The sequence below is a fragment of the Staurois parvus genome, unplaced genomic scaffold, assembly GCF_062004578.1.
Source record: "Staurois parvus isolate SC_StPar_1 unplaced genomic scaffold, SC_StPar_1.0 ptg000682l, whole genome shotgun sequence".
Taxonomy (NCBI): domain Eukaryota; kingdom Metazoa; phylum Chordata; class Amphibia; order Anura; family Ranidae; genus Staurois; species Staurois parvus.
The window spans coordinates 11210107-11273680 of NW_028318478.1; the positions used below are offsets into that span (position 1 = coordinate 11210107).

The 63574-nt window shown below is 42.4% G+C and overlaps 1 protein-coding gene across 1 annotated transcript; it reads right to left on the minus strand.

Annotated features, from left to right (window-relative positions):
• Nucleotides 1–15977: 15977 nt before the first annotated feature.
• LOC149447594 (la-related protein 6-like) lies at nt 15978–35455 on the minus strand. Its single transcript, XM_089652470.1, has 3 exons — nt 34434–35455; nt 23183–23393; nt 15978–17553 (listed from the first exon to the last, which is right to left on the minus strand). The coding sequence occupies exons 1-3, from the start codon at nt 35453–35455 to the stop codon at nt 16504–16506; spliced, it is 2283 nt and encodes a 760-aa protein (XP_089508596.1). The 3' UTR covers nt 15978–16503.
• Nucleotides 35456–63574: the final 28119 nt, after the last annotated feature.

A 63574-nucleotide genomic window follows, 5' to 3' on the forward strand; every position in this document is an offset into this window, starting at 1 on the left:
CCCTGAAAAAAAACACTAGCTGGCGTTCCAGGGGGTCCCTTGCTTCTCCATCCAGAGTGTAGACACTCAATGTGAAATTCCACTTTTAGAAAGCTTCCCTTCTCCTCTAACAATATTGGAGGTTCCTTTCTTTATGGGGGGGCAGGTACCTGGTTTTGGCAGGTACCCATTCCTACATCTGCTGGAATCACCTAAGTGATGTGACAAACACAAAGCAAGTGGGCTGTATTCGGCCCACCCAGCCATTTCATGTGATCCTCACACCTCTCCTGCAGCTATGGCACCCTCCTCATCTCCACACCCACCTTGTCTCAGCAGTTGGGAGGACAGATCGCCTCCTCCAGAACCTGTGCGTCTCCATGTAACCCAGGACAGGCTTGTTTATGCCCCAACCCCCCCTCAGCAGTTGGCAGCAGAGAGGAGGACAGATTTCCTCCTACGGATTCTGTGCTTCTCTGTGCAGCCGCAGCACCCCCTAGACTCCGCTTCCCCTGGTATCAGCATTAAGCGGACTCCAGCCCTCTTTTGGTCCTTCTCCAGATCCTACACTTTCTGCTTCCCAGCTCAATCTAAGGGGGGTGCATTTTGATGTAAGGGAGAATGGGGGGCTCTTGACATCTAGTTTACAGATACAACAAGCCTTTTCAGGTCAACCATAATGCTAATGCGACCTGCGATGAGATTGAGATTGACATCCTTGGCCTAGGTGATGTCACTGGAAGTTGTCACCCCTCCCTCCCTGCCCACAACCTACTGGAAGACATCACAGGTCCCAGGAGGCTGTGGGATTATTCACAAAGAGCAGCACAACTCACACATGCATACTGGGAAGCCAGTTGTGAAGTCAAGGAGTAACTGCCGGCTTTCACACTAGACTGGGGACCCGAAGAACAACAAAGAACTGGCTCCAGTGAAAACGGCGCTATCTCTCAACAGCTACAGTTTGCTGACTTTTATTTTTTTTTCTACAGACTGAAGAACCTCTTTAAGAAAATAGGTACAAAACGATTATGCATTCCTTTTAATATATACTGTCTACTATGCTGTGAAATCACTGGATATAATGGAGAATACATTATTCCCTGGCTGCATAGGCCATTCCTGACATTTGATGTTGATTGCATTAAGGATACTTTTCATTCCTGGCACTGTTGTCTGCAGACTACACTCCAGCCAGGTCTGTAATGATTGTCTATGCTCGGCGTAGATGAAGACTATTCCCGGTTTTATGGAGGTTTCACAGAATAACATACTGCTGCTGCCAAACTGCAGTCCTCAGACATCTGTGTGTACTCCCATATCATCTGCCAGTTCACAGCATTTGGATGACGTACAGATAGGATGGAACTGGTTACGTGATCTCCCGTATATGGCCTCTTATTTCTGACATCTGCCTGCAAGTGAAAGAATTTATCAACATATACTATGCATCAGGAGCGGACTGACCATTTGGAAACTTGGGCACTGCCCGAGGGCCCGAGGTCAGTAGGGGGCCCCATGAGATGCCCCTAATACCTTTTTCATAGGCTTTTTTGAGTTTGGGCAAGGACACAGGGGCCCCATGATCCCCTTTTGCCCGGGGGCCCCATGAGTTGTCAGTCCGCCCCTGCTATGCACCCCCTACTTACAGAAAATTCTGAATTATTTTATGTTGTGTACATAAGCTATTCTGAAACTAATCAAACATAAAGAAGGTGGGGAGGGTCAGTTAAAGCGGTATTAAACACAAAACCAAAATGTAATATTGCAGCTTACCAATCCATAGATGTGACGGCTGCATTCGTTTTCTATTTCCCCATTTTCACCTGGCTAACACACCTCCTGTATTAGAGCCTCCTGTATTAGAGTGCCTACACTCTGGATGAAGGAGCAAAAAAGACAACATTGGTCAGCAGCATTGTCAGTTTGAGGAGAGTGTTAGATGTAGTAGCAGATTCAAATACACTAACAAATTGAAGCCAAACTCCAGTTAACACTTTACAAGCAAACTATTTTATTCCTTTTGGAATAAACGTTTTACATAAATAAATAAAAGATGATCATTGTAAGTACCCCTGTCAATGTCAAATGGTTTGTCCCAACCCTCTAACTACTACAACTGCAGGACAGTTGTTCTGTTGAAAAATAACAGACTTATTGGCAAGATCACCAGATGAAAATAAAGTAATCCTTAAAAAGAATCACATCTAGCAATTGGTAAGCTGCAATATAATAAAAGTTGACATATGTATATATAGGTCCTCGGAAATTGGTGGTGATATCTTGATCAAGACTGCAGCTGCATCCATGATTCAGATATCATTGTTTTCAGCAGGCAATTCTGCACAAGGTAAAAGTGATCCAAGCAGTTATGCAGCCACCCATTCCCCTTTGCAGACTTTGGAGGACAGAGGAGAGATCTGGGGTCTAACAGATTCCAGATCTCTTCATAATGAGGACCTGTCACAGCCCATGCTATCATAAGGGATGTTGTTCATCCCTTGTGTTAGCTATAAGGTTGATAAAAAAATTCAAGAGAAAGTGTAAATTTAAAAAAATAAAATAAATAATAAAGTAAAAAAATTTTAAGCACCCCTGTGCTCACATACAAATGTGACCGTGCGTGCAGGTCCTTCATGCATATGTAAACAGCAATCGCACCACACGAGGCATCGCTACAAACGTCAGAGAAAAAATCAAAAAGAATACATTTAAATAAAAGAAAAAAAGTGCCCCATCCCCTGTGCTCATGCGCAAATGTGAATGCGCACCTAGGTCCCACATGCATATGTAAATTGTGATCGCACCACACGTGTGAGGTATTGTTGCGAACACCAGAGTAAGAGCAATAATTCTAATGCCAGATCTCCTGTGCATCTCTAAACTGGATTTTTTGTTACTGTAGTTTGTCGCTGTTCCATGCTATTTTAAAGCGTGATATGTTTGGTATCTATTTACACGGCGTAACATCATCTTTTTTATTATACCACAAAAATTAGGTATTATATTATGTTTGTGTGCACTAAAATTCATAAAGTGTATATTTTCCTGAAAATTGCGGCACAAATATCATGTGACATAACAAATTACAACATCCACCATTTTATTCTGCAGGGACTTTGCCTTCAGAAAATATATATTGTTTGGGGGTTCTAAGTAATTTCCTAGCAAAAAAATGCAGATTTGTACAGGTATGTGAGAAATGTTAGAATTGGCCCGGTTTTAATGTGGTTAAACTTTGAATGTGAAAACGAGAAGCTGATTGATTGCCATACACAGCTGCTCCAGATTCTGTCTACTTCAGTCTTAGTAAATTCTCATGAAGATATTTAGTGATATTGAAGAAACACTATTAACTATTTTTCTGTTGCGGCATCATCCTTGGAGTTTGTAGCTAAAAACCTATGACTTAGCATGAGATCAAACTTTCGGTGTAAAGGATCTATTTTCTCTTAGGGCCCATTCCTATCCATTAGGTCCTGACGCATGGGGATTTATTTACTAAACCTGGTTGACTCAGAATCTTGGGCACCTGTGCATGGTAGCCAATCAGCTTCTAACCTCAGCATGTTCAGTTAAGCTTCAGCAATAAAACCTGGAAGCTGATTGGTTTTTATGCAGAAGTGGACAAGATTCTGAGTCAACCAGGTTTAGTAAATAAACCCCATGGCATCTTGTGTGTTAAAGGCTAAGTCCACCTTCAGGGAAAAAAATAAAAGATGCACATAATTTTGCAGTAAAAAAAAAATATGTGCATTTATTATTTATTTTCCCTAGCAACCTGCAAAGCACTACACCCGCGATTAATGGATCGCAAGTCCTGTAGACAAGCCCTACAGCTTTCATTTACAGTGGGTATAGAAAAGAATCCCCCCCCCTTTAAAATAATCATATTTTGTTGCTTTGCAGCCTGAAATGATGACAGACACAGTTTTTTTTAATCCAGCTGTATTTACTTAGTGCAACCTAGAACATCCAAGTGGAAGATATAACGCCAAAAAAATTCAAAAACAGAATCACTGAGTTGGAAAAAGGATCACCCCCTTGTGCCAGTATTTTGTAGAACTACCTTTTGCTTTAATTCCAGCCTTTAGTCTGTTGGGATATGTCTCTACTAACTTTGCACAACTTGCAATATTTGTCCACTCTTCTTTGCAGAATGGCTCAATTTCCATTACATTTGATGGTGACCGTTTGTGGACTTCAGTCTTCAAGTCATTCTACAGATTTTCAATGGGGTTTAAGTCTGGGCTCTGACTAGGCCATGCAAGGACATTCACCTTTTTCTCCCTTAACTACTGTGTGCTTTGGGTCATTGTCATGTTGGATGGTAAACCTTCTTCTCACTGACAACTTTCTGGCAGAGGGCAACAGATTTTCCTCAATAATTTGACTGTATTTTGCCCCATCCATTTTTCTTTCTATCCTGACAAGTGCTCCAGTCCCTGCCTCAGAGAACACCCACCCATAACAGGATATTACCATCTCCATGCTTTACTGTTGGAATGGTGTTATTTGGATGTTGAGCTGTATTGGATTTCTGCCAGACATATTGTTTAGTTTTGAGGCCAAATAATTTAATGTTAGTCTCATACCTTTTTTCATGTGGCTGCAGAATCTTCGAGGTGCGTTTGGCAAAGCTCAGTCGTGACTGCATGTGGCCTTGCTTGGAGCGGCTTTTTTCTTGCAACTTTCCCATACGAGCCACATTTGTGGAGAATTTGTGATATTGTTGTCACATGCACACAATGACCACTCTTTATCATAAATTCCTGCAAATGCTTTAGAGTTACTGTAGGCCTCTTGGTAGCCTCTCTAACCAGTTTCCTCCTGGCTCTTTCATCCAGTTTGAAGAGACGTCATGATCCAGGGAGGGTTTGTGTTGTACCAAATACATTCCACTTCCTAATAATAGACTTCACTGTGCTTCTAGGCATTGATAAAGACTTTGAAATATTTTTATATCCATCTCCTGACTTTTCACAATTTTATCCCAGAAATCTTTTGACAGTGCCTTGCCACCCATAGATGATTGTGTGTTTCAGTTGCACTACCAGGGACTGAAATGCTCCAGGAAAGCTCTTTTCATGCTGAGCTAATCAAAATGACCACAGCTGAAAGTCAAATGGCTTTGTGTGCCATTGAGAAGGTGATTAGCTACACCTGACTGAGTCATTTTTAGGAGGGTGATCCTTTTTCCAACTCAGTGATTGCATGTGATTTTAAAAGGAATGCTGTGCGATTCCTGTCCGAATCTCATGCGGTTTCCTGCACCACTCTTGTGTGAACCCAGATTTGTCATAGTGACTTCAGCCTGGGTTCACACAGAAGCGTTTCGGAAACCACATGTAACTCGGACAGGAATCACACCGCATTCTTTGCAGTGCGATTTGAGCCTTTCATTTTATATGGCAGATCCGAACAGGAATAGCACCGCACTCCTGGTCAAATCACATGTGATTCTTTGCAGTGCGATTTAAACCATTCATTTTGTATGGCTCAAATTGCACTGCAAATCACACTGCACTGGGAAACCGCATGTGCACCACAATAGCACCACACTCCTTGTCTAATCAAATGTGATTCTTTGCAGTGCAATTTGAGCCCATTTTGTTTGGGCTCAAATAGCAGCACACAAAAAAATAGGTATCAGTAAGGGTGTTGGGGAGTACTTGATAGAAAGTATTGGTACTCATTGTAAAAAAACTGGAATCGGTGCATCCCTACTGCAAAGTGACATTTACACTCTATGGCCACCCTGCACTGAAATAAAAAAATACGGCATTGTGAAGTCTACAATACATCTACAATAAATGATAGATCAAAAAATTTGAAGCAGATTGCGGCACAGGCTCCTACATTGCAAAACAATGACAGCAGCTAAACAGTTTTCAATAGGTGGGTTTACCTAGAGCAAAGACTTGTTATCAGCTTTACTCACATTAGCAGCAACCTATCCATCACTAGTTGTGATGTGGCCAGTTTGGGGATATCTAACCAACCTTGCCAAACTAAGTGAAATTTAGTCAGCACAGTGGGGGCCATCCAGTACGTAGAAATAAGTTTCCTGGCCAGGTACAATAGATGGGAAGTCATAATATAAGTTGATAGAGTTCGGGGTCCAAAGCACCCAGTAAGGACACTAGCAGGTCAGTGGGAATAGTAATTTGGGTAGCTAAGTAGGTACTATGCACAACCTTAGTCCAATAGTAAGTTTTTGCCAACGACAAATCATATGGATAAAACTTCCTTTGTGTACAGTTGCAAGAAAAAGTATGTGAACCCCTTGGGATTACGTGGAGTTTTACATGAATTGGGCATAAAATGTGCTCTGAACGTCATCTAAGTCACAACAATAGAACACAGTCTGCTGAACATAATATTACACAAACATTAGATGTTGCCATGGTTTAATTGCACATAACATGTAAACATTCATAGTGCAGGGAGGAAAAAGTATGTGAACCTTTGGACTTAATAACTGGTTGACCCTCCTTTGGCAGCAATAACCTCAACCAAACGTTTCCTGTAGTTGCAGATCAGACCTGCACAGCGATCTGGAGTAATTTTGGACCACTCCTCTTTACAAAACTGTTTCAATGTAGCAATATTCTTGGGATGTCTGGTTTGAATCGCTCTCTTAAGGTCATGCCACAGCATTTCAATCGGGTTGAGGTCAGGACTCTGACTGGGCCACTCCAGAAGGCATATTCTGTGCTGTTGCAGCCATTGTTTTGTTGAATTACTTGTATGCTTTGGGTCATTGTCCTGTTGCATCGCCCATCCTCTGCGGAGCTTCAGCTGGTGGACAGATGGTCGTACGTTTTCCTGCAAAATGTCTTGATAAACTCTGGAATTCATTTTCCCATCAATGACAACATTCCGTCCAGGCCTTAAAGCAGCCCCAAACCATGATGCTCCCTCCGCCATGTTTTACAGTGGGGATGAGGTTTTGATGTTGGTGTGCTGTGCCTTTTTTTCTCCACACATAATGTTGTGTGTTCTTCCCAAACAACTCAATCTTGGTTTCATCTATCCACAGTATATTTTGCCAGTAGTGCTGTGGAACATCCAGGTGCTCTTTGCAAACTTCAAACGTGCTGCAATATTCTTTTTGGACAGCAATGGCTTCCTCCGTGGTGTCCTCCCATGTACTCTATTCTTGTTTTTTGTTTTCCTTATTGTAGATGTGTCAACAAAAATGTTAGCATGTGCCAGAGATTTCTGTAGGTCTTTAGCTGACACTCTGGGATTCTTCTTTACCTCATGCAGCATTCTGCGCTGTGCTCTTCCAGTCATTTTTACAGGACGACCCCGCCTAGGGAGAGTAGCAACAGTGCTAAACTTTCTCCATTTGTAGACAGTCTGTCTTACCGTGGACACATGAACATCAAGGTTTTTGGAGATACTTTTGTAACCCTTTCCAGCTTCATGCAAGTCAACAATTCTTGATCGTAGGTCTTCTGAGAGCTTTTTTCTGCGAGGCATGGTTCACATCAGACAGTGCTTCTTGAAACCAGTAAACCCAAAACAGGTGTGTGTTTTTTAAGAGCAGGACAGCTGTCAGCAACACATCCAATATCATCACACTGATTGGAGTCAAGGTTGGCTCACTCCTGGCTCCAATTAGCTCTGGGAGAAGTCATTAAGCTAGGGCCCCACATACTTTTTCCTCCCTGCACTGTGAATGTGTACATGTTATGTGCAATTAAACCATGGCAACATCTAATGTTTGTGTAGTATTATGTTCAGCAGACTGTGTTCTTCTATTGTGACTTAGATGACGTTCAGAGCACATTTTATGCCCAATTCATGCAAAACTCCATGTAATCCCAAGGGGTTCACATACTTTTTCTTGCAACTATAAGCTACATTTAGGACATAAATCTCTCTTACACCAAGCAAACAGTTGATCTTGTGTCCTGTAGGCCCAATGTAGTATAAATAGTTGGGAAAGTTTACTGGAGGCGGACAGAGAGATGGAAGGAATTGACTCCAAGGCCATATTCCACTGCTCACCAGTAATCTCTCTTATATCCTCAGTCCTGAATGGAGGAGAGCAGCTGTATTTATACCGAAGATAAACCCTCTCTTTTTCCATAGCAGAAACTACTTCAGTAACCAATGGGAAGTCCAACCTATGCGCAGAAACGCAAGTTGGAGTTGCAAGTATTGATAAAATAGTTTATTAGACAATAAAAACTCGGAGTGTAGTTGATCATAAGACTTTAATATATTGCCTATGTAAAATTGAGCAAAATATAACATGCCCTTATTTCTCCATTCTAGAAAGCCCTGCACTTTGGCCACCTCTTGGTATATTGAGTTATGCCATAAGGGGGTAAATTCAAAGAAACCTGTGATTTTCAGTAATGATTTTAAAACACTTCAGACTCTAGTCAAAAGGTCCGCAGTAGGAGATGAGGATGGAAGAGCTGGTAAAGCCATCTCAAGGTGTGAGATCACTGATAGGCTAGAGTTAGAGTTAGTGAATAAATGAACTATAGGGTCCGTGTTATCCATTAGTGTCCAACCTGTTTTTTGTTGAAATTGGGCAGCCAGGAAGTACATTTTAGGGTGTGGGATGGCCACCCCCCATTTTTACTATATTGTAGAGTAGATCGTTTTATTCTAGATTGTTGTTTTTCCAAATTAAGTCTCTAAATTGGGAATCTATTCCTAAAAACCATTTCTGGGAAATCCACACAGGGGAGGTATGAAAAATGTAAAGGCGCTGTTGTGCCCAAATCATTTTTATTAAGTTGACTCTGCCTACCACATATAATGGAAGCTTACACCAGATACAGCATTTCATCCACAACTTATCCAGTAAATGGTAAAGGAGACAGATTTAGCTGGAGCTATTGAGTTGGATCAGGAGTTATCACTACCCCAAAATATTTAAGAGAATTAGCTATAGCTATCTGCTGTACGTCAACTGGTAAAGGAGCAGTTAAGAGGTCTAATGGCATAAGAATGGATTTGTTCCAATTGATGCTAAATCCTGAAACTCTGCCAGACCTAGTAATAAGCGTCATCAGGGCCTGTAGAGAGCCGATTGTATCACCCAGATAAAAGGTGTCATCAGCATAAAGAGAAGTTTTCTCTTCAAGCCCATTCCTGCAAAAACCAATAATTGATGTTGAGTTATGAATCAGGGTAGCTAGAGGCTCAACTGCCAAGAGCAAACAGGGGGCTCCCCTGCCTCATTCCTCTATGCCAGTGGTCTCCAATCTGTGACCCTTTGCTTGCCTTTATCCGGCCCTTGGCACACTGTTCCAAGACACTGTTCTACCAACTGACACCAACAATGGGGCACTGTTCTCTCTAATATCAAATGTGGAAAATGTTTACTCCCACTGATGGAAGGAAAAGTTCCCCTCCTACTGGCCACAGTCTAGCCCCCCCACAAGTGTGAAGGGCAATAAACTGGCCTTTTTTTTTATAAAGTTTGGAGACCCCTGCTCTATGATAACAAAAAGGGGAGGATAGATCATTATTTTTCCAGAGCTGAGCTTCAGTAGAGCACATGGATCCAATTTATAAAACCTGTTCCAAGACCAAAGCATGGGCCTCTCCACATTGTCAAATGCCTTATGCAGGCCATAGATGGGGAGAAAAATGGCAGATTTTTCTTTTAAAAAATTAAAATTCGGTCGTTCAAGCGGCCGACGTTACCATCAATGGTAAAAAAAATCGGCCGATTTTCATCCCTTCTACAGCCGGCAAAAAGTGTCCCTGCAGAGAGCTACGCTATTTCTGACAGTTCTCTGACAGTTCCTTCACATTTACAGCGGTTGAAACATTGTATCTATTTGTTTCCATTTAGGATACAGATGTTTTTATTCGGAAACAAATAGATACATTGTTGCAACCGCTGTAAATGTCAAAGAACTGTCAGAGAACTGTCAGAAATAGCGGAGCTCTCTGCAGAGACACTTTTTGCTGGACTGGAATTCTTATTTTCATCCTACTTCTTCTTCATCCTCTTCTTCTTCATCCTCATCCTCTTCTTCTTCCTCACCCTCATCATCCTCTTCTTCATCCTCATCTTCTTCTTCATCCTCTTCACCCTCATCTTCATCCTCACCCTCTTCTTCTTCATCCTCATCCTCTTCTTCATCCTCATCTTCTTCTTCATCCTCATCATCTTCTTCTTCATCCTCTTCTTCTTTTTGTCTTCCTCTTGCAGGTCACTGCTCATGCGCAGATTTTTTATCGGCAAAAAATCGGCCGATTTGCCCACTAATTGCCGCGAAAATCGGCCGATTTTTTTCCAACTTTACAGAAAAAAAAAACGGCCAAAATACCGAAAAACGGCCGACCAAATAGCCCACTAACGATCCGAAAATCGGCCGATTTTATTTTCGGCCGAAAAATCGGCCGATTTTCGACCCATCTATGGCCTGCATTAGCCACATCCAGAAGACAGCCCTAATACCTGGATTGTCCACCTGCATCTGGAGATTAGGAGAGACACCTGATGTTAATGGCCATGGATCTAGTGGGAATAAACCCCAATTAAACAGAGTAAATAATTTTACCAATGGCCTTGGAGAGTCTAGTGGCTAAAAGTTTCACATCAGTGTTCAATAAAGATATGGGAGGACAGGAGGGGTTGGTCCTTTCCTGGATTTGGGATCACTATTATAATAGCATCTTCCACAGAGTCAGGTGGGTGCCAATCTCTGCAACTTCATGTATTGCTTTCAGGAGAGTAGGCAGTGCCTATTTTGTTAAAGAAAAACTGTAAGGGCTCATTCAAACATCCGTTCATGGCCATACACCGCCTACACAAATGTATTTATGTGGAGAGCATGGCCAGGTGTTTACATTCAGCTGTGACCGCTCGGCCTGTACAAATAAACAGTCTGAGAGACTCCACAGCTGTCTACATATCAATCGATTACCTGTGGCTAGGGATAGATGAGCAGTCCACAAGGCAAGCAGTCTACATACAGAGCTGCTCATCTGTCCAAAACTACATGTAATCGCTCCTCCATGGATAATGGCAGCCTATCATTAATTTGTTTCCTGCTGCGGCTGAAGGTAAAATCTGGCCATACCAGCCATAGAAATATGTTCTAGGTAGTGTACAGCCATGAACAGCCAATGTGAATGAGCCCTAAGACTTTGCAGCCATTTTGCTTTGATGTACCAGCAATCTACTTCAATGATTTAAACAGGTTTTTTTTTTTTTTTTTTTAACCTTTAAAACACTAGTTGCCTAGCTGTGTCTGGCTCCAACGCATTGAATCAATGACCTGAATAAGCATGAGTCTAGTGAAGACAAGAAAGCCAGAACTCCCGATTTGCATTCCATTAAGTGACTTAAAGCTGGAGTATGGCCAACAATGATTTTTGTACATTTGCACAGTAATAAGCTACTTCCAAAGTAGTGTGCCCATCTCTGGCTGCTGAAATGTTTGTCAAGGATGAATTCACACTGCTTATTAGTTAAATCGCAGAGCTTTGCCAGTTGGCTAGGGGGCAGTGTGGTGTCTGATTCAACACACCACACCATATTTTTATTTGTTTTGTACCAGCTTTGACGTGTACAATACATACACTTTATTCACGGCAATGTCAGGCAGCACAATGCCTGCCATTGCAGTGTGATTTGGGCCGTTGCGTTGAGATAAAATGGAACATGTCTGCATATCAGGGACTCTCCTGGTTCTCCTCTTACCTATCCTAACGCTCCTTCAGCGTTACCTACAATGCTGTCACCTCCCCCTTTCTGTTGGGGTCCCCCAAGGCTCTGTCCTCGGACCCCTTCTCTTCTCCATCTACACCTCCTCCCTTGGCAAACTGATACACTCCCACGGCTTCAACTACCATCTCTATGCCGATGACACACAAATTTACCTCTCCATCTCACTCTCCGCCCGCATCACCCACCTCCTAAACGACAGACTGGATGTCACTCCATTTCCTCAAGTTAAGCCTTTCCAAAACCGAGCTCCTAGTTTTCCCCCCAGCCCACGCCCCCCCCCATCACGACTAACAACGCCACCATCAATCCCACCCCACACACCAAAGTCCTAGGTGTCACCCTGGACTCAAACCTTTCCTTCCAACCTCATGTCCAATCACTATCAAATTCATGCAGGCTCCACCCCCGTAACATCTCCATGATACGTACTTTCCTCACCCCAGACACCACTAAACTCGTACACTCCCTTATTATCTCACGCCTAGACTACTGCAACTCCCTTCTCACCGGCCGACCCGAACACACACTATCCTTGCTTCAGTCTATCCTGAACTCAGCGTCTAGACTCATCCACCTCACCAACCGCTCCACTTCTGCCACCCCCCTCTGCCAATCCCTTTACTGGCTCCTGATTGCCCAATGCATTAAATTCAAATTACTAACTCTGACATACAAAGCCATTCATAATGCTGCCCCAAACTACCTCACTGACCTGATACCCAAATACCAGCCTACGCGTGCCCTTCGCTCCTCACAAGACCTCCTACTCTCTAGCTCCCTGGTCTCATCCTCCCACGCCCGACTGCAGGACTTCTCCAGGACTTCCCCCATCCTCTGGAACTCCCTACCCCAATCCATCAGACTGTCACCTACCCTCCTCACCTTCAGGCGCACCCTGAAAACCCATCTCTTCAGGGAAGCCTACCCCACCCTCACCTAACAGCCATTCTCCTCCACTCCTCCTACCACTCCATCCCCCACAGCCACTTCCTCCTGTACCTCCACCCCCTCCCTTCTAGATTGTAAGCTCGAAAGAGCAGGGCCATCGTACCCCTCATGTATTGTATGGTTACTGTTTTGTCTCATGTACTGTCTCCCCACTTTAATGTACAGCACTGAGCAAACCTTTTGGCGCTATATACACTGTACAATAATAATTTTAGTGCAGTGATAGGCTGTGTTGCAGTGTGAATGGGACACACAGGAAACCATTGTTTCCTGTGTCCCTAAAGTGACAGACATTTCATTCATGCAGTAAAATGTCTGTCACTGCATATAGTGTGAATTGGCTCTATATCTTTTACTTTATATTCAGACCACACTTCCCTGTTGGCATCACGACTTCTAGTTCTGGCTAAAGAACAAACATCGCAGGTGGTTGTTTGGTCGGGAACGCATCCATTTATAAAAAGCCCTGCATTCTCTTCACTGAATGCAAGATGTTCTGCGAAAGGAGGAGGTGCAGATGAACATCATGATCATCTTCCTCCAATCACAGAATGTCTTGCATTCAGTTAAAAGATGCCAAGGCTTTTTATGAATGGAGGAGGTACCAAACTACCTTCTGTGATATCGGCACTGCAGCTGTAACTACAAGGTTAGCTGCTGACAGTGAAGCACGGACTGAATGAAGTAAAAATATTGACAAATGCTGCAGCAGCCAGAGTTGGGGCAAGCTTCATTAGAAGAAAAAACAATGGCCCATATTTTGGAACAGCCAGACAGCTGGTTGGAGGCAACACTGATCATAAAATCTAATATTGCATCTCAGAGCTAAAGTAGGGCAGATTCATGGCAATTAAAGGATAAGTTAACATTTCTTAACATATTACATACGTATCCAGGGTGTAACATGTCACTGAACAGCCCCCACACTCCCAAGCCTCTATTGTGACAATGGGCCAGGGTTCTTCTCACCGCACCTGCTGTCACCAAAAAACCCCCCACATCATTCATTCACAGGGTTCTGTGAATGGGAGAACTATAACTACCGGCAGCCACTGCTTCTAGATCTCAATGAACTACTAGGATTGTAATGAGCACTCTAGGTAGTTCATTGATTCTTCCTGTCATTCAAACATCTGCCCACATGAGAAGACCACTACACAGACAGGACCGTGGCATAACACCCACAATCTTCTGATCGCAGGTGCAATGCTTTACAGGCTCCTAATAAAAAAAAATAAAACTCATGACTAAGGATCTTACCCTTTAGGCAGTCTACTGAAAAAGTGAGTAACATTTTCTTTGCCTAGAACGCCCCTTATAGCACAGCTTTAGTTTAGTGAACCCTGTTATAACTGAGGAAGTTGCCAAACTCCTTTCCACTGCCCACCTCACCACCTGTCCCCTCAATTACTGTGACCACCTTCCTGCTCCATCCTAAACACACTAACCCTTCAAACCTTTCCCTCCCCACTCAAACATGCACAAGCTACCCACATACTAAAACAAAAAAACCCTCACTGGACCCCCACCTCTTTGCATAACTTAACACCCATCTCCCTGCTCTTGTTTGCCTCAAAGCTTCTTGAATGCCTTATCTACAACCATATGAGTTGCTACCTCACTGACAACAACCTTCTCGATCCCCTACAGTTCAGTTTCCACCCACAACATTCCACTGAAACTGCCCTACTAAAACTCACCAAGGACCTAACTGCTAATATCAAAGGCCAGAACTCCACACTTACACCTTGCTGCTGGCTTTGACTCAGTTGACCACCCACTCCTCAAACTCCACTCCCTTGGCCTCCATGACTGCTCTTTCCTGGTTCTTCTCCCTATCTCAGCGCACTCAGTGTCACATACAACACCTGCTCCTCTTCATGTTGGGGTACCCCAAGGCTCTGTCCATGGGCTCCTTCTATTCTCTCTGTATGTTTTCTTTTGCCAGCTGATAACTTCCCATGGCTTCTAATACCACCTGTATGCTGACAACACCCAGATCCATCTCTTGAATCCTTAAATCACCTCATCAGTCTCCTCACGTATCACAAATTCACTGAGCAACATCAGTATGGATGTCGCACTATTTCCTCAAACGCAATCTTTCTAAAACTGAGCTTGAAACATTTCCTCCTCCCCAATCCCCTCCCCATTGACATCAACAGCACCACCATTGGTCCCTCCACACATGCCAGGGTGCTAGGTGTAATTCTAGAATCTGACCTCTCCTTCAACCCCCACATCCAATCACTGGCTAAATCTTGCTGCCTTAACTATTGCAACATTTCCATAAATTGCCCCTTCCTGACCAACGACACCACAAAATTTCACTCTGGTTATTTCCTGCCTTGACTACTGCAACTCCCTTCCTTAAATTTATACAGGCTATCCCCCCCTTCAGTCTATTATGAATGCTGCTGCTAGACTAATACACCGTTACTAGCTGATCTTTGACTGCTGCCTCTCTGCTCATTTCTTCACTGGCTTCCCCAAACCCGTTGTATAAAATTCCAAATACTAACCACAACATACAAGACCATCCACAACATTGCCATCAGGTACATCACCAACCTAATTTTCATCCAAATCATCCTCTTCGCTCCTCCCAAGACCTCCTTGCTCTCTAGCTCTCGTTACCACCTCCCATGCTCTTCTCTAGAGCCTCTTCCATCCTCTAGAACTCACTACCCTAGTAGGTCTGGTCAGCTCCTACCCTGTCTTACTTTAGGCGATCCTTGAAAATGCATTTATTCAGGGAAGTCTATCCCACCTCCACCTAAGAACTGAACTTTGAGTCATCTACATCAGATCATCCCCTGCAGCTATTACCTTTTGTACCACCTCCCATTTCCTTTAATTTGTAAGCTCCATGAGCAGGGCTCTCCTATTCCTTCTGTATTGAAATTGTACTGTCTCCCTTTATACTGTAAAGCAATATAGACAAACTGTCGGCGCTATATAAATCATGACTATTAACTTCAGAGCCATCTGTCAGATCTGTATTGCTTCCTGTGGGGAAATTTCTTCCACATTTTCTGTCCGATGACATTGTCAACAAGGTGTCAAGGACAGGGAATGTGGGGAAATTACCCATTGGTTTACAGACTGCAATGAAAACTGCACCATGAATCTAAGTTTGTTTCAACATTGTGTCTCCTTTGGCGAGATTTCCCTGAACAGTGTTTTGAAGATTCATGGATTACCTTTATCCCTGCAATATAAGATGCAAAATAATCATGTATGTAGATACACTCAACAAGATCTACATTTCCCATTTCAATGACTTCTTCAATTCTAGCGCATCAAGTAATTCAAAATCAGTAAACGAGACCTGTTATTTTTTAATGCTTATGGAAGTTCATTTTAATTCACATCACAGAAAATTTACATTCTTTATACACATCTGTCTTTGGAAGTGTAATATGAACATTGCAGATGGTTTTAGAACATCCTATTGGATAAACCAGTCCTAGTGACCAATAGGCTTTTGAGCGAATGCAACCCGTTGCTTTCATGACCTTATATAGACACGCGTCATATGCACAGCAATTGCTTCAGTTACCCAGTGAGAAGAAAATAGAAATTAAAAGTGCTTAACAAAAACTAAAAAATACAAATAAAAATATAAAGCAGAGTAACTGCTGTCACTGTACAAAGTAGGTTTACAAATGAAAAATCAGATAAAAAATAAATACAGACTTGGTATCAGTCTTTCTGCAAACCTATCTCTTTCCAGGTAGAAGCAATGTCCAGCCTTTGGCTACTAGAGTCTCCCGAAACATTGTCCGCAGGGAAATGTAATAACATGATGGCTGGTGCTCAGGGGGTGGCACTGCCAGTCTAATAAGGTTACATGGCATTCATGAACTCTGCAAAAGCTTGTTCCTTTCGATCCCATTATGGAATCCTTTTGTACCATCAGGACCTCTTGGAAGTCTCAGGACTCCAGGGGGAAGTCCATCTGCATTTTGTATTTTCCTTCCCAGCATTGGACTACATGCTGGGCTTTTTTCCTGTGTGACCGTCTGAGCTTGTCTTCTCCGCTGGACCCAAGGACTGCTGGAAGGAGTGATGCTGCTGTCTGAAGAATACTCTGTAGATCTTCGGGAAGTCTCTGGGCTCATGCTGTCAGCCAGGGGAGAATGCTTGACCCCTTTACGTTGCCCGCAAGGGCTACTCCAGGGGCTATTTCTTGGTGAGGCATTTGGACTCAGGTGGTTATTTGGATAAGCAGATGGGCTCAGCTTATTAGTAGACTGAATTTTTCGGCCTATCATTGGGGAGTTTGGATTACTATCGGGCTCAGATGAACTATATGCTGTGGACTCATCCCCAATATACTGAAGCTCCTCAACTCTTTTATTAAGAGACTTATTTTTGCGCAGATTCTTTGTGTCGTCATCCTTGCTCCGGTCTTTCTGAATCTTTTTCTTCGGTGGCTTCATGCCTATTAAAACCACTTTTATGCTTTCTTCGGTTTCACTTTCAGCATTTAAGGTTTCATGTGCCTTAATTGCAGCTTCAACCTCTTCAAATTCCACAATTGCACAATCCATGGTTCCAACCTGAGCATAACGGCTGCTGAATCTTTTGACATCTGATGGAAGATCTCTGCCAGGTTTCAAGATACGTATAGAGGAGATGCTACCAAAAGCTCCGAAGCTCTTCAAGAGCTGTTCCATTATCTTCTCTTGCATACCCCCATTTTCTTGCTCCTTATTCAAACACTGCAGTTCTGGGATACAGTGGAGGTCATAAACCAAAAGCATCTTGCTGGGAAGGTTTTCACTAGGAAAAACAGGGACAGGAGTTTTTCGCCTGACTTTCCGATTATCTTCATTTAGTTCAAGTATGTCTGAATATCTTAGAGCATATGCAGTTGTCCGCCAATCTCGAGTGAGATGTTTAACCTGTGAATGGAAAGAAAAAATGATCAATGTTACATTTTCAGTAGAAAACTGAGCAAAAACCAAAGTATGCCATTGTAAGTTACAAAGGCATACCATTGTGTGTAAGCATTCTCATGATGTGCACTGCTGGACAATCAGAATTCTGAAAGTGGTATTAAACTAAAAACGTATTACAGCTTACCGATGCTTAGATGTGGTGGGCTGCATTACTTTTTTTTTTAAGGCATTTTTCCATCTACCCACATTCTGGATGAAGGAGCACAGGGGGCATATTTGTATATCAGCATTGTCAGTCCATGGGGAGGGGAGTGTTTGATGCACTAGCAGATTTAAGTACACTAAAATTGAAGCCAAACCCCAGCTAATACTTTATAGGCAGTTACAGAAAACAGTTTTTCTCCTTTTGGGATAAAGGTTTTACATAAAAAAAATGAAAGCTGATCATTGTAAGCACCCCTATCAGTGCTAAATGGTTTGTCTCAGCCCTGTAACTGCGAGAGCCTGTTCTTTTGAAAAAGACTTGCTAGCTGGATCACCAGATAAAAGTAAAGGAACGAAAGCCTAAAAAAAAAAAAAAAAGGAAAAGAAAGAAATGCAGCCATCGCAGGTGTGGTACCCAAATGTATCTCCAGCGGTTTTCTGTGCGGGTGGTTGTGGGAACAGGTGCGGTCCCGCAGCACAGCAGCAATCCCCCACACATTTGTGAACTTAGCTCTAAATCCCAACTATACTTTCATTTTAAATCCGCTAAAGAAATTCCAGGTTCATCAAAACAAAAGGTGTTGAAAGCCCTACAGTTTGCTTTGTAAAACATCCAGAGTCTGATTAGAAGAATGTCTCTGTTCTCACCTTGTTCTCACCTTGGCCCCTAGAAATCATTCCTATTTACATCATAAAATACATTACCTGTGGGACTACAACTGATGTAGTAGTCAGTTGGCATGTATTCCAGGAAACCAACTCCGTGTTAATTCTCAATTATTGTCTTCATAATTGTTCTGCATGGATCTTACAATCTGAATGATTTACATAAGGTTTTAGATCAGGAGAGGTCCAAGTGTTGAGGCTACAACATGGTATAGTTCCTTAAATAAATCTTGGTTTTCTCTACAGTTTCAGTAGAGCCAATAAAACAAATGCTTCGTGTGTGCCAACCCACCAAGCACTGCATTCCAGCTCCCCCAAACACTTGCTTCCCATCAGCAGGATTCAGATTAAAAGTCGAGAGACACTGGCAAGATTACAGCTAAGGGTTATTCACCAACCAAGGGTCTGTGTGCTGGGCTACTCTATTTTGGGCTGCCAATTACTCCACCTTTCCACACTCTCCCCCACACTACACCATGCTCCTCTTGTTGGCATACTGAACTCCTTGGCCATTTCAAATTGTTATCCAATGCCAAAACATGCAGGTAAATCTAGTTCAGTTTATGGTTTCTGCTTTTCTTCTACTTCTCGTGCCCAAAACAGCTGCCACAGCCAAGCTCTAGTGGTGGGAATTGAATGCCAAACACCCAAGGCAACAAGATGGTACACCACGGGTAAAAAAAAAATAAGACCCCCCCCCCCAAAAAAAGAAAAAAAAAATGGCTTATGGACCTTGAAGTACATGAAACCAGTCTTTGAAGTATATAATCTACAGTGTAACAATGGAACACTGATTTGGTTGCTATGAGCAAATGCTTGCTTTTTTGGCTCCAGTTTTCATAAATCATCCTCTTGCATATATTATATCCTACCAGGCACACTGAGATTTCCTCCCACTCACCTATTCTCAGTCAGGAACGGAACAATTATTTCTAGTCCATTCCCCATGCTAGCTAATCCCATGGGTGGGATATTACCAATTTATTAATGAGTAGGCATTCAATTAGCCCTCAAGTCTAAACCGCCACAATGCAAGAGATGATGCAAAGAATAAAAATGCTTTTTTGACATTTCCAACCTTCTATGAAGCATAATGAATCACACTGGGGGGGAGATTTACTAAAACTGGAGAGTGCAAAATCTGGTGCAGCTCTGCACAGAAACCAACCAGCTTCCAGGTTTTGTCAAAGCTTAGCAGAACAAGCTGAAGTTTTAAGCTGATTGGCTACTGTGCAGAGCTGCACCAGATTATGAGTGCTCCAGTTTTAGTTAAAGGGTAAGGTCAACTTCTCCAACATGTTACATCCCTATTCAGGGTGTAACATGTTACTACTGAAGCTGCCCCTGCATGCCCATCCACCCCCATCTCTCCACTGATAGCAGACTGGGGGATCTTCTCCCTGTATCTGCTGCCACAATTCAAAAAAAAAAAAAAAAAAAAAAAAAAAAAAAAAAGAGGATGTGGCCATGCGGGGCTCCGCCCACCCGGCTGCATCACTCATTAACCGCATTCTGTGAATGGAAAACTAGTACTGACAGCCTTTGCGGCTGTCGGGTTGTAGTTCTCAATGAACTACCAAAGCGCTGTGGTAGTTCAATGAGGCTTCCAGTCAGTGTGTAACTGACTGGTTGTACGAGCAGACAGCTTGCACACAGAGTTTGTAAGAGCCCTGCATAGCACTCACGGCCTGCTGATCGTGGATGCAATGCTGTACAGGCTCCGAATAAATATATCATTTTTGTTTTATTAATAATTGCACTTTTTTTACCTGCAAAAAGTTTTTTTTTTTTTTTTTAAAAGGTGAACTTATCCTGTAATTTCCCCCACAATGTACTCACAGATTGGCGGTTTCATCTCCTCTAGTCATTTTTAATGTAGGAAAGAGACATTGATGGAATACACATTTTAAATACAGTGCCCTTTTCTCCACACGTGGCAATTCTGTAGGGACAGAAAAAGGGAAGGACTAGAATGTCCTATACTGCTGCACCTGCTACCTTATGACCACCATATTGTACTGGACCAGAAAAATCAGACACTGTCAATTGTGATGTAATCATGCTATTGGTAAAGTAACGTTTCAAAACCATGCAAGACCCCTTAGTGAGGCATATGATGAGCCTCGTCCGGGAAGGTGTGCTATGGGAACATTGACACTATCAATAGGGTAGCACACTAAGCCAGGAATACACTATTTTCTTCCTCAGAGAAGAAAGCATTCATACTGGTGTGCGGTCTTTGAAAACTGGTGGTAAATATTGCATTTACATCTCATACACACAGGTATAAAAAGTTATATCCTGAAATACTCCAGAGAGCAGAGCCTATTATAACAGTAATAAAGGTTGTGGCCTTGAAACATTTTACCACCACTGTGAGACTTAAGCTGGCCAGAGAAGGTTCAAATCTCAGCTGGTTCTATAGGGACCACTGGAGTTTCGAGCCATGTATAGGCAGGCTGAATGTACCCAAGTTGATCGATCAGCTTTGGTACATCCAGCCTGCCAGATTTTACATGCAATTATTGCTGGAGGCTATTATAGCCACTAACAGTAATCACTGTGTTCTCACTATGGCTGGCTTTAAGTAGCATTAAGATGTTCAGAACAACCTCAGAAGTAACAATCACAAGTGACCACCCAATAGCCAAAACGGAGTTAAGAGAACTGGTGGAGAGGACTGCTGCTCTGGCAGATGGGATAACCTGGAAGAGCGCATGTAGCAAAACGTCTCTTGTAATGTGCAAGTATGTTTTCACATTATGGCAAGAGCCCTAACTTGGGGACAGTTATTTAACCGCTTTCCTGCTGCCCTATAGCAGAAATACTGCTACAGCACGGCAGGGGAGCGCAAAATTATATATGTGTGTGTAATTTTGACTTTCCAGGTAAGGGGCGCGCATGAGCTGCATGTGCCCTACCCGTGCCGCCATTGGTGGCCTCACCTGTCTATTACTGGGTCCCGGCCGATGATTCCCCACTGGCACCCAGCAATCGCTGTGTATCAAGGATGGGAGAGAGACCTGTATGTAAACATTGCAGATCTCTGTCAGCTCCTGCACACTGCTTTGTACTGCTCTGAATGGCACACACACAGCACACTGTAAAACCGCACACAGTTAACCCTTTGATCGTCCCAGATGCTAACCTCTTCCTGCCCAGTGCCATTAGTACAGTGTCAGTGCTTTTTATTAGCACTGATCACTGTATTGGTGTCACTGACAGTCAGTTCCCGCCCAGTGTCAGAATGCCGTCGCAGTCCCGCTATAAGTCATTGATCGCTGCCATTACTAGTATATAACAAAAAAAAAAATTCCAGTATCTATACCGCCATTTATAGATGCTATAACTTTCACATAAACCAATTTACACATATTGGGATTTTTTTTAGCAAATATGTAGCAGTAAACATTGTGGCCTAAATTTATGCTGAAATTTGAATTTTTTTTTTAATTTCTTTTACTGGACATGTGTATTATCAAAAAGTCAAAAATATTGTTTTTCTCAAAACGGTCTTTTTATAGCGCAAAAAATTTAAACCGCAGAGGTGATCAAATACCACTGAAAGAAAGCTTTTTGTGGGGAAAAAAAAGAACCAAATTTAATTTGGGTGCAGCGTTGCATGACCGCGCAATTTTCAGTTAAAATAATGCAGTGCAAAAAATGGCCTGGTCAGGAAGGGATGTAAATCCTCTGGAGGGCAAGTGGTTAAAGTAGAATGCAGGCAATTTGCCTCCCATCTGACATCCCTTCAAAAATCAAAGGAGATGGGCAAAAAAAACTGGCTGCCAAGCATTAGCTGCCTCCAATCAGATGCAGCCACTATTCAGGTATTTTGACAGATGGTGGGGCTGGCTGTCAAAATAAAATAGCTGCAGTGAGAGATTCATCCCTATGCACTATGTAACATGGATGGAGGAATCTAAGATTTTCTTACTTTAGCCTTTGTATGGCCAGAATAATAATATCTACAAAAAGGAGGAAAAGACAGAAGATGAATTCAATGTATTTCTATGCCATAAATCCAATCGGCTGGCTGAGGCAGGAAATTTCCTTATATGGACTGCTTTTTTGTGTTTTCTTTACTTTTTCATGTTAAGTACTAAAAATAAAAATCATAAAAGAATCTTCCGCATCTGAACATTTTTTTTCTTTTAATCATAGTTAATTGCTCTACACAGTGAATACTACTGCTAGGTCTCATGTTACTATTGTCCTGTAGTGACACGCGGGCTGCAGGACGGATTGAGCACATGACACCAGGCATCCAACACATCCGAGTCATATCCTTAAAAAGCGCAGTAAAACTGACCACACACATTAGGCAGGGCTGAATACAAAAAAATTCCTTGATTCCCCTCTACACGTTAAACCCCATGCATGCAGGAAATCTGCAGTGACTGCTCCAGCCGTCAGAATACCTGAACTGACTAGATGCAGGGACTGTTAAGCCAAGAATTTTCTGCCTGGCACCTTTGACCAAAGTTGACAGCTGAGCCGTGTAGTACCAACAAGGCAACTCACAACATTCGAACATTCAGCCGAAATTTGATCTTCATAAGGCCAGCTTAAGTAAGTTTAAAAATAAGTGACAGTCACCTTAAATAAATATATTAAAAATTAATGTGACAAAACATACGCATTAAAAACAAATTATTTCCTGGAAAAAGATGGATTACATTGTCCGCTTGATTACATTGTCAACTTTTGTCAATGTCTCTTTAGAGAAGAAAAACCTTTATTAGTGAAAAATCTTACAAACCTTTTTGAATGAGGTAAGCAATTTAACACTGACAAATCCCATTTTGTTTCTTCTGACATGTTTCAGCAGAAAAGCATCTTTCTCCAGGTTCTCGTCAGAGAGGTAGTACTCAATCTGTACAACAAGTTTCTGGATGAGCTCTGGGTCCGGAGGCTTCCAGTCTTGGTCAAGTTCATCTCCGTCATTCTCTCCCCCACTTGTGGCAGCTCCACTAAAACACAGAAAATTGAGTATTAATGATGCTGAAAAAAATCCCACTGTGTACAAGCCATATCTAGCAGCCAGACCTTTATAATTAAGGCTTTATCCTAACATTAATACATGGGATGACAAAAAAACGTTTAAAAGCTAGTCTAATGAAAACTCCTTGAAGAAACAGAAGAGCGATGGAAGATAAAAGACCAAGTGGCCCATTGAGTCTGCAAATTTTTTATTTATTTTTTTTGGTTAATTTTTTTGTCTCATCATACATCTATGTTTGTCCTAAGCACGTTTGAACTCACTTACTGTTCGACTCCGATATGCTGGTTGTACCTAAATCGATCCATCAGCCCATAGACTGAATCTTGGCTGGTTCAGCAGGGATTTGATCCATCTATGGCCAGCTTTAATGAGGTCTAACTTGTGTGTCAGCAATAGCAAGCTCAGTTCCCAAAGACCCATTTAAGCAGGCCAAAGCAAGGATTTCCACCAATATCATTTTTCTGGGCATGCTCCTAAGTGATTAGCTGACTCCACAGCTGCTCGTATCTCTACAGAGAGTCTACACACCAAGACTCTCAGTGCAAGGATCATCTCATAACAGGAAATGGAATCACATTAAAAATTGTAGGACTTCAGCTATGGTTTTGTCCTTGGAAATGCAAATATAGGTGTTATTTCATACAAAGCACACTTGAATTTGGTTTTCAGAAAAATATGTAGAGAACTTCTGCCAATGTTGTGAATATGATATCTGCCTGGCTGTCTCTGGCTTTGTTGCTGACCTGGAACAAGCTGGCTTTTCAGTGAAGCAAGAACTTCTGATTGATCTATTCTAGGTTGGCAATTCATAATGTACTGAAATTATTAGATCAGTCAAGGACAGCCAAGAAACTGGCATTTTTTTTTTTAGAAGGCAATGACTGTCAGTACACAATTCCTTTAATATATTTTGTCAGCATTTTCCCAGTTTCTATACTGCCTCTAGTTACATTTGGTAATCATTTCCTGCGGTAAACTGCTAAGAAAGCATTGTTCTAAAGGGACTTGCTCGTAATAGCTTCTTGCAGCAACTGCCACCCATCATAATGTACAAAACTGTACAGGATTTGCTTTGCATTTTAAATGCACGTCTTTAAAAATAACTTGCGTGCCAATACAATATAACGTAATTATTCCTGAGACTTTACTGTAAGTTAAATTGTGTTTAAAACCAGAGACTTCCAGAAACATCTTCTAAGGGTCCAGTGATGTGTGGTGGTAGCTTTCAAGATGACGGCCTTATGACAGAGTCCAAAGCAATCTGCTAAGGCTAGTGTGGATGGCATCACTGCTTCAAGTGTATTGGAAATTCAGTAACCCTTTCAGCATGGATGTGCACTCGTGACAACAAGGCTGTGATTATTGGATCAATGGGCAGTGCAAGAGCAGCTGGGATGTATATAGATTAGTAAATTAAATTGCTTACAGTAACTGAAGTGGCTGTTAAGAGCTACTGTACTTGATCACTGCTTTTTCCAGTGCCATATTACATCAATCCATAAAGCAGCCCATAGATTATGCAATTTTCTTTCCATCCACCATGGGTGGATGGAAAGAAAATGGCTTGATTACCCCAGCACTATTGTGTTCTGCCGGCTGAGCATAATGATCACTGTTCGCGGCTATAGCCACCAGCAGTGATTGCATGAAAAAAATGCATCACTCAACTCAGTACAACCAGCCTGCCCGTATATGGATCGAATCTCAGTCCCTGCTGAACCAGCCGAGATTTGATCAATCTATAGCTGGCTTAAAACTAGTATACAATTTAAATCAAAGATAAAGTGGAGATATTTGTAACGTGCACAAACTAATTATGTACACAAAGTATCCCAATTTTTAATTTTCACATATAAAAAAAAAACAAAAAAAAAAAAACATACATCTATTATGTCCCATTTTCCCATTTTAAGACACCTGTATACAACCTCAGTGTTACAAGTCAAGTTAACAGATTATCTAGCATAGGATTATTTACATCCAATACATTTCTTGGAACAAGGCCACATTTTCAAGGATATATATTCAGTATAAACAGATAATCCTATGGAATGGAGCATAAATAAGTTATTAGCATGTCCCTCAATATTGGCAAAATGTGTGAAGGTTACTTCTCTCCCCACTTCCCAAACAGGGCACATATGGACAGAGAATCCGTCCCCCACATGAGAAACTTAAAAAGTACTGTCCAAGTTCTTTTGGCAGTGCCTCTCCTGTAGATCACAGGAGCACAGTTCATTCTGCACTCCTGTGACCCGTTATCAGCTGACAGCACGCTAAGGCCCGCTGTCGGCTGACGTCACTCAGTCGGTCCAGGCTGGGGAAAAATCCTGACTCTAAAGTCGGGATCCATCCTACAGTCTGAGGCGGTACCTCGCTAAGAGCCTGAGCCTGCCTCTCTTCCCCTCCACAGGCAGGTGCTCCAGTGAGCGCTGGTAAGGGGGGGTAGGGTGGGAGCAAAGCAGACAGCAGTGACTGACAGCCAGCAGCTGCGAGAACTCAGCGATCAGTGGTCATGTGATCGCAGAATTCTCACCCTTACAGCCGGCGGGGGGGGGGGGGGTTCTGATGGCTGCATCGGATCCACCTAGGCAAGTATGATTTTTTTTAAAGCAGTCCAACACTTCTCTTTTAAGCTAACTATAGAGGATTTGAATCTTGTCCGGTTCAGCAGAGACCTGCCCAAATTCGGACCATCTATGGCAGGGGTGGGCAAACTGCGGCTCTCCAGCTGTGGTGGAACTACATTTCCCATGAGGCATTGCAACATTACAAAACTGACAGTTACAGCTATGACTTGCAGAGGCACGATGGAACTTGTAGTCCTGCAACAGCTGGAGAGCCGCAGTTTGCCCACCCCTGATCTATGGGCAGGCTGATTGTACCCAAATCGATTGCCTATAACCAGCATGTCGGACTTCTAGCATGCGATTATTGCCAGTGGCTAAAACCAGTAGAAATAATCACCATGTTCTCCTGAAAGGGATGGCTCCCCGCCAAGGGAATTGACAGACAGCTTTCCAAGACGCTGAAAATAAATATCGCATTTATCACATTTCAATCTTCTATCTCAGCAAAATACAAGAAGCAATCAAATGCCCATACATTTGAAAGCTATGAATAATAAAATCCTGGCCTCGGTTTCATTCTATATATTGTTCATAGACACAGATATATATATATATATACACACACACACATTATATATATATATATATATATATACACACATATATACACACACCACGCATTCTTCAGTGTTTTTACAGTTAAACTCCTCTAGGCACCCACTAGTCCTGTTTTTTTTTTCCCCAACCAAAAAACAACACCCCTGCCAAAAAATGCTGCTCTATGTGCGCATGGACACATAGGATACTATGCTGGGGAGTTTACTGGCTGCAGAAAAAAAACAAAAAAAATAAAAAACGCAAAAAGCCAAAACATCCGCTGTAGAAACGTCCAGTGTACATGAGGACTAAAATGTAGCACTTAGGAACCAAGAATAGAGCAAACCACATAAAATGTGTCCACACTTCACTATACAATAAATAATGAATAGTCATATACATATAATAAAATAAAATGCATGTATAATTCATTTGCGTATTGAGTAAGCCTTCACTCCAATTACTTACAGATGGTATATATGATATATACATTAAGGTAAAAATATTCGAGCTCACCCCCAGGACTGCAGGAATGGAATGTGCAGAAAGGACTTTTATATTTTGTAAAGCAGAATGTGCATCTCCAAATAATAGCTGTAATTTATCAAAGTCCTGAAGAAGCAGAAATGTCTGCTCTGAAAAAAAAGTTATAGTTTGTAAGGCTGAATAAAAACACCACTCCATCCAGTTCAACCTGAGAATGTGCGGGGTGTCCAACTACTGTTTTCCCATATCCCTGTACGTTGTGTTCATCAAGAAACACATTAAGATTTTTGAATTTATCTACACAATCTGCTGACACCAACTGTGGAAGGGAGTTCCACATCCTCACTGCTCTAACAGTAACATTGAATATTTGGAAATCCTAACACGCTTAGAAATAATCTCTCACCACACCCTCAGATGACATTGTAATGACTGATGTCAACACGCTGATCGGAAGTGACTTGGACCGGGAGGACTATGTGTTGAGACACGTGAGCTAGTTCCCACACACTACGGCGACGTGCTGATGACACTACAATTAGCAATTTGACAAGCACGGATTTTTTTTTTATTTTGTATTTTATTGGGAATTGGAGTTAAAGCATTTTAAATGGATTTACACTATGTGGGCTATTTTTTTCCTTTGAGCTCAAGTGGGCATTTCAACCTTTGCTGGCATCCACACCCTCATGAGGAGCTTCTGATTCGGAGGCATTACCCTGAGCCAGTTTTCCCAATCAGTAAAATGAGAGGCAAAAGGAGTTGAGTGTTGAACCGTAAGGGGAGTGGATGTCACTGTTCACACTGTAGCGAAGTAGATTTGGAGAATAAGTACTGGGGAATTTGAATGCATTAAGAAGTCTTATGATTGAAAAGATATTTTATTGGATTTATTTTGAACTGATTGTCATTTTCACTTATCACGGGTGATCTATAGCATCAATTGCTTTAGTTGAAAGCGCTGCCTGGAGAACATTTTTGTTCTTTTTATTTTAAGAAAGATTGAACTGTTTCTCATCTGTCATTGTGTGGTTGTGTGTATTCTTTAGGAGGCCTAAGGTGAAAAAGTTTCCTCCCAATGCTAGAGTCACTTTTCAAGTTTTTGTATATTGAGATCATATCCCCTTCTCAAGCGTCTTCTCCAGGGAGGATAAGTTTAATGTTTGTAGTCATTCCTCACAAGTGAGGTCCTACAGTCCCCTTATTAGCTTTGTTGCCCTTCTCTGGACTCCAGTTCCAGCACTTCCTTACGGAGGACTGGTAACCAGAACTGGACGGCATACCCCAGATTTGGCCTAACCAGTGTTTGTAAATTGGTAGAATTATGGTTTCATCTCTTGGGTAAATACCCTCTTTAGGCCTTATGTACATTGAACGCCTGTCAGGACAAAAGCAGCATCAAAAACATGCTTAAGGCCTGGTTTGCATCTATGCAGTTTGATTTTAATCCGTTTCTGCAGTGCGCTTTTGCACATGCTTTTTTTTACGTGTTTGTCACTTTTATGCATTTAAAAAAAAAAAAAAAGAAAAAAAGGGAGATGCTTGTTGAGCAGATTTTTTAAAAATGCATCAACTGAAAATTTGAGCGGTTATGCAATGCTGTACATAAATGAAATTTATGTCCTTTTTTCCCCACAAATAGAGTGCTTTTTCTGTTTTTCGTGCTATAAACAAAAAAAAAAAAAACACTGACAATTTTGACCCCCCCCCCAATATTTTTACTTTTTGCTATAAAAACATGTCCAGTAAAAAATAAAATATCTTCATAAATTTAGGCCAACATTTATTCTGCTACATCTTTGCTAAAAAAAAAAAATCCCAATATGTGTAAAATATAGCTTCTGCAAATGGTGGTATATATTGGAATTTCTATTTATTTTTTTAATACTAGTAACGGTGGCGATCAGCTGCTTATAGCAGGACTGCGGAGGGCATTCTGACACTGGGGGGAACAAACTGCCACTGACATCCCAATGACACTAATACAGTGATCAGTGCTAATAAAATGCACTGACTGTACTAAAGACACTGGGCAGAAAGGGGTTAACATCTGGGGGGATCAAAGGGTTAACTGTGCTGCTTTACGGTGTATGCTTTACTAGGGAAGCATGCTGCTGTGTATTTCTCTGCTGTGCAGGGAAATACACAGCAGCATGTTACTGCTGGCAGGAGAGAGACCCGTATTTACACACAGGTTTCTCCTGTCACGGTTTCTCGGCGGGTAATCTCTGGCCGGGACCTGATGATTGACATCTGTAGCTGCCAATGGTGGAGCAGGTAGGGCGATGCGAGCGTGCGCCTATTATAAATATATATATATATATATATATATATATATATACATACATATCTACACATACACACCACACACAAGATTTTGCGCAGCCTGGCCACCCTGTAGCAGTATTTCTGCTATAGGGCAGAGGGCAACTGGTTAAAAAAAAATACAGCGGTTAAAAAAACAGAAATGGAAACCATGTTGAATGGACTGTAGTGTATTTCTGCAAAAAGCACTAAAAATGCATAGGTGTGAACCAGGCCTAAAGTCACAGTTCTGTAAACACTTTTAGGCGTGTCAAGAATTTGGGTGTTCATTTCATTGGCCAGAATAATAATACTGTATTCTGGACACTAAAATTAATAAACTCTAAACATACCCAAAGGCGCGCTAAGATGCGTTAGGCAGCCTAGGTGTGTTTTTCACGCTGCTTTTCTTCTGCCAGAAAAATATTTAGGCATGTCAATCATTTTTTTTTGCCAAAACGTTGCTGCTCTTGAACATGCTTGGCAGGTTTTTCATGCATCTAAGCGTCCCTGCCTGTAAACATGTGTGCATGGACACAGGCTAACAGAGGGGAATTTGGAGGCAGAAAAAAAAAAAAAAAAAAAAAAAAGTGAAACGCTCTTAAAAAGTAGCGTTTAACACCCAAAAGGCCTTAATGCATGACACAGATTTAAAAAGTTTGTATGTTAAATATGGTATTTTCCACAGTTGATTAGAACGCATGGAGTTTGCATATGTATACCACTAATGAAGGCTTTTTATGGTCTACAATTGTATGCGTTTTGCCAATAATATTTTTGATAATTTTATAGAATAGTTTTTCAATGCTACATTTAGAGTGTTTTTACTCTTTTCTATATTGCTGGACTAACAATGGGATGGTAGCATGTGAAATGTGGGTCTAATGCTTAGATTAGTATCGCACTCCTCTTGTTCTATAGTATTTTTATATACTTTAACAGTATGGGCAGACACATCATTAGCACAATCCTTGTTATGACTTGTCAGCTGCAAGGATTCGGTACTGAGCACATTTAGCACATTCCATGAAAACACTGTGTACTTCAATTTCTCGGAAGCCTTTTGGAAATACTGCTAAAGCTTGGGCAACATCACACGGAGAAAATCCCGCACTGAGCTGTGAGCTAGAATGCTGTTCATCTGCTGAAATGAGAAATTAGGACTATTGTTCCAAGACAAGTCAATGGTATAAACTGGCCTGGTGCATTAAAAGTACTCAGGAGAAATATATATGAGCTGTCTTCGCCAACTTGTTTCGAACGATAGAAGCTCCGGGGTTGTCATTATCCTCGTTTCTTTATTCATGTAGTTCCAGGGGTCTCCAAACTTTTGAAACAAAGACAGTTTTACTGCTCTTCAAAGTGTAGGGGGGCTGGACTATATCCAATTGGAGTAAAAAATTACATCATTGGTGTCATTGGGAGGAACCGTGCCCCCCCCATCCCTGGTGTCGGTAGGAGGAACTGTGCCCCCCCATCCCTGGTGTCGGGAGGAACCGTGCCCCCCCCATCCCTGGTGTCGGTGGGAGGAACCGTGCCCCCCCCATCCCTGGTGTCGGTGGGAGGAACCGTGCCCCCCCCATCCCTGGTGTCGGTGGGAGGAACCGTGCCCCCCCCATCCCTGGTGTCGGTGGGAGGAACCGTGCCCCCCCCCATCCCTGGTGTCGGTGGGAGGAACCGTGCCCCCCCATCCCTGGTGTCGGTGGGAGGAACCGTGCCCCCCCCCACCCCTGGTGTCGGTGGGAGGAACCGTGCCCCCCCATCCCTGCTGTCAGTGGGAGGAACCGTGCCCCCCCCATCCCTGCTGTCAGTGGGAGGAACCGTGCCCCCCCCATCCCTGGTGTCAGTGTGAGGAACCGTGCCCCCCCCATCCCTGGTGTCAGTGGGAGGAACCGTGCCCCCCCCATCCCTGGTGTCAGTGGGAGGAACCGTGCCCCCCCCCATCCCTGGTGTCAGTGGGAGGAACCGTGCCCCCCCCATCCCTGGTGTCAGTGGGAGGAACCGTGCCCCCCCCCATCCCTGGTGTCAGTGGGAGGAACCGTGCCCCCCCCCATCCCTGGTGTCAGTGGGAGGAACTGTGCCCCCCATCCCTGGTGTCAGTGGGAGGAACCGTGCCCCATCATTGGAGTCAGTGGAAGGAATAGTGTCCCAAGGGCCAGATAATGGCATGCAAAGGGCCACATCCAGCAGCAGTTTGGAGACCCCTGATCTAGTCACTGACTCTTTATAAGTATACTCTACAAGCAGGGCCCCCCCTATTCCTTCTGTTCTGAAATGTATTGTAATTGTACTGCCTCCCTTTATATTGTAAAGCGCTGAGCAAACTGTCGGCGCTGTATAAATCCTGTATAATAGTACACTGTACATCAGGTCCCCATGAATGCATTGAAATAAAAGGCTACATTCACAATGCAGTTGAGCCACGGACAGTTTGCGGTGTTCAGAGGTGACTAAACACTGCCTCTGGATGCAACAGTCTGTGCTTACTGGCCTCCAATAAATTGGCAGATTAGCTGCGATGAACTCTGCAGAAAAGCAGATGGACGCACACTGCCTCGTCCAGGGTCAGGGCCTCTATTCAGAAAAGTGGTCACATGCAAACAGCATTAGCGCCTACAAATGATTTGTACAGAGCACAAATCTGACATCTGCGGCTGTTTGCACACAGCATGTGATTACAACTGTCCACAAGAATCTACCGATATTCTTTCTTATATTATTACACTAAACATAATGACTTATAAACATTTACTATGGGCCCTAAAATACCCTGAAAGCAGTGCTAAACCCAAAACTAAACAGGTGATATATTGCAGCTTACCAATCATTAGATGTGGTGTCTGCATTAGTTCTCTTTTTTTAGGCTTTCCCCCCCCCCCTCTATTTTCACCTGGTGACCTGGCCAATAACAAACCACCTGTATTAGAGTGCCCCCCACTCTGGAAGAATGAGCACATAGGGCACATTTGGACAGTAGCATTGTTAATATGAGTGAGGGGAGTGTTAGATGCACTGGCAGATTTCAATACACTAACGCCAAACTCCAGCTAATATTTTATAAGCACTTACAGAATTTTTTTTTTTTTTTTTAGAACAAAGGTTTTACATAAAAACGGATCATTGTAAGCAACCGTGCCAGTAGTAAATGTAATTACTGCAGCTACAGAAAAGCTTGTTCTCTTGATAACAGACTTACTGGGCAGATCAGGTGAAAATAAATCCTAAAAAAGAAAATACAGCCATCACATCAAAGAGTTGGTAAGCTGCAATATTGTAAAGGTTTGCTTTTGGGTTTAATACTGCTTGAAAGCATTGAGACTGACTAGTAATGTACACAGACAGCTGATTTCTGCAGAATCAGTAGATGATTATTGTGCCTATAGCCACTAACTGACCCCCACAAACATTCTCGGATTGATCTTCAGGTCCACCATGATCATCTACACTGGACTATTCTGTCAATCTCTATTGTTTCTCCTGAAATATATATCTGGTGACTAGTCTGTCAGACTTGGCCATTCCCTGCCCTGGGACTCGTATGCCACATATCAAGGATTCATAGCATAAAATCCAAGAGAACTGCTCAATCCTTATATCCCAATCGGACTGTGGGGCTCCGGAGCCCAATTCCAAGCATCTGCTTATTTCCAATAGGATATTAATAATAGTCTGCATCACGGAAGGTTCTAATAAAAAAAATTATACAAAAAAACGCACATTTTATTGATTACATTAAGGCTAAAAACCTATAATCAAAATGTATGACTTTTATTGGACCCTTCCATGATGCGGGCTGTCCATTGCTAACAGATCAAGGATTACCTGCTTCCATCAGTGCCTAGTCACACAGATGTTCTGCTTTGTATTTAGATTGCATCTCTCTCAACCTAGGTTCACAGCTAGGCTTATTCCGCAGCATTTTGCAGAAACGCAGCATGTCCTATGGGACATGTTCACATCTCCACGTTTTCACCCGGTGAGTTGTTTGGAAAGGGTCAGGGAATTTGACTGAAAAAAGCTGCATTTTTAGTTCTATAGACTTCAAGGGAAACACTGCAGAAAAGCATGTAGTGCGTTTTTGCTACGTTTATGTGTTTTAAATAATATCTAGCGGCAAGAAAAAAAAAAAAAAGGCAATGCAGAAACAGGCCAAGCGCAACCTACATAGGTGTGAACTTAGCCTAGGCCTCCTGCACACAGAACGTTTTCCTCCCCTGGAGCAAAGGAGTCTGAAAAGCTTAAAAATGCACCCAAAGCCACATTTTGCATATGCTTTTGGTATTAATGCATCCTATTGGCCAGAATATGCATTAATAATGCATTTATTAGAACGCATTAACATGTCTAAAAGCATCTAATGTAAATGTGCGTTTGATATTTTTTCCAAACGCTCTTCTTCTGAACGTGCAAGCGATGGGTTTTTTTTTTCTGCTGCCTCAACTCCTGTAAACGCCTATTTGTGAACGGACAGATAGGCTAACATGGAGGGATGTTTAGAAGCAGGACAAAAAAAATAAAAAATAAATAAAACGCTCCTAAAAGCAGCATTTTTGACAGCCTGTGTGAATGAGTTCTTACAGCTCACCACACACACCTTACAATCTGATTGTACCATTTCCTTTAGATTTACCAACAAGTACAGAGTATACCAAGATTGTACCGTGTATGGTGAGCCTTTTAATCAGCTATAGTACCTATGTAAATAAAGTATCAACAATTAAATAGAAGAGCAGGCAAGTTACATTGCTGGGTATACATAACTAGTATGTGCATGCTAAGCTCTAGGTGCTGACAGGTCAGTGTAACAAATGTCTTCTCGGGTAATTACAGAATCATACAAGGACCTGAATACCTGGCCCCACCTCCTCCATTACTGGTTATAAAGTGACATTTAAAGCACAGCAGGAACTGCCTTTCACATATGCAGGAGTAGGAAAGTGAAAACATAGGTTATACCCTTCACAGCCTTTCAATTCTAGCATATAAAATGATGGTTGAAGAACAGCCAGTGCTGGAAACCGATGAGTGCATTAAAAAAAAGTTGGAAATACCTCGCCTTGTCATTCCTGATGAAGTCTTCGTCACTGCTGCTTCCACATTCTATGTGTTTACTTTTCTGATAAACACCATCAGATGGCCCAGTAGTTATTAAAACCTGACCTAAATGATCTCCAAGTCCATAGCACTCAATCCCTGGAAAAGATGTAAAGCCTAGGTCAACCTCAAGAGGGCTTCCTGCTCCCGTAGCAGGACCTAATTTGCACCATTCCACAGGCGCACATACCATTTCACCACAAGGTTCTATCGGAAGCCACATATCTGATTCAGTGGATGAACTAAAGTCCACCATGGTAGAGGCCACTGAATCATCCAAATAACCATAAAAACTGGTCAGCTCTTCATCAGTCTGGCATTCACCTGCTACAAAGGAAAGTTCTGTTACAGGTTCAAAAACAGTAAAGTCGTCTTCAAAGACTAAACCTATATCTATTTCTGAACACATTTCAGGTCCCAACAGAACATCAGGGTCAGCTTCAAATTCCGTGGGACAATTTATTCCCACAGTATCAGACTCTTGCTCTTTGCATGAGGCCTCCAAAGAACTTTCACCTATATCTTCCTTCAACTCAAGGGAAATCTTCAGTTCCTCTCTACCTTCCGAAATCTCTTCTATGGAGTCTAGTCTAGGATCAGAGGGTGTAAATCCCACCTCAGGATTGGAAGAGTTATCTGGCTGCTGTACAGCATTCATTTGGTCAAAACACTTTGGAAACCCTAAACTTTTTTGGAACATCTGCAGCAAATATGTAGAGCCAAGGTGCCCAGCTGCCCAAAGCCAAACCCTGAATCCCCAGGGGACAGACAATGGCCCAGCCTGAGGCCTACACTTAGCTTCTGATCCACCTGCAATGTTATCCACTTGCCCAGCACTGCACAGAGATCTTTTCTTCTTTGCACACAGACATCCAAACCATTTTCCCTCACTCCTAAACACAGGACATAATAACTCCTGAAAAGGGGAAGGGAGAAGAAGTAGGAAGCAGTGGATGAATGTGTTCATTGAGTGAGCCATCTTCAGTAGGGCCCTGTTATAAACCCACATCTAGGCCTGACCGTGCCAAAGGGCTCAGCCCTTTCCACCTACTGCCTTATATAAGTTACATTGTTTAACCCCTTACTGAAGTACTCTTTTGCTCTGGAGGCTTCAGAATTCCTAAGCCTAATAAATGTGATGTCTTGTTTAACCACAGATGACTATCCCTGAGTCCCTGATTAGCTCAGTTGCATTGTGTCCCGGTAATTACAAGAACTGGGGATATTTGCATGGTACAGAAAAAGGTTCTAGGCCTATAAAAATGTAGTATAGGTCATCTTTTAATGATTGTTCATGTTTCATTAAATATAGATTGGAAATTATATTAGAGCTTCTTTATAAAAGTCTTAGAAAACATTTCCATGTATTCATTACGGTATTGTGTGTTTACGACAATGTATGAATCGCAGTGCAGTGCTATAAATTCTGAATGGCACCCCAGTGTACTAATACAGCAGCGGGCAATGTGCCCGCATTGCAGTGCTCAACAGTAAATGTCATGTGTTGTGGCGCACTGCGTTAAAAAAGGGTCATGCCTGTTTTTTGTGTGTAGAGATATACAGCCAGCCTATTCAAAATGAATGGGCTGCCTTACTGCATTGTGCTTTAAAACACGCGTGTTAGTGCTACGTGTTGTATGACAGGGCCTTTAGGGAAGACTTCCTACTGACAGTCTGCGTTACCCCCAGACTCTCATGCGGCTCTGGAGGAAGGAACACTGTAGTTGCTACAGGCAACTCTAAGGGCTCTTTCACATGGGCAGTCAGAGGGTGGTAAAAACAGGAAGTTGAGCCGTGGTTTGACTGCCCAGCTAAATCCTACTATTGCAGCCGGATGGGGCTGTACACATGCAGTGGCTGTCATTTTGACTCCATTTGCAGTTTGACAGGTGGCATCGCCATGGCAATGCGCCCACTAAGGTTAATGGGGGTACACCACAACCACAAGCCTAATGACTCTTAAATGCCTGGCAGCCACTGCTCTACCACCCTTTGAAAAGCAATCCAGCACAGATCATTTTTCAGAGGGTAGTAGACATTGTTGCCTGGGTGAAAGAGCCCTAAAGGCTGTCATACACAGCTAAAATTTCGGCCAGTGCCAGTTAGCACCACTTCATTCTGCAAAAATCTATTGAACAATTTACTTTTATCGATGCAGCTGGGTGGAAGCTATCGGCTGAGCAGTGCCTGCATCCAATCAGATGCAGGCACTGTTCAGGTAGTCTTAAGCTGGTCATACACGTATAGATTTTCATTTGAGAATTTTCGTTTCAAGAACATTGGTTTGATTTTCTAATCGTTAGTGGGGTCAAATCGATGTTTGTTTCTGACAACAGTGACAGGAAAATTCGAAGGGGCAGGAAGGAAAACTTTTCTCGATCAAACAAATTTTTGGCCAGTATATGTGGTTATCGTTCAGAAAATACATTCATTTTAAACTTGAATGTTAAAAGCAAAAGACAATTTCCGAACGACATTCATCCATTCACCGACTGTTCAAAGAATTTTAGTACGACTTTTTGTACGAATATTCTCGTCCGAAAGTCTACACGTGTATGGCCAGCTTTACAGGGCTGGAGTGAGCAGTTAGAATATAACATAAGGCAGGGAAGATTCGTCCATCTATGCTGTTCAGCATGGATGGAGGAATCTGTTAGGGCCCTTTCATGTCAGTGTGAAAATTATTCACCTTTAAATCCTACGTAATTGTTTACATTGAAAAGTCCTGCATGCTACTTTTTTGGTGTGCTTTTCAAAAACGCAACAAAAATGCACCTTACATTGATTTCTATAGGAAATATTCCAAAAAAGCACCCACAATGTATGATCAGCTGCATTTTATTTTGCAGTTCCTACCTCCTACCATTATATTTTCCAACTGCTGGTAATAGAACTAGGCTTTTACTGCATGAAATGTGATACTTAAGACATTACCGGTAGGTTTGTTTCAAATGTTGCTTGAAAAGAGAATCAAAACCATTCAAGTTGGACACGGATCTCACAGGCGTGTGTAATGATTGGCAGTTGTCACAAGTAGACAGTTTTTAGATCTTGTATCACAGCTGATCCACATGGCCATTTTAGGTGGTTTTACACCAAATGTTTTAGTATGTATTAAATATGTACTATGTTGTGGATACATTTTGAATCACGTTAATCCTTGTCATCTTACTGGAATGGGAGGATGAAGGTCCAAGCACCAAGAATGAAGCGGACAGATCTTTTGATCCTGTGAATGTCAATCATACTGTTGGGAATGTTCTTCGCTGAAAACTCATTTATTCTGGCTGTGCTGAAAAGGCAGAAATGTGGAAAGGAGCCCATCGAGCAGCCTTTCTCGGCCACGGCTCCCCCATAAATTGCTAGGGGTTCTGAATCTCAGATAAGTTCCCACTGGCACCATTGATCTTTTTAGCATTCTGTATTCTTCCCAAGTATATGGAGCATTCATCACATAATATCATGTGTTGCTGACATAGTAATTTTTAGGAGGGGTACCCCGAGTCTGCAAAGTTGGTTCAAGGGTTCCCCTGTGTTGAAAAGGTTTTTCAAACTTTTTACTTTTTTTACCCTCCTACAAACAGTTCATTGGTGGCCAGTGGGAAGAATGCCTCTAACTGCATTCACACTTGAGCGATTTGTAGCTTAAAGCTCAATAACAACGCACAAACTTAAAAAATCGATTGTCCTCTATGGTGCCTGTTCGCGTGTTCAGGTGTGAATAGGCACCATTGAGAACAATTGATTTCTTAAAGGATAAATTCACCTTTGGGAACAGGTTACATGTTCCACCTGGTTTTAAGGTAGGCTATGTAGCGTTCCCAATGCTGTAGCCATTGCCCAATCCCCCCTCCCTGTGACAGCAGTAAGGGGAGAAGTTTCCCATACAAGCTATCACTGTTTGCATAAAGCGTGGCAGTGCAGGTCTCCGCCCACACAGCCGCATCATTCACCCAAAACGTTCTGTGAGCGGCTGTCAGCTTGTAGTTCTCAATGAACAACCATGGCACTGTGAAGCACAGTGGTAGTGGACTGATTCATCCAGTCAGTGTATCTGCTTGCCTGTACGTCCCATATGGGCAAGCAGATATACTGACAGGTCTGCAGGAGATCTGCATGGCACCAGTGATCTGCTGATTGCTGACGCAATGCTTTACAGGGTTCTTGCAACCAAAAATAATAAATGCACATTTTTTACCTGCAAAAAAATGTGCATTTATTATTTTTGGTCAAAAGGGGAACTTATCCTTTAAGTTTGAGTGTGCTTCAAGCTACAAAACATGTGATTGCAGCCCTAGAGGTCAAAATGCCACCTTTAGATACAATGAAAAAGATAACTGGTGTGCTGCTGGCTCTTTCAAGTGGCGTGGATTGTGAGAGCGCCCTCAAATGCAAGGTCAATCAGCCACGACTCAAGGAAGCCACATTCACACTTACAATTACACACCCTGTGAATCCCAGCAGCAAGAATCTGCAGATGAATTCCTGCGGTTGAAATTAAATTGAAATAATGAAGCTGATTGGTTGGCGTGGGCAGTGGCTCCACATTTTTCACCAGATGATTGTGCTCCAGTCTTCATAGTACCGTGGTTTCTTGCACAAATCTCCCTAAAAAAATTCAAACCTCAGAGTAGCCATTCTCAACCCAGGTTCCTCCAGAGGTTGCTGTGGCTACATTCACACAAGCAATTACACAACCTGCGATTTGCAGCAGCAAGAATCTATGGATTCCTGTGGCTGGAATGGACAGGTGTGTGAAAATAGCTGCGGTCTCCTACATGCAATGAGAGGCTGTATACAGGATGCACACAAATTGCATCCAGCCCTGATCACTGCAGGTAATCACTGTTTGTGATAAGGCCTCATGGACACTGCTGCTACTAAATGTGAGTTTAGGGGTTTTTGGCATTTTTTGTTTTTGCCAGAGCCCCTAAATTCAACTCAATAAAAGCCCACATGCACACATAAGCTTTTCCGAATGGATACTGCGCTGCAGTAGAGACGATATCCTCTTATATACTTGCAGCTTTGTGACATTAGTTGATTAGGGACTTGCGCGGTTTGATCCTACATACACATAAGCTTTTATCAGAGTTTAGCAGCAGCATTAACCACTTGCCCTCCTGAGGATTTACCCCCCTTCCTGACCAGACCATTTTTTTTTTTGCGTTACGGCGCTACGTTAGTTTAACTGACAATTGCACGGTCATGCAACGCTGCACCCAAATTATATTTACGCCCTTTTTTCCCCCACAAATTTAGAAATATCTTTCGGTGGTATTTGATCACCTGTGCATTTTTTTATTTTTTGCGCTATAAAAATAAACCTGACAATTTTGAGTAAAAACAATATTTTTGACTTTTGCTATTAAACATGTCCAGTAAAAAAAATTTAAAAATCTAATTCTGTAAATTTACACAAATTTATTCTGCTACATGGCTTTGCTAAAAAAAAATCCCAATACATGTAAATTAGTTGGTTTACGTGAAAGTTATAGCGTTTACAAATGGCGGTATAGATACTGGGATTTTTTTGTAATTTTTACTAGTAATGGCGGAAATCAGCGACTTATAGCGGGACTGCGGCGGACATTCTGACACTGGTGTGAACTGACTTGGTGGCACTGACATCTCCAGTGACACCAATACAGTGATCAGTGCTAAAAAGGGTTAACTGTGTGCTGGAAGTGTTTTACTAGGGGGCTGTGTCAGTGTGCTTCACTGTAATCACACTGTTCTGGATGGCTATGCTGTGCACAGCCATCCAGAAAAGGGTGCTCAAGCTGACAGGGAGGAGGAGAACTGTTAGTAAACAAAACAGTCCTCCTCCCTGTCGGAGATCTCCGGAAATCACCGGGCGCCAACAAGTAACTACCGTCTGGGACCCGGTGACTGACAGCCGCAAATGGCGGCGTGGGTAGGACGTGCGGACATACGGTGCGTGCCCCTACACGGAAATGCAAAATCACGTATGTATCCATGATTTTGCGCACCCATGCCGCCCTGTAGCAGTATTTCTGCTATAGGGCGAACGGGAAGCGGTTAAGGGATAGTAAAACGTCCCTCTTCTGAATGCAGGAGAATCGCATTCAGAAGAGGAACATTTTGGCCAAAAAAAGCATGTAAGCCTAGCTGCATTTAGCGCTTGGGCGTTTATTCATTTCAATGGCAAGTACACTGCGTTTACACGTGTGTTTGCCATGTTTAGCAATTTTCAGCTGCCAGGAGAGCTTGGCTTCCAAGTGAGCTTAGTGCACATGTAGTCTAACAGTCATGAAGAGTTGCGGCCGCTGACAGCCTGTCAATGTACTGTATGGGCTGAACGGCTGCAGCGATTTTTACACACCTGCCCATTCCAGCCGTAGGAATAGATTCTTGCTGCTGGAAATTGTAGGGTGTGTAATTGCTCATGTGAATGTAGCCATAGCAGCCCCTGGAGGAACCCTGACTGAGGATGTCTGCCTTAGAGGTCTGCACTTTTTCAGGAAGATGTTTCTGCCAAGGTATCATGGTGCTATGAAGACTGGAGGATGACGATCTGGTGAAAAATGTGAAGCCGCTGCCCTCACCAACCAATCCGCTTCCTTATTTCAATTCCCTAAAGAAAGAAGATAAAACTCAGTTGGATGCTGACAGCAATATCTTCACTTGCTATGCAAATTCCCAATATTCACAGATCAGCCCTTGGGTCTACTACGTGCTCTGTCTTTTACCCCTAGGACCCTTTCAAACGGGTGTTCCGTATGTCCGTCTTTCATCTGTCCATTTACAGATGAAAAAAGGACACCCATGTATTTCTATGGACTAGCGGATGTAAACGGATGATTATCTGTTTGCATTCGTTAATGTCCGCATCATTTAAAATCTGTTTTTTTTGAACAGAAGAAAACCCTATTTTTCTTCCGTGAAAAAACCGTAACGGACGAAAAATTAATGTAAACGGACAAAGAATGGATGCACACGGACAAAAATGGATGTAAACAGGCGAAACATTTCTTGGAAAAAACGTGACTGAACTGATGAATAAATGGAATGCCTGTGTGAAAGGGGCCTTAGACCCTTGCAGGCAGGGCCGTCGAGCTGCAGCGCATCCCTCCTGGCATCTTACTGCGTCCCTGAATGCAGTACAGCACTCAGCCCCATTCAGCCACAGCCTTCCATAGACTTTGACAGGTTGCTTGTAAAGGGGTTCAAGGCTGAAACTGTCCCTCCTGGGCGCACAGCAGCTGGACGGCCCTGTGTGCAATAGGCCTTACAGAACTTAGAGGAATGCTGTCATGTTAAAGCAGAACTCTTAGAAAAACTTGGATTTGTGATTCTGTTCAGCCAGAATGCATAGCTTGGCAGGAGACAGATTTATTTCTTGTTTCAGGAATGCAGATTCCTATGTCAACGCTCCACCTTAAGACCCAGTTCACACCGATGCGATTGCAGGTGTGATTTACGAATCGAAATCGCATCTAACAAATGTGGATGTCAGTGTCTTAACATGTGTGATTTGCTGCAGCGTGATTTCTAAAGCAGTTCTTGTATTACTTTTTCTGCAGTTTATTGAGATTTCATTACCATAGAATATAATGGAATCGCAATGCAGAAATCCTTGAAAATCTTCACACATCTCAATAAAGTCTTCAGAAATCGCATTTGAAAGAGCACTGAAATCGCACACAAATCGCACGATTTTAGATCGGTGACTAACGCAGGCCATACATGGGTTGAATTCCACACAAATGTTCTTTAGAAAATCGGAAATTTTGTGCGTTTTGTAATCCGATGGTGCCACCACTGATTTCGGAATTCAACCAACCAAGCCTTCAGTTTCACTCTGCTACAGAAAAGAATTTCGTGGCCAAGAATTTTCTTTTCTTTCCAGGTCACAGCTCATGCTCACTTCTTTTTTCAATTACATTTCTTGCCTGATTCTTCCATTATTGATTCGAAATTCGTTTGTTTTTCAAAAAAATTCCAACATGCCCGATCACTCAGATTTGATGGTCACACGGAAATCGGCCGTTTCTGTGACCCACTAATGGTGCGCAATTCGAACGAAAATTCTTAGAAAAGATTTTTGAAAGAAAATTCTTTTGGAATTCAACCCATGTATGGCCGGCTTAAACCTACTTATTGGACAATCAATCAGTGAGATCACCAGAATCACCTCGGTCCAATTAATAGGAAGGTAGACTAGTAATTAGTAAAGCTGAACCAGAACTACATCTCTTACAGGTATTTAACTGCGTATTCATCCACTTGTCTGAAGATACACACCTATTTATTATGTACAGCGCTGAGCAAACTGTTGGTGCTATATAAATCCTGTATAGTAATAATGCCTTTGCTTTAATTGAACATATGTGAGTGGGTACAACAATGTGATGTGTATGCAGATTGAAGCACGCTGTCATTTATTTTCAGTGGCACCCCAACATACATCCAGGATGCAAGTAATCGCACCTGCTGCTTAGCAATGCATGTCATAAACAATACGTGTTGTCTTGCTGTGATAAAAATGAGGCAGGCACAGTTTTGCTTTATGGATGTGTGTAGGCCAATGTGCCAAAAAACCAAATAAACAGATAAAGGTGTGAAGGACCCCTATGTCCTGTTTCTTTTCAATGACAGTCTGCACAAATACCCCAATCAGAAATCATCCTTCACACCTGAAAGTCGCACCCTGACTAGCTACTGTGGCTTCATGCACCTTGGCTTTTTTTTCAAGTAAGCCAAAATGACATTTGTAAAAGGACTACATGTGAATGCTTAAACTAAAAGTACAGCTATTTCTGTGTATTCCATGGCTTTCATAGGCATGTAAGAAATCAACTTGGTGTAAATGATTTTATCAATATCAAAAGGCCTGAAACAATGCACCCCCTAAGTGACCAGTCACACCGGTGCAATTTCAGTGGGAATTGAAATTGCATCTAATGAATGTGAATGTCAGTGTCTTAACATGTGCGATTTCTGCGCGCGTTTTGTTGCAATTTCACATACATAGAATATAATGGAAATCGCACTGCAAATTGCAAGAAATCTTTGAATACCTTCACAAGCAGCAATAAAGTCTTCAGAAATTGCACCTGAAATTGCACAGAAATCACACAATTGTAAATCGCATCTGCGTGACCAGAGCCTTCTCTGCTAGCAAAAACATGCTTTAGGCTGGCTTCACACATGTGTGTTGCAATTACATGCTGTATATGTGCGTATTACGGCAACACATGTTAAAGCATGGTAATATTAATTTAGAATGGCACCACAAACACACACATACATCATTTTTTTTGGTCAAAAAAAGTCCAAAAACGCCGGTTTGCTGCATTTTACTGCGTTTTTCAGAGTTAGAGCGTTTTTACAGCTAAAATACTCCTCTAGAAACCCTATAGTTCTGGGGGGTTTTCCAGCCAAAAAATGTTGATTACAGTCTGTGTGCATGGACACATAGGATAAAATGCTGGGGGGTTTACTGGCTGTAGAAAAAAACATCAAAAGCCAAAAACAGCCGCTGTAAAAACGTCCAGTGTGCATGAGGACTTAAGGCATGGTGTTTACTGTAGAAAAACAGGCAAGTGTGAATGGGCCCTATGTAGCTATCTCTAGCTGTTAGGTAGAGAGACCCTGAATACTCTGAGCCACTAGACGCTTTCTTTAGTGGTTAATGTGCATGTTTCTTAATGTAATATAATTTTTTAAATACTAAAATATAAAATAATAAAAAAATGTAAAACACATTTAGGCTGCAATAATATCCTAAAATATGGGCTCACTTAGGCTCCAATCACACCTATGCAGTTTGCTATTTGTCCGGCTTGCAGTGCTTTTCGCAGTTTGTTTTGCGCTTTTCTACATGTGTTTTTGATGCGTTTTTACCGCGTTTTGTTCAGCTTTTTTTTTGCTGCGCAGAATAAAAATACAAAATGTGGCAAAAATGCACTACCATGCATTTCAGCAGATCTTCCATTGAACTCTATTGTAGCAAAAACGCTGTTTTTTGCTTTTAAAAAAGTCCCTGACCAATTCCAGAAATGCATCAGCTCAAAAAAGCATAGATGTGAACAAGTTCCATAGGAAAGCATGTTAAATGGATTGTAGTGCGTTTCTGCAAAAAGCACTAAAAAACTCATTGGTGTGAATGGAGCCTAATGGGGTGCATGCACGTGGCTAGCCTTCGTGTTAGTTTGTTCTGCACCACTAGAGGATCATGAGTCAGCACAGCTTAAAAACTGCAGTTTTCCATTCTACTGCCACTTCCATCCTATTGGGCACATACCTGTGATTACTTTGATGGAAACGATTATACATCTGAGTGTCCACAAGAGGACCAAAGCCACCCCAACCATGCACTGGGAAGTCCTAAACCACACGTCCCTCAGACACCTGCTTCCACAGAAAAGGATGACTGATCGCGGACTCTCAATACTCGGTATGAGCAACCTGGGGTAATCCATTTGGTAATGTTGTCTTGGACAACAGATTCCATGTCTTTCCTGACACAATTCAAGGGCACCGGACATAAAGCCCTAGACAAGGTGTCCAGACAGATAACCAGCCAATTGATTAGAGATATCAGAACCTAGGTAGGCGATATTACCACTTTCCTGGGTGGCCACAAGAACAAAGTTGGAGACCTTTGATCATTGAATTTGACATTGCTGACACAACTGGAGGGTGGCAGGCCTAATCTTTGGTTGCCTGGTCTTCCCCAATCTATTGAGGACCTTCAATCAATAGTCACAGTTCTGTTCCAGAAATCGCACCAGAGAATTTGCCTTAAATTCTATATAATTTACTGTGCATTACCCAGGAGATCCCGACAGATACCCTAGAGACATTATAGTACACTATTACTGCACTAAGGAGTGACTGCAACCCAAAAGGGATCAGTGAACTTCCAAGGACATCCTTGCCAAACATCTGGACTTCTCAGGGTAAAACAACAAGATAGCGCAATCCTGACAAATCAATGTTCCCTCTCTTTATACAAATACCTGTGTTTCTTTATAACAGTGCAAATATGGATGTGCAATAATGTATACCACCGAAGTAGTGTCCTATTAGTACCTTTACAATGAGCTATATACTGTATGTACCATCAACCTGAACTTCTAAATCTCCTATTGAATGTGCTGGAGCTGTACAATCTTGGATTTCCAACACACATTCACATTCCTTCCTTGCCACCTGTCTCCCATTTATCCCCTTGTTGCCCCCAATCCCTGCCAACCAGTGACAGGACAAAGTCATCGAAAGCCCAGGGCAAACATATAAAACTGTGCCCCCCCCAAGATGTATGAGCATTAAGTGTCAGGAAAAAAAATCCCCCCCAAAAAGGATTGAGCACTAATCTGCATGCTTACCCCCCCCCCATACAAATCTGCACCCCTGCTGAAATCTCCTATTGCCCCCCTCCAAGTTCAAATGCTCTTTCTCCCCAAATCCCCCACTCCTCAAATTTCCTCTCCGGACACAAATCCTGTTTCCCCCACACCAAATCCCTGCTCCCCCCCCCCTCCTAGCACAAATCCCCCCTTTCAAATTTCCCCTCCTAGCAGAAATCCCCCCCCCCCAATCATCCCTACTAACACAAATCTCCCCCCAAAGAAAAATAATTTCCCTGTGGGGGGCTCATGGAACCCAGCTTACTTTTCAAAGGTTGGGAGACCCCTGTCTCAGCTCCCCATATCCCTCTTATGTGCAGGTCACCCTGTGTCTCTTAGGGGCACAGGGTGACTAACAGACGCTGAGAATGCGGTTGGAATTACTTCAGAGGGGACAGTAATATTTATCAGTCATATGAAGACTATTCCTGGTTGTTGATTCTGAACTAGACATGTGAATTGAAAGAGCTGATCACTGATCACGCTGGCCCCTCTTCTTCTCCAGTGTAGGAGCTGGACTGTCTGCTCTGTAGTGAGATCCTAATTCATCAAACCATTGTCTAGGTGTGAATTCCCATTCACCTTTTGTTTGGATCACCCAGCTAGCTAACCTAATTAACTTACTGTTTAGAGTGTTAAGTCTATTTCTGTATATAGCTGCTTTTGGATATGATCATGTGATCAGTCTCAGTGTGTATTGTATAAAATCCCATTTGAGTTTAAAATAAAGAGTTCCATGTTCAGACAGACTGGTGTCGTCTAGTCTTGTATGGTTGGCTGTGATGTCTGTTGTCGTTGTTCGTACGGGGAAGCAGTATTCTAACGGAAGTACTCAAGTGCATTCTGGGTCAGTTCCGTTACACTCCCCTCCTAGCACAAATTCCCTCCCCCTCCACCGTATCACCTCTTCTAGCAAAACCCCCCCCCCCAAATCCTCCCTCCTAGCACAAATCCTCTCCCTCCCCCCCAACCACTCCTAGTATACTTCCTAAACTTCCCCTCCAAGAACAATTCTTACCCTTGCCACCCCCAAAATTCCTACTCCCAACACAAATCCCCCCTCCACTCCTCACGGTGCCCCCCGCCACCTCACATGATACCTCAGTGCCCAGGGCGGCCACCCCACCTGCCCCTATTTCCTTTTCCAAATGGTCTTGGAGCTCACATCATATCCATTTAGCTGGTTAAAGGAAGTTTGCCCTATGATACATTCAGAGACAAGTGAAATATGAAAATGTTATTTGCCATAAAACAGATATAATGTTCTGGTGAGACAAAATTCTATTAAAGGCAGATAACCGATTCTAAATTGGCAAGAGCCTTGATTGCTTTGAGGTTAAACCAGACTGTGTACATACTGCAGTTTGCTGCACGCTTTATTTAAAACCCCCTTTTGTGTGTCGGCCTGCAGAAGGACATGCATGGTCATAATCCGTGCCTCCAGCACATCTGTATATATGAAGACAGAAATGTGATCCGTTCCAGCTTGCTAGGAGTTTAACTGAGGTTGAGGAGTAACGCGATAGGAAATTGACTTGTTTAAACCAGCGGTTCTGCCTCAGACCTATTCATCTGATCCCGGAGCATCCCTGAGTGCAGGAATAGGGTGGAGCTCTTCGATCTGCGGTATGGAATCCCAAACTTTATATTACATGATTCATCACACCTTGAATGCATAATATGGAAAATATTTTAGCGCACTTTTAAAGAAAAAAAAAAAAGAAACAATTAAAGGATAACCCAACTCCACCTGTGACATAGGGAGCAGGAGCGGACATTTGCATCTAATCTAGCTATGATCCATAGTCTAGCCCAGCAATGGGCAAACTACGGCCCGCAGGCCGTATACGGCCAGGCGGACCGTTTAATCCGGCCCGCGGAGCGTGATAAAAAAAAAAAAACAGCCAGGGCAGGCAAACATTGGCTGTTAGGATGTGTGTAGGCGGGGCAGCGTGACGAACGTGAGGGGAGCTAGGCTCCTCTCACAGTCCGCCCTGAAGACCGGAACGGCGCGGGAACACGGCGAGAGGAACGCGCGGAGCAAAGATAAGTAAATTGACACGGGGGGACTTGGCTTACTACTTGGGGGGGAATAGTACTATGGGGGATGAAATACTATATGAGGGATGAATTAATATGGGGGATGAATTAATATGGGGAATGAATTACTATAGGGGGGATGAATTACTATAGGGGGGATGAATTACTATATGGGGGATGAATTACTATGGGGGATGAATTACTATATGGGGGATGAATTACTATATGGGGGATGAATTACTATATGGGGGATGAATTACTATGGGGGATGAATTACTATGGGGGATGAATTACTATATGGGGTATTAATTACTATGGGGGATGAATTACTATATGGGGTATTAATTACTATGCTTACTATGGGGGAATATTACTATACTTACTATGGATGGCATAGTAGTGGCTGGGCCGGCCAGCAGCCAGTGGGGGGCATAAAAGTTTTGTAAAATAACTCTTTTTCTACCTTAAATTAATCTAAACATTTAATGTTACAAATTTTAATTTAATTTATATTAATTCACACATACACATCATTCATCTACTCTTGGTCCGGCCCCCGGGTCCAATATATGAACCCATTGCGGCCCTCAAGTCAAAAAGTTTGCTCACCCCTGGTCTAGCCAGAACCTTCTTGGCCAGTAGTAGGCTGAGAATACAGAAAGGGCTTGACACCATATATTACATGATTCTTCACACCTTGAATGTATAATATGGCAAATATTTTAGCACACTTTTAAAGAAAAAAAAAAAGGAACAATTAAAGGATAACCCAACACCAGCTGTGACATAGGGAGCAGGAGTGGACATTTGCATCTAATCTAGCTATGATCCATAGTCTAGCCAGAACCTTCTTGGCCAGTAGTAGGCTGAGAATACAGAAAGGGCTTGACACCATTGTGTAATAAGCAGTAGTTTCAGACGGGTTTCCAAACTATGGCCTGCTACAAGATTTCACCCGGATTGCAGCAAGTTGTTCTGTATTTACGTCCTGCATTTTCATAGTGTGGTTGAGTTGACCGCCAGCACCATAACAACCAATGACGCTGAGCGTCCAGGACACATGGCGGCATTCATTGCTATTGTGCTGGTAGCCGCACTATGGAAACATATGATACTGATTTAGGGCAATGGCATCCAGGGTCACCTCATCATTCAGAAAAGACCTGCTCCGCCTCCTGTCCTCCATCCATACTTGCTCCACCTCCAGAACCTGTGGGCTCTCATGTGAATGGGGGGCTATGAAGTGAAGGTTGCAATCTGATGTGGAAGAGGGCTCTGGTGGAGAGGGCTTTGAGGTGAAGGGGGGGGCCTCTGATTTGAAGGGAGTACTCTAATGTAAAAGGGAGACTCTGTTGTGAGAGGGGGCTTCTGGTGTGAAAATCGGACTCTGATGTGAAAGGGGGCTATAAAATTATGAGGGGCTTCTTAAGTGAAGGTGCCTCTGATATGAAAGGGGGGGGGGCTCTGATGTGAAGGGAGACTCTGATGTAAAAGGGGGTTGTGATGTGAAGGAGTCTCTGATATGAAAGGGTGCTCTGATGAGAGAAGAGACTTTGATTTGATAGGAGTACTCTGATGTGAAAGGGGGGCTCTGATCTGAAGGGGGACTTTAATTTGATAAAAGTACTCAGATATGAGGGGGGACTTTGATTTGATGGGAGTACTCTGATGTGAAAGGGGGGTTCTGATGTGAAGGGGGACTTTACTTTGATAAAAGTACTCTGATATGAGGGGGGACTTTGATTTGATGGGAGTACTCTGATGTGAAAGGGGGGCTCTGATGTGAAGGGGGACTTTACTTTGATAAAGTACTCTGATATGAGGGGGGACTTTGATTTGATGGGAGTATTCTGATGTGAAAGGGGGGGTTCTGATGTAAAGGGGGACTTTAATTGATAAAAGTACTCTGATATGAGGGGGGACTTTGATTTGATGAGAGTACTCTGATGTTAAAGGGGGGTTCTGATGTGAAGGGGGACTTTACTTTGATAAAAGTACTCTGATATGAGGGGGGACTTTGATTTGATGGGAGTAGTCTGATGTGAAAGGGGGGTTCTGATGTGAAGGGGGACTTTACTTTGATAAAAGTACTCTGATATGAGGGGGGACTTTGATTTGATGGGAGTACTCTGATGTGAAAGGGGGGTTTTGATGTGAAGGGGGACTTTAATTTGATAAAAGTACTCTGATATGAGGGGGGACTTTGATTTGATGGGAGTATTCTGATGTGAAAGGGGGGCTCTGATGTGAAGGGAGACTTTACTTTGATAAAAGTACTCTGATATGAGGGGGGACTTTGATTTGATGGGAGTACTCTGATGTGAAAGGGGGGTTCTGATGTGAAGGGGGACTTTAATTTGATAAAAGTACTCTGATATGAGGGGGGACTTTGATTTGATGGGAGTATTCTGATGTGAAAGGGGGAATCTGATGTGTCGGGAGACTTTACTTTGATAAAAGTACTCTGATATGAGGGGGGACTTTGATTTGATGGGAGTACTCTGATGTGAAAGGGGGGTTCTGATGTGAAGGGAGACTTTACTTTGATAAAAGTACTCTGATATGAGGGAGGATTGATTTGATGGGAGTATTCTGATGTAAAGGGGGACTTTGATTTGATGGGAGTACTCTGATATGAGGGGGGACTTTGATTTGATGGGAGTACTCTGATGTGAAGGGGGACTTTGAATTGTAGGGATTACTCTGATGTGAATTCTAATTATACAGCACCGACAGTTTGTACAGCACTTTACAATATAAAGGGAGACCATGCAATTACAATGAGGGCTTCTGAAGTGAAGGGAGACTCTGATGTGAAATGGAGGACTTTTGATGTGATGTAGGGCTTCTGATGAGAAGTTATTCCTTACATCGTGTTTATTCATTCATTTCAATTCTATTATTTCATTTATAAAACAGATTTTTTTCAGCCTAAGAACATCTGTAAAATATACAATGTGGCCGCATACAGAAAAGTTTAGGCCTTTCCCGCTGCGCCTCCTGCTTCTAAATGCTGGGAGGCGGAGGTGAGCCTTTGGGTCATGTGACGCTGTGATTGGCTGTCACATTAACAGAAAGCTCCCCATTGTAAGCATGTATTGGGAGCTTTCCGGCCCCCACTGGTAACTGCGCTGGGGTGCGCTCTCAGCACAGAGAAATGTTTACGAAGGACCGAATATATGCGGCCTGTCTGTGTTAAATCCCATCCGCCAGGAGGATATGCATATAAGTGTATCTTCAATAGGAAGAGGTTAACCGCTTCTGCACCGCCCTATAGCAGAAATACTGCTACAGGGGGCACAGGTGTGCAAAATCATGTATATATACGTGATTGTGCAGTTCCGGGTAGGGGGTCCTACCCACGCTGCCATTCATGGCCTCGGCTGTCAATCACCGGGTCCCGGACGGTGATTTCTCGCCTACACCCGGTGATCGCCAAGTATCTCCGACGGGGGAGAGGCCTGTGTATAAACAACACAGATCTTTCCCCTGTCAGCTCCTGCACATTGCATAGCAGAGCCATATAAAGCAGTGTGCCCAGTGAAACACAGCCTCCTAGTAAAACAGCACACAGTTAACCCTTTAATCGCCCACATGTTAACCCCTTCCTGCCCAGTTCCATTAGTACAGTGTCAGTGCTTTTTATTAGCACTGATCTCTGTATTGCTATCACTGGGGACACCAAGACAGTTCCCCCCCCCCAGCGTCAGAATGCCCGCCGCAGTCCCGCAATAAGCCGCTAATTACTGCCATTACTAGTGAAAAAAAAAAAAATTCCAGTATATACAGTTGTGACCAAAATTATTCAACCCCCACTGAAATTGAGTGTTTTGGCCAGTTTGACATTGCTTTTGATCATTCAGTCATCTTGCTTACATTTACATTAAAGAGGCACTTGTAGGTCAGACAAATATAACATAACAGTTATAATGAAATAACCACAAATGTCTTTTCTGTGCTCACAGCATTATCAGTTTTATTCAACCCCCAAGTGACATTCAATCTTAGTACTTAGTACAGCATCCTTTTACAGTTATAACAGCTTTTAAACGTGAAGCATAGCTTGACACAAGTGTCTTGCAGCGATCTACGGGTATCTTCGCCCATTCTTCATGGGCAAAGGCCTCCAGTTCAGTCACATTCTTAGGCTTGCGCACTGCAACTGCTTTCTTTAAGTCCCACCAGAGGTTCTCAATCGGATTTAAGTCTGGTGACTGCGATGGCCACTCCAAAATGTTCCAGCCTTTCCTCTGCAACCATGCTCTAGTGGACTTGGAGGTATGCTTGGGATCATTGTCCTGTTGAAAGGTCCAACGTCTCCCAAGCCTCAGGTGTGTGACGGACTGCATCACGTTTCCATCCAATATCTCCTGGTACTGAAGAGAATTCATGGTACCTTGCACACGCTGAAGCTTCCCTGTACCTGCAGAAGCAAAACAGCCCCAAAGCATGATTGACCCTCCACCATGCTTCACAGTAGGCAAGGTGTTCTTTTCATCATAGGCCTTGTTCTTCCTCCTCCAAACATAGCGTTGATCCATGGGCCCAAACAGTTCTAATTTTGTTTCATCAGTCCACAGAACACTATCCCACAACTTTTGTGGTTTGTCCACATGGCTTTTGGCATACTGCAGTCGACTCTTCTTATTCTTTGGAGACAGCAAGGGGGTACGCCTGGGAGTTCTGGCACGGAGGCCTTCATTACGCAGTGTGCGTCTTATTGTCTGGGCTGAAACTTCTGTACCCACATCTGACAAATCTTTTCTCAGTTCCTCAGCAGTCACACGGGGACTTCTCTCCACTCTACGCTTCAGGTAGCGCACAGCAGTCGAAGTCAGCATCTTCTTTCTGCCACGACCAGGTAGCGTTTCAACAGTGCCCTTTGCCTTGAATTTGCGAATGATGCTTCCTAAGGTGTCTCTTGGTATGTTTAACATCTTTGCAATCTTCTTATAGCCATTGCCCTTCCTGTGAAGAGAAATCACCTCTTCTCTTGTCTTCCTGGACCATTCTCTTGCCTTCACCATGTTTGTAACCACACCAGTAAATGTCTAGAAGGAGCTGAGTATCACAGTCATTTTAAAGCTGCCTAATTGGTGCTTATTATGCTTGATTGCTGCTCGGTGACATCCACAGGTGTTTTCAATACCTGATGGAAAGCACCTGTATGAACCTCTGTTCTTCAGAGTGGTAGTCTTTAAGGGGTTGAATAATTGTGGCAATGAAGAAACCACATAAGAACCATTTACTACTGTATTACATAAACAATTGATGTCATTTTAGTTGCATTTGGGTAGTTACAACGTCCTTGTAGGATTTGATTCTGAATACAATTCCAAATGTACACTATAGTCCCTAAACCCCTTTACAGCATTGGGGGTTGAATAATTTTGGTCACAACTGTATACCGCCATTTGTAAATGCTATAGCTTTCATGTAAACCAATGAATTTACATGTATTGGGATTTTTTCTTTTGTAGCAAATACATTTTGGTGTAAATTTCTGACGAAATTAGATTTTTTTATTTTTTTACTGGACATGTTTAATAGCAAAAAGTCAAAAATATTGTTTTTTTTCTCAAAATTGTTGGTCTTTTTTTATTTATAGTGCAAAAAATTAGAAACGCACAGGCGATTAAATAACACCGAAAGAAAGCTCTGTTTGTGAGGAAAAAAGGACGTAAATTTAATTTGGGTGCAACGCTGCATGACCGTGTAATTGTCAGTTAAAGTAACACAGCGCAAAAAATGGACTGGTCATCAAGGGGGGTAAATCCTCTGGAGGGCAAGTGGTTAAAGACCCCTAGTTTAGAAGATGATCAGAAAGCAGGGGTGGACTGACAACTCATGGGGCCCCCGGGCAATAGGGGATCATGGGGCCCCTGTGTCCTTGCCCACACTCAAAGCACACCCAAAAAAGCCTATAACAAAGGTACCAGGGGCATTTCATGGGGCCCCCTACTGACCCTGGACCCTTGGGCAGTGCCCGAGTGCTCGAATGGTCAGTCCGCCCCTGTCAGAGAGTTTTAGTGAAAGTGATTCTAAAGGCTGAAGGTTTTTTTACCTTCATGCATTCTATGCATGAAGGTAAAAAAAACCTCACTATGCAGCTCTCCACCAATATTTACCTGAACCTGATCTCAATCCAGCGATTTGTACAAGAGCAACTGCTCTCCTGGCTCTCTGCTTCCTCATTAGCTCAGATCCAGCAGTGGGAGCCATTGGCTGTCAATCACAGCCAATGAGGAGGAAGCAGGGGTGAGGCTGTGCCCCGTTCCATGTGTCTTATGGAAACACAGAATGGAGCTTGGGATCGGGCACGCACAATTGCCCCCAGAGCACGCAGCTTATTAAAGAGGCAGTCAACGACGGGGGAGGAGCAAGGAATGCTGGCAGGGGACCCAAGAAGAGGAGGATCGGGGCTGCTCTGTGCAAAACCATTACACAGAGCAAGCAAGTAGCATGTTCGTTTTTTAAATTTTTTTTTTTCATTTTAAAAAAATTACCTTTACTATTACTTTACAACTGTATAGGTGGTGTAAAGGTGGGGGTGGTATATAAAATTTTGGGGACCACACCATGCAAAGTCCATGTTCACTTCAGTAGAATACCTGATCCTCCAACATCACCTTCCAGTATACTTTGTAATATTAAAACCTCAATGCTGGTGAATGGCACGGTTCACTTCATGTAATTAGCCAGCCTATTATGTCAATATGACTTTGCATTTCAGTAACAGGCTATTCTGCCGGAGATTATGATCAGCATGCAGGAGAGACACTAATCTGATTATCAGTTCCCTAGCAACAGATTCCCCTTCATCTGCAGTGTTGGTTCTAGTCCCCCATCGTCATGCCTCCAGATATTTCATTTGCTGAATCACAGGTGTCTATTTATCACAGAACGTCAGCCGTAGAACCGGGCACAACAAAGCTACCGGGAGATGTGTCACAGTGGGGAGGAATTGGATTCCGCTTCTGCTACACCAGACGTGGTTCAATGGCTTCGTAAATGAGGGTCTATTGTCTGCGTCTATATTTCCCCCATGTAAAAATAGAACGCACCAGCATCAGTAGAGAAAACAGAATTTACAGCATTAAGGCTGCATTCACACTTGAGCGTTTGTAGCTTGAAGCTAGAAGCTCCAAAAAAGCTCAAACTTTAAAAAATCAATTGTTCTCTATGGTGCCTGTTCACACCTGATCACGCAAAAAGGCACCATAGAGAACAATTGATTGTTTTAAGTTTGAGCTTTTTTGGAGCTTCAAGCTACAAAACGCTCAAGTGTGAATGCAGCCTAAGAAACAGAGCATTGTGTGCCTGTTCCCCATATAAACTGCAATGCATGGCTGCATTAATCAGCAGTGTAATAATAAAAAAACATCAAACAGCGCAAATAAATTATACAATAAATATAATAAAAGAAAAAAAATAATCCAAAAAAACTTATAATAAATAAATGAAAAATATATAAAAATTATGCACTGTTTGATGTTTTTTTATTATTTTATTGTGTTTCCACTTATGTGCAGCAGCATTTATTTAGGAATTATTGCACAATTTTTTTGGCGCTGGTGATTTTTTGTATATATTAATCAACAATAGCTTGTGGCTGAATTTTCCATATTGTTGTATCGTGAGGAGCGAAGCTGGTGGGGAGTTTGCAAACACTGAACGTAACGTCATCCACCATGGAAGTCTATGGAAGCCAAATCCTGTTATTTTTTCCTGGCCTGTTTCAAAGATAATTTGCAAGATTTTGTTTTAAAAAATGGCCTGGTCAGCTATACACTGCCATGGGGGACATGTACCAAAGTACAAAAACATCGCAGAAGGAAAAGGGTCATTTAATGAAGCTCAAAGGGCAACATTAAAATAAACAAACCCTTTGACCAGTTTGCCTCAAGAGCAATTTATTTTTTTTCATTTTTACATACATGTAAAAATCTGCATTTTTGGATCTAAAATTACCTTAAAGGATAAGTTCACCTTTGGAACATATTCCACCCGTTTTTAGGCGCCCTGCCTTCCTCTGACAGTACAGGGAGAAGTTCCTCCCATACTATCTGTCAAATTTGAAAACATCCTTGCTGTCCGGGCTCCACCCACACAGCTGTGTCATTCATTCACGGACTTCCATGAATGAATGAACTACAAGTCCCGACAGCTGTTGGCTTGTAGTTTTCAATGAACTACCACAGTAGTTCATTGAAGCTTCCTGTTAGAATATCTGCTTGACCATACATCCCGTATGGCAAGCAGATATACTGACAGGTCTCCAGGAGACCTGCATGGCACCAGTGGTCTACTGATTGATCGTGTAATGCTTTCCAGGCTCATTTGGACAAAAATAATAAATGCATATTTTTTTCCCTGCAAAAACATGTGCATTTATTATTTTTGTCCACAAAGGTCCTTTAAAGTGATACTAAAGGCATTTTGCTAAAATTGAAATAGTAAACGTTATACTCACCTTCTCTGTGAGTGGCCCTGATCCTCTTCTTCCAGGGTCCCCTGCTGGCGATCCTAGCTCCTCCTCTTCTTTTTGTGTCCCCATAGCAAGCCGTTTGCCGACAAATAGAAACATAGAAAAGTGGTGGCAGAAAAAGACCGAGTGGTCCATCGAGTCTCCCCTTTCTGTTGTGTGAGCATAGATCTATGCTTGTCCAAAGACATGTTTGAAGCTATTTACTGTTGACTGGCTCACTACCTCTGCTGGAAGTTTATTCCAGGCATCAACTACTCTTTCAGTAAAATAGTACTTTCTGAGATTAGTTGTGAACATTGCCATGTTGAAAATACTGTCCGCCTGAACCTTATTCACCCCCTTGATGTATTTAAAGGTTTCAATCATGTCTCCCCCTTCTCTTCTTTCCTCCAAACTGTACATGTTAAGATCCTGAAGTCGCTTTTGATATGTTATATCCCCTAGACCTTTCACCATTTTATTTACCCATCTCTGGACTCGTTCTATCTTATCAATATATTTTGCTGCATGCTTGCTCCTGACCTGTGTGTCTATGGAGCTGCACTCCATAGACACACACAGTTGGACTTAGCCCCACCGCCCACTTCCTCTTAACTGAGCTTGATTGACAGCAGCAAGAGCCAATGGTTCCTGCTGCTGTTCGAGTCCCTGTGTGAAGAGTAAGTGAGGGGAAAAGAGATGCAGTCATGCAGAGTGCTGATCTCTTCTCCCCTCTCTTCCCCTTCACACAGGGAAGGGGGAGCACAGGGAACGTAAAAATGTTTTTTAACTTAACTGCTTCCTGACTGCCCTATAACAGAAATACTGCTACAGGGCGGCACGGGTTCGCAAAATCACATATATATATTTCCAGGTAGGAGGTGTGCACAAGCCTACCTACCTGTGCTGTCATTCACAGCCGCGGCTGTCAATCACCAGGTCCTGGCCAGTGATTACTCGCCTGCGCCCTGTGATTTCCAAGGATCTCTGATGGGGAGGAGAACTGTTTTGTTTACTAACAGTTCTCCCTGTCAGATTGGGCACACTGCTTTGAATGGCTGTGTTTAGTACAGTGTACAGTGTCAGTGCTTTTTTTTAGCATTGATCACTGTATTGGTGTCACTGGGGATTTCAGTGTCAGAATGTCTGCCGCAGTCCCGCTAAAAGTCGCTGATTGCCGCCATTACTAGTAAATTTTTTTTTAAATCCCAGTATATATACCGCCATTTGTAAATGCTATAACTTTCACTTACACCAATTAATTTACACGTATTGGGATTATTTTTAGCAAAGACATGTAACGGAATACATTTTGGCGTAAATTTATGCCGAAATTAATTTTTAAAATTTTTTTACTGGACATGTTTAATAGCAAAAAGTCAAAAATATTGTTTTTTTTCTCTACATTGTCAGTCTTTTTTTATAGTCCAAAAATAAAAAAAACGCACAGGCAATCAAATAACACCAAAAAAAAAAGCTCAATTTGTGGGAAAAAAGGATGTAAATTTCATTTGGGTGCAGCGTTGCATGACCACGCAATTGTCAGTTAAAGTAACGCAGTGCTGTAACGCAAAAAATGGCCTAGTCAGGAAGGGGGTAAATCCTCTGGAGGGCAAGTGGTTAATGCAAGCAGTGCATTAAGGTAAAAAAAAATTTAGGTCTGCTATCACTTTAAAGGCGAAGTTCACCTTTTGAAAAAAAAAAAAAAGCAATAAATGCAAATTTTTTTGCTTTTATTATTATTTTTTTTCTAAGGAGCCTGCAGAGCAGTGCACCCGCAATCAGCCGATCACAGGTGCAGTGTCAGGTTCCTGCAGACTCTCAGGATAGCTGTCTGCCCATACCTTCCGTAGGGGCAGGCAGTTACTTCACAGCAGGAAGATCAATGGACTACGAGAGCGCACAGTAGAGCCCTCGTAGTTCATTGAGAACTACAAGCCATCAGCTGCAATGGCTGACAGTACTTAGGCCGACCATACATTGGTCAAAATTCGAACGATTTTTCATCCGAAAATCGGACCTAAGAATAATCGGCCAATTTTTGTGGTTCCTCCTCTTTTCGGTGATTGGGCATGTTGGAAATTCGTGAAAAACGACCGACGTTTGACTCGATGGTCAAATCGTATGATCGTTTTTCCGAACCGTTTTTCTGGATGGAACAGAAATTTCACCTGTTATATGGGGTGAACTTTATGACTTGGTCGGCTGATTTTCGAAATCTTTGATGGCACCATCGGATTACCAAGCGAACGTTTGCGATTTTCGGATGAAAAATCGTTCGGAATTCGAACCATGTATGGCCTGCATTAGTCTATTCATTCACAGGAAACTGTTTTTAAATTGTGACAGTGGGTGTGGGCAGAAGATCACCTGCATGCTATCACAGGGAGGGAGGGGGGGATTGGGGGTGCCATTTTTTATGATGCTTGTGCAACTGTTATCAAACACATATTTTCAGGAAAAAATTATAATAAAATGAATTTTAGTGCAAACACAAACAATATAATACCCGTTTGTTTTTTGTTTGAGTAACAAGATTTCGAATATGTCAGATCTTAAAATTGTCCGCACCCTGATATCGCGAAAAACTATGGTACCCGAAAATCTGCAACATTTTAAAAGCCTTTACAGCTCATCCGTTAAGAGTTAACCAGGCATTATGGCCCTAGAATTCTTGCTCTTCGACGTTAGCGGTGATTTCTCAAATGTGCAGTGCAATCTTGGTTTACATACACATGCGCACCCTGTACGTGTGTTCACATTCGCGGGTGTGTGCAGGGCAACGGTGGTTACGGTTAATTTTTTTATTGCAATACATTTTATTACAATTGTATTTTTTTTACTCCTTTTTTTCTTTTCCTTAACTTTGTTGCTATCACAAGAGGGTTACCAAGTCTCCATGTGACAGCATTTTGCAGGTAACAGGTACTCTTTATGAAGACATCAGGAGTCTATTAGACCCCCCCAATGTTTCCCCTGCCCTTCAAAGCAGCTAACAAAGATCAGATAAAGCTTGACTAGCTGCTTCCTTGGCTGTATCAGCCAGTGAATGACAGGAAAATTGGAGTGCTCAAAGCTGAGCGCTTCAGGCTTCATTCAGTGCAGAGGAAATTGTGTAACACTCGCCATCCTGAAATTGTGATCCCAGGAAGAGAAGGAGAGCCTGATAACCAGAGTGGGAAGGGGGGGGGGGTAACGACTGGAGGAACCACACTGCCCACACTGTAAAAGTGAAATACAACTGTCCGGATCACTTTTGCTTTACAAGTTCACGGATGTTACTGCAGCCATGAGCTTTTGATTAATCCTTCACTCTCTTGAGGTACTAGGTAAGTCCAGAGAGCTGAAATAGTTAAATAATATGCTTTGAGAATGCCTTAAACCCACACATGAAATTTTGGCACAGTATGATGTACTCCACTTAACCCCCTTTTTTTGCAGTAACTGTATGCCCGTGAAAGGCTATGTCCACACTCACAGGTGATCCATGCATCTCATTGCAGGTAGTCCTATTGCTGTCAATCGTACACAGCCGCTGAACCAAAGTGACATCCGTGTTGGTGCACATGCATTTGGGGCTGTGCACCGCATCCCCGTAAACATGACCCTCCAAGGGTGTACAATTATGTATGCCCCATGTGAACGAAGCCTTAGACACAAACTGACCACGCTAGGACAGATTTGCTTCAGTGCTCAATGTGGTCACTGTAAAAAGTAAATGAGAGGGACTTTCAAGATCACCAGGTATTTGTGTCCAAAGGCGTAAATTGAAACACAACAAGCTACTTTTTGTGACGCTAACAAACGTTACTAGACATACAGTATATAAGCAAATTTTAGGCATACCATACACTCTCAGACCCTATTCACACTAGCATAAGAAACGGGAGATTGAGATGCATTCTTGCTGCTCCTCGAACATCTCCTAAAGCAGTCTACAATTAATAATACAGACAGTGGACAGAGCTGTTCACACTTCAGAAACATGTCCCTTTTTTTTCTTTTTTAATTTTTATTTTTTGCAAGGGTGAACTTAGCCTGAGTTAACTGAACAATTTACAACACCTAATAAATGACTTATAAGTGATGTATGTAGTATGATGTATTTTTTAAAAGGTGTTTAACCACTTGAGCTCTGGAAGGTTTTACCCCGTCCTATCCAGGCCACATTTTCCTATTATGGCTAAATGCTTAGCACTTCCGCCTGGCAGCACTAGGGTCGTTGGTTCAAATCCCAACCATGGCACCAGTTGCCTGGAGCTTGTATGCTCTCCCTGTACCTGTGTGGACTTTCTCTGGGTACTCCAGTTTCCTCCCACACACCAAAGACATGTTGGTACGTTAATTGGATCCTGTATGAATTGGTCCTGTCTAGTGTTTGCATGAATGTAAGTTAGGGACCTTAAATTGTACACCCCTTGAGGGTTAGGGACTGAAGTGAATGTACAATATATATGTAAAGCGCTGCGTAAATTGACATATATAATAATAATTTTTTTTTTACTTTCTCCTATAAAACATATCCAATAAACAAAATGTAAAAAATCGAATTTCTTCATAAATTTAGGCCAAAATGTATCCTGCTACATGTCTTTGGTAAAAAGAAAAAATCCCAATAAGTGTATATTGATTAGTTTGCGTGAATGTTAAAGTGGCTACAAACTATGGTTTATATATTGGAATCAGGGGCGGACTGACAACTCATGGGGCCCCCGGGCAATAGGGGATCATGGGGCCCCTGTGTCCTCGCCCACACTCAAACCACACCCAAAAACGCCTATGAAAGGTACCAGGGACATCTCATGGGGCCCCCTACTGACCCTGGGCAGTGCCCAAGTTCCCAAATGGTCAGTCCACCCGATTGGAATTTTTTATTTTTTTCAAACTACTAATGGAGGAGATCAGTGACTTATAATGGGACTGTGATAGCGCGGCAAGCAATCTATCACTGATGCTGGGGGGGACTAACTGCCACTGACTTCACCAGTGACAGTAATACAGTGAAAATAGTATACACTGTCACTGTACTGACACTGGCTGGGGAGGGGTTAACATCTAGGGTGATCAAGGGGTTAAATGTGTGCCTAACAATGTGTAATATGTGTATTATGTGCTGCTTTTACTAATAAATCTCTTTTTTTCTCATCCCTGCAGAGAGATCATTCCCTCTGTACAGAGCCCTCCCTGTGTTGATTGTCAACACAGGGCTCTGGTCTATGACTGGACACAGCCGATCAGCAGGTCCGGGTCATGAATTATTGGCTGGGACTTGCTTACAGACTCCGGCTGTATACAATCACGGTGGGTGTCAGCAGAGGAGGCATGCATGTTCCTAAACCAGGAAGCAGGCAGCGACGTACCAGTATGTTGCTGTGCCTGCACGGGCTGCCCATCCGCAGTACATTGAGGGTGAGCTGTCTGGAAGTGGGTAATACACAAAATATTAACACAATCAAAAGCATGGAGTCCAGAGACAGCCAGGCAATTAGCATTTTTAGAGGAAGACAAGCAGTGGCAGCCCCCATGTTTATCTCTTAGCGAAAATGTCTCTTTAATAACATTGCTTAACACCTTCCCGCCCGGCCTATAGCAGATTGATGGCTGGGCGGGACACTTCATATAGTCCTTCATACAGTCCTGTCAAAACGAGCTGCTCACGCGGCTGCGGGGCCGCACAGCGGCACGATCTGTCACAGGTTGTGTCCAGGGGACACAGCCACTGACAATTCACTACACTTGCCTGTTGCAAGTGTCATGTGACCGCTGTGACCAATCACAGCAGATCACATGACAATTGTATACAATGGATGGCTTCCTGTCATGCCATCCATTGTATACAATTATGTTGTTAGCTGTGACTGGTCAAGACAGTCACATGATACAGACAGGGCCAATCACAGCCCATCTGTATCATGTGATCAGCTTTGCCCAATCACAGCTAATCACAACAAAAGACTGAATGAATCAGTTTCATTCAGTAACAATGATTGCAACTATCAATGAAATACATTGGTATTAACAATCATAATGTGTTAAAAAAAAAGGAAAACAAAACTCCTAATCACTTGCCCAGAGCAGTTCAATGTTACTACGGTAACATTGTATTGCTTTGGTCACAGTGTGCTGAAAAATAAAATAGTAAAAACAAAAATTTATTTTATAAAAAATAAAAAAAATAATAGAAACATTTGGAAAAAAAAATACAAATTCAATTATTATTATTTTCACTAAAGAAATATAGCAGAATACATTTTGACCCAAATTTATGAAAAAAAATTATTTATTTGCAAAATATTATAACAGAAATGAAGAAAAGTGTGTTTTTTTTCAAAAGTTTCAGGTGTTTTTTGTTTTACTTATCAAAAAATAAAAAAATCAGTGGTGATTAAATACCTCCAAAACAAAGCTCTATATGTGTGAAAAAATGCTAAAAATTTCATATGGGTACAGTGTTGCATGACCGCGCAATTTTCATTCAAAGCGCGACAGCACTGAAAGTTGAAAATTAGCCTGGGCAGGAAGGGGGTATAAGTGCCCGGTATTGAAGTGGTTAAAGCCAGCGGTGTTCCTGTAACTCTGCTGAAAGCACGTTTCTCCAAGCTCATCAGGACGTGCTTCAGGGAGTATGTGCAATGAGGAAACTCACATCTGGACTCTGAATAAATAAAGAAGAAAATTACCACAAGAAAACCACAGGCTGACGTTTCGCAATAACGGTGAAATTCTGTGCTGTAGCGGGCTCTGACCACACACACTCAGATCAAAGTTCAATCAGGTGTGGGATTCCTTCTACATTAAAATCTTTTTTATTGGGACCAATTGATACATATTGGGCTGTATGTGGAATACAGGAATAAAACGTTGTATAAATCTTTATAGTACATCATGTTTCTCTAAAAATGTAAGAATAAGTCTTATCAATTTTCTGATATACTGAGCTTTCCTTATTTTATTTTTTTAATGGCTGTTCTACATAAATGTGATACAAACATTGTTAGTATAATATAAGAACAGAACCATAGAGTTTAGGCTACATTTACACTTGAGGCTCGCTTCACACTGCTGCAACCCCAAAGCCGTGCGACGTTTCATTGCGACTTGCTTGCAACTTTTATGTGACTTTGGCCAATCATAGCAATACAGAGTGTGACACGTTACTGAACTTACAAAAACCCTCTGAACTTGCAAAGATAAGGCAAAGAAATGAATCCCT

Bases quoted from the DNA above. Each gene is read 5' to 3' on its own strand.
- LOC149447594 (XM_089652470.1), bottom strand. From the start codon at position 35,455: ATGGCTCACTCAATGAACACATTCATCCACTGCTTCCTACTTCTTCTC. The intron at 23,394-34,433 runs GTATTTCCAACT...TCTGTGTTTTAG, and splicing joins ATCAGGAATGACAAGGCGAG to TGGAGCTGCCACAAGTGGGG. The intron at 17,554-23,182 runs GTTTGTAAGATT...TTCCATTCACAG, and splicing joins TGCTTACCTCATTCAAAAAG to GTTAAACATCTCACTCGAGA.